General features: G+C 34.0%; 3 protein-coding genes across 5 annotated transcripts; 1 reads left to right on the forward strand and 2 right to left on the reverse strand.

Annotated features, from left to right (window-relative positions):
• Window positions 1-41,316: 41,316 nt before the first annotated feature.
• Window positions 41,317-52,603, reverse strand: LOC114257877 (uncharacterized). 3 transcript variants are annotated; one of them, XM_082895198.1, is made up of 9 exons: window positions 52,421-52,603; window positions 52,291-52,337; window positions 52,175-52,196; window positions 51,706-51,985; window positions 51,423-51,628; window positions 50,411-50,845; window positions 44,911-45,301; window positions 41,799-41,876; window positions 41,317-41,614 (listed from the first exon to the last, which is right to left on the reverse strand). In XM_082895198.1, exons 6-9 carry the CDS (start codon window positions 50,812-50,814, stop codon window positions 41,561-41,563), a joined length of 927 nt encoding a protein of 308 aa, XP_082751324.1. In that variant the 5' UTR covers window positions 50,815-50,845; window positions 51,423-51,628; window positions 51,706-51,985; window positions 52,175-52,196; window positions 52,291-52,337; window positions 52,421-52,603; the 3' UTR covers window positions 41,317-41,560. The 3 variants fall into 3 exon arrangements, with proteins under 3 accessions (XP_082751324.1, XP_082751323.1, XP_082751325.1); XM_082895197.1 differs by having other exon boundaries at window positions 52,082-52,196; XM_082895199.1 differs by lacking the exons at window positions 52,175-52,196; window positions 52,291-52,337; window positions 52,421-52,603 and having other exon boundaries at window positions 51,870-51,987.
• A 5,644-nt stretch (window positions 52,604-58,247) lies between these two features.
• On the forward strand, window positions 58,248-60,900 carry LOC145802649 (protein FAR1-RELATED SEQUENCE 5-like). The gene is made up of 3 exons (XM_082895409.1): window positions 58,248-60,421; window positions 60,590-60,749; window positions 60,826-60,900. The coding sequence occupies exons 1-3, from the start codon at window positions 58,248-58,250 to the stop codon at window positions 60,898-60,900; spliced, it is 2,409 nt and encodes an 802-aa protein (XP_082751535.1).
• A 3,283-nt stretch (window positions 60,901-64,183) lies between these two features.
• Window positions 64,184-65,734, reverse strand: LOC145789039 (uncharacterized). The gene is made up of 6 exons (XM_082896558.1): window positions 65,608-65,734; window positions 65,283-65,339; window positions 65,078-65,190; window positions 64,906-64,990; window positions 64,732-64,827; window positions 64,184-64,644 (listed from the first exon to the last, which is right to left on the reverse strand). The coding sequence occupies exons 1-6, from the start codon at window positions 65,680-65,682 to the stop codon at window positions 64,468-64,470; spliced, it is 603 nt and encodes a 200-aa protein (XP_082752684.1). The 5' UTR covers window positions 65,683-65,734; the 3' UTR covers window positions 64,184-64,467.
• Between the last annotated feature and the right edge of the window lie 6,355 nt (window positions 65,735-72,089).

Genomic DNA, 72,089 nt, shown 5'->3' on the forward strand with positions numbered 1-72,089 from the left:
CTCACATGGGTGTGAGACCCACATAGATTTGTGTGGGTCTCACACCCATGTGAGAGGTTTAGTAAAAAATTTAATAAATTATTTGGGATCTATAACATTTTTCATCTTTTAAATCTAAGAGTTAGGATAAGGACCCCAAATAATCTATCAAATTTTCTACCAAACCTCTCACATGGGTGTGGAACCCACTGTTGGCTGTGTAATTTGTAAAAGCCAATCACAATTCAACACGTGGCATGAAAAGGGCAATTTAGGGAGTTAATACAAGTTGTCAACCAAAGTCAGACACGTGTCAACCTGTATTGATAATAATGGATCTTTGTAGCACTGGAACAATCGAGGGATACAAGGTGATATGGCCTAACAGTTACTCACAAAGTTCAAATTCAAAATTAGGAGGGAAACCTAACTACAAGAGTGGCGTAGTGGGAGTGACTATGAGAGAGCATGTCCAATAATCGTGGGAGGACATTTCGACAGTTAGAAGCCTACTTCGACGGTTATCATTGAAAAGTATAAATAACAGAGAAAATCCCAGAATGAAGGATCCAAACTTAGATAAAAAAACCAGTTTATTTATTTCATTTTTCCTTCAGTTCTTACAGTTCGTTACATTCTGCACTTCAATTCCTGTACTGTACTTCATTCCTAGGAGTAGTTTCAAATAACTTGTTGCTGTAAACCTCTACGAGGCTGGGTCAGATCATTGTAAGTTTTTCATTTTACTTAATGAAATTCAGATTCTGAAATTATTCTTCACTTGTTGTTATTTACTAAATTCTCCTAAACAAGCCACTAGTAAAAGTTCTCTTCGTTGAGGCTGAGAGAACTAAAACACAATCGTCTGATAATTGGTTGGCAATTAATATTCTGTAAGGACTGATTGATCCTTGTTGGCACGCTTAAAATTACATTATTAACCTTCGAAAGCCAAAAAAGTCAGCATATATTTTTAGCACGCCCAGTGGGACTTATTGAAATGGCTAAACATAGAAGACAATGAGAAAATGAACGCCTGGGAGAAGGTGCGGAGGGAAAGGTAGAAGTACCTGATCCAGAAGATAATGTGATAACACATCCTATGGAAACACCTATCTCATCAAAACCTATGGTTGAACAGACCAGTAATCTAGAACATACACCACATGTTCAAAATATTGGACGAGGCTATGGAATTGGACCATCCACTGTTCCATCTACCCAGCCAATAAATCCGTGGGAAGGCTTGGTAGATTCCATGGGACAATAGTTAATAAACATAATGGAAAGATGGGCAATATCCTTTATGGATCGAATGAATTCCTATCAACCAACTAACACAAGACATATGGAGGAAAATCCAAATGCTCCTCAGCAAAGATTGGCTAGAGATAAACAGCCTATGCAAAGTAATGGACATACTAATGGTCAAACTAGTAATCAAAATTATGAAAGGCCATCACTTATACCTCAGTCATGGTATGAGCCTCTTTCAAAGCATGTGGTAAATCAAAATGTCTCATTAATTAACAGCGAAGTTGTACAAATTAGTGGATCTGGGCCAACACAAGAAAATGGCATGAGAATGTTTCCAAATCCCATGTTTGAAGCCATACCTGGCACAAGGGGGTTCACTAATCCTTTGTTCGAATTCACAGCCAAGGGGTTGGAAGGGTTTTCTGTGGTTGGAAGAGAAACAACACCTATTCCTCCTATTGCAGCACATTTCGCAGGCTCTTTCACAGGACAAGCTCAAAGAGGTCAACCATACCCTCAACAACAACCAGTACCACAGGGACAACCAGCCCCAAATATACCTCCCTATAGACCAAGAGGGCCTCAAGCACAAGGGTTTCTACCAAATCCTGTGTTTGTTCCTCCAGTGATAGTCCAACAAGTACAAAATATGGTTCCTAGGGACCAAATTGCTGATATTGTCAGAGAAATGTGTGGACCTATGGCTCGGGGGGTTCAAACTCTGGTGTATAAAAAGCCATACCCAGAATGGGTGGATAGGGTACATGAATACCCAAGGGCGTTTAGAATACCATATTTTGCTCTCTTTTATGGAAATGGAAACCAGTCAACAGTAGAACACCTTGCTAGGTTTGTAGCCCAATGTGGGGAATTTACCAATAATGATTATATGAAGTTGAGACTTTTTTCAAATTCTTTAACTGAGGCAGCTTTTTATGGTATATTAACCTTACACCTGGCTCTATCCAAACTTGGCAGCAAATAGAGGAGGCATTTCATGCCTAATTCTTCCAAACAGAGCCAGAAGTTTCCATGGCAGACTTGGCAAGGTTGAGTCAAAGGCCTGATGAGAAGACTGTTCAATTTATTGCCAGATTCAAAAAAGAGCACGAAACAAGTGTAGGGTCATTCTACCAGAGCCTGAATTTGTGAGATTTGCTCAAATAGGTTTAGAGTTTAGGCTTCAAAAGAAGTTCGACTCAACTGAGTTTCAAGACTTAGTGGAATTAACCTATAAGGTGTCTAGATATGAATCATTACTTGAGGAAGAACAAGATCGAAGTAATGCATCATACCAGACTTATTATAGAGACCCTAATTACGAGATTGATGCAGCAGAGATCGTAGGGAAAGAGCCTATGACCTGTGAGGCATTAATTCATAAGGATACTACAATAGACCAGCAGTGTAAAAAGAAAGACATTCATAGGAAATACTCTTTTGATTTAACAAAGGCAAATGACGTTTTTGATCATTTGCTTTCAGCAAATTTCCTAAAGTTACCAAAGGGAGTTAAAATCCCTTCCCAAGAAGAACTTAAAGGGAAAATGTATTGTAAATGGCATCATTTTTTTATCTCATTCAACTAAAAACTGTATTATTTTTCGGGACAAGATCCAAGAATAGATTCGAAAGGGGAGTTTAAAGTTCTCAACTAAAGCAGAGAAAGCTATGGGGATTGACACTAACCCATTCCCAGAGATTGGGGAAGCTACAACCAATGTTGGTGTGCTAGACTTCCAAAACCTATCCTTGAAGGAATTGGAGGAGGTTAATGATTAAGGCCGAATTGTACAATATTGAGGCCGTTAATTAGGATCTCTTAACTTTACTTGCTTGTCAAACTATATATTTTATGTTTGTTTAATGTCAATTAGGTTGTACATAGTCGGAGCATAAAAATGGGCAAAAATACAAAATTTTGGAAAAAAACAGTTTCCCGTACGTGTGTTGACTTTTTTCCGCACGTGAGTTGACTTTTCCACACATGCATTGACTTTTCTTGGAAAATGGGCCCGATGTTTTAAACCTGTTTGAAATACAACAGAAGAATAAATAGGCAAGAAAGAGGCTGGATTAGGGTTCTGAAATTAATTTAAAGAAGAGAGAGAGGCTAAGGTTTTGAGGAAAAGGAGGATTCTCAAGCTTTCAAGACAACTTCCATGGGGGCTTCCATCTCTCCCATCTCTTCCACCTTTTCCCACTCCTCGATGAGTGGCTAGGCTATTCTTTTCTAAACCCTAGCTATGTAATTAGGTTTTCTTTTTGATTTTTAATTATGTAAAAGTTTGAACAATTGTATGGTGTTTTAGAAGTTTCATATATATGTTTTCCATTATTTCTTCAAGTATTCGGCTTTTTGTGATTGTTGAATGTTTTCCATACAATAGTTTTCTATTCTTTCACATTCAAGGTATGAGACAAACCATACTGCAAGGGATGAGTCGTGTTGCTACCCTGATTTAGAGTGAACGATTCGTACCACTTGAGATGGTTCATACCCGTACATTGAACGTGATGATTTTCTTGTAAATGATTTGAACTTGTAGTTGCGAAGCATTATTCCGTTCGAACAGTAACATAATTGATTTCAATTTGAAACCCTATTTACGCAACTAGTGGTGAACTCATTGCCCTAGGATTTTTTCCAAAAATTAATATCTCAAACCCTAATTTTTAATTGTCAATTTAATTTCTTAATTTCATTTAATTCCTTTTTAGTCATAAAATCTCTTAATCTTTTTAATCAAAATTAATTTAGGAATTTAGCGATTAAATTAGTCTAATTTCACAATTGTCCCTGTGGATCGATACCTGGATTTTCCATTATTCAAAAAGAATTTGGTATAGTTTAGTGTTTATTTTTTGTGTGTGTAACGACCTATCAAATTTTGGCACCGTTGCCGGGGACTTCTGGCGAAATTAATTAATTTAAAGTTATATTCTTATTTTAATTTTTAGTTTAGGATTTTGTGCTTTCGTGTTGCTAAGTGTGCAGAGCGTTTGAAAGTGGAAGCTATCACTGAAGTGCAAACGGAGCCAACCGAGCTTTTAAAAAAAAAAAAAAACAAACAAACCACAGCACTAAAGTGCTTTTAAAAGAAGAAAACACCCGCAAGACGAGTAAAGCGTTTTCGTTAAATCGCTGTGAGTATACTCTTCTTTGGTACTTTTGCTCACATGACTTAGTGCACAGAGTCGGAACTTAGTGTGTGTGAGTGAACAGTGTATGCATGGGCACCGTTCTTGTCGCCCTGAATTGTAAAGTTTGGACCTTGAACTAGAAAGGACTCTTAGGAAACTTAGAGCCTCTGCCCGTGTTCCTAGGCTTGAATATTCATATCCATACATTGAGCCATTAGAGATGGAAAATCCAAATGTCCCGAATGGGCCCAACCGGACCCTTAAGGATTATTTCACACCCACTGCATATACATCACCATCATACATCCAATTACTCGACACCACTGCTGCTCATTATGAGATTAAGTCCAGCACCATACAAATGCTCCCATCATTCCATGGACTAGCTCATAATGATCCTTATAAACATTTGAATGAATTTCTAGAAATTTGCTCTACAGTGAGGATCCAGGATTTTACAAATGAGGCCTTAATGTTGCGATTGTTTCCATTCTCGTTAAAGGACAAAGCCAAACACTAGCTGAACTCCTTACCTGCTAATGCAATCACAACTTGGGACCAATTACAACAATGGTTCTTTGAGAAGTACTTTCCCATTGGTAAAACCAACCAACTTAGGTGAATCATCACTAATTTTCCTCAAATTGATGGCGAGCAATTTCACGAAACATGGGAGAGACTTTGTGACCTTCTTCGACAGTGTCCCCACCACAAAGTGCCTAATTGGCAACTTGTGCAGACCTTTTACTATAGCTTAACTGAGCCTCACCGCCAAATAGTGGATTCTTCGTGTGGTGGGACATTTATGTCCAAAAATGACGCCGAGGCATGGTAATTGTTTGAGAACCTAAGTGATAATTCCCTTCACCATGCCTCTGCAGCCCGGCAAGTCCAGCAACTAGTCATTGGATCTCCAAAAAGATGGGGCATTTATGACGTCGGGCAAAACCTAGAGTTAGCCCAACAAGTAAAGGCATTATCCCACAAAATGGACCAATTATTAGCTGTGGGATATGCCCCTACACAGCAAGATCAGCCTCAATTTCACGAGGCATGTGTTATTTATGCGAGCCCTGCTCATGACTTGAGTGAGTGCCTTTTGGCATCACAATTTCCGGAATTAGTCTAAGAGCATGTGAATGCGGCTCAAGGATTCTCCAACCCGGGTAATGACCCATACTTCAACATATAATGACCCATACTTCAACATATACAATCCGGGATGGAGAAATCACCCTAATTTTTCATGGAGACCTTATTCACAAGGCACTTCTTACAACCCTCCACCATCAAGGTAGAATTTTAATAATTTTGTCAACCAATCTTCTTACCAACCACCATAACCTTACCGACCTCTACAACCTTACCGGCAACTACAACCCCTACCTGTTTCTCAAAGCAACTCTGCCTTTGAGACTCAGGTGTTAGAAGTTCTCTCAGAACTTAAGGGGTTAGCACCAGTAGTTCACTCCCACACTCACTCCATTGCCAAGCTAGAGGACCAATTAGGTCAAATGGCTAAAAACATGAATAGGAGAGAGGAAGGAAACTTATCAAGTCAGACAGTGGCCAACCCTAAGGGTCAATACGGGGCAGAAAGGTCAGGTGGGAATGGAAAGCACCATGAGCAAGTGTAAGCGGTAATTACCTTGAGAAGTGAGAGGGAGTTAGAGTCTCAGCCAGCTGCGGCTGATGCAACTAGGGCTTAAAAGGGTGACCACGGTGGTACACCTAATGAGAGAAAGGGTGAGGGAGAAACACCTAAGAGGGATGACTTTGTCCCTAACACTTCACATGAGCCTAAGGCACCATATGTGCCTAAGGCACCCTTTCCCCAATGCCTTGATACACCGTCCCCTTTTAATAAGAAGGCGGCATCCATAGAAGCGATGATGGAGGTTTTTAAACAAGTGAAAATCAACCTCCCCCTGTTGGAGGCGATTAAGCAAGTACCCTCATGTGCTAAATTTCTGAAGGACCTTTGTACGCAAAAGCCTAAATCTAGGACACATGTGTCCCAAAAGGTCTTACTCACAGAGCAAGTAAGCTCCATTTTGTTGAATGACACCCCCTAAGCTTAAAGACCCAGGTGCCCCAACTATTGCTTTCATTATAAGGGACCATTTCATTGATAAGGCCTTGTTAGATTTAGGGGCTAGTGTCAATTTGTTGTCGTACTCTGTGTACGAAGAATTTGGGCTTGGCGAGTTAAAGCCCACTACTGTTACTCTCCAGTTGACTGACCGGTCCCTCAACGTGCCACATGGCATGATTGAGGATGTGCTAGTAAAGGTTGATAGGTTTTACTTTCCTGTTGACTTTTTGATGTTAGATATGGAACCGGTAGCCAGTTCTAGGAAACAAATCTCGGTGATCCTAGGTCGACCTTTCTTGGCTACGACCAATGCATGCATAAATTGTCGTACTGGGATTATGGAAGTTTCATTTGGTAACATGCAAGTGAAACTTAATGTTTTTCAAGCATCCCAACAACCCTATGAGAGAGAGGAGTGCTTATTTGTGGATGTTGTGGATGGGATTATAGAGGAAGCTTTGCCCTCCATTCTCTTAGAGGACCCTCTAGAGGCTTGTCTAGCTCATTTTGGGTTTGAAAATTTTGATATTGACGAGTCGGTTGAGGAAGTGAATGCCTTGCTTAATGCTTCTTCTACACCGAATTTTCCTCCGTGAAAAGCCCGGTTTGAGTCACTTCCTCCTCTGTCGAGAGAGCCCGCTATACCATCTTTGGTCACACCACCCACACTTGAGTTAAAGTCACTCCCAACCACACTCAAGTATGCATTTTTAGGGCCCAGGATACTTTACCAGTCATCATTGCATCTGACTTGACTGCAAAGCAAGAGAGTTAGTTAATAAGTGTTCTCGTGACACATCGGAGTGTTGTAGGGTGGTCGGTGGCTGATTTGAAAGGGATAGATCCCTCTATGTGTATGCATTGTATACACCTAGAGGAGGACACCAAACCCTCTCGTGAAATGCAACGGACGCTTAATCTCAATATGAAAAATGAGGTATTAAAATTATTGGATGTGGGTATTGTATACCCCATCTCGGATAGCAAGTGGGTGAGTCCCACACAAGTGGTGCCCAAGAAATCGGGCATCATTGTTGTTGAGAATGAGAGATGAGAGTTAGTGCTCACACGAACCACTACTGGGTGGCGAGTGTGCATTGATTATAGGAGACTGAATTCCACAACTAGGAAGGATCATTTTCCCTTACCTTTTATTGACCAAATCCTAGAGCGGTTAGCGGGGTAGGGTTTCTATTGTTTTCTTGATGGCTACTCAGGGTATAATGAAGTCCCGGTGTACCCCGCTGACCAGGAACAGACCACATTCACTTGCCCTTTTGGCACTTTTGTTAATAGGTGCATGCCCTTTGGGCTATGTAATGCACCGGCAACTTTTCAACAATATATGATGGCTATTTTCTCTGATATGGTAGAGAAATTTTTAGAGGTTTTCATGGATGATTTTTCAATGTTTGGACCATCTTTTGAGGAATGCCTTAGGAACTTGACTAGAGTGTTGGAACGATGTACTGAGGCAAACCTAATTTTAAGTTGGGAAAAGAGCCATTTTATGGTTCATGAGGGTATAGTGTTGGGACACATTGTGTCCCCTTGAGGTATAGAGGTAGACAAGGCTGAGGTTGACCTTATTACAGGCCTTTCTCCACCCAATTTCGTGCGTCAAATTAGGTTTTTCTTAGGGCATGCAGGTTTTTACCGTAGGTTCATCAAAGACTTTAGTAAAATATCACGTCCTTTGTGTAGTTTACTTGTTAAGGATGCGCCTTTTATCTTTGATGATGCATGCTTGAAGGTTTTTGAAACACTAAGAATGGCCCTTACCACCACCCCAATCATGAAATCACCAGATTGGTCGCTTCCCTTTGAAATCATGTGTGATGCCTCAAATTATGCTGTTAGGGCTGTGTTGGGTCAAAGAGTTAATAAGGCACCATACGCTATATACTATGCTAGTCGCACTCCCTCGGATGCATAATTGAATTATACTACTACTAAGAAAGACTTGCTAGCTGTGGTCTTTGCCTTAGATAAATTCTGGTCCTATCTTCTAGGCTCCAAGGTTATAGTCTTCACTGATCATGCCGCTTTGCGGTATTTACTATCAAAGAAAGAGACCAAACCTAGGTTAATTAGATGGATTTTGTTGCTTCAGGAATTTGACCTAGAGATCCAAGATAAGAAAGGTTCTGAGAATATAGTGGCAGATCACCTTTCCTGAATCCTTGTTGAGTATACTAGTGACCCTCTAATTTTGCAAGATTCGTTTCCGGACGAACAACTCCTTGTGGTGTCACGAGTAAGCCTTCCGCGGTTTGCATATATTGTGAATTACTTGGCCATTGGGCAAATTCCTTAAAATTGGTCCAAGCAAGACAAAGACCGATTTTTTCGGAAGTCGGGTATTATTTTTGGGAGAATCCGGAGTTGTTTAAATTTTGCTCTGACCTAGTGATCAGACGGTGTGTGCCGGAGAGTGAGGTGCATAGCATTCTTACTTTTTGTCATTCTTCTGCATGTGGCGGTCATTTTAGTGGGCATAAAACGGCCGCCAAGATTTTACAAAACGGGTTATATTGGCCTACAATTTTTAAAGATGCCTATCAATTTTGTAGAACTTATTTGCGCTATCTGCAAATGGATTTGATATCTCAGCGTGACATGATGCCAATGTCCCCTATTCTTGTGGTAGAGATCTTTGATGTTTGGGGGATTGATTTTATGGGCCCTTTCCTGTCGTCGTTCGGGCTTGAGTATATTCTCTTGGCAGTGGATTATGTGTCTAAGTGGATAGAGGCGATAACTACCCGAACAAACGATCATAGAGTTGTAATCAAATTTTTGCATGAAAACATCTTTAGTCGTTTTGGGTTTCCTAGAGCCATAATAAGTGATCAGGGTATGCATTTTTGTAACCAGTTCTTTGAGTCGGTAGTCAAGAAATACTCTATCACTCATAAAGTTGGCACTCTATACCACCCTCAAACTAGTGGTCAAGTGGAAGTCTCAAATAGGGAGGTAAAGCACATAATAGAGAAAACGGTGAGGCCAGATAGGAAAGACTGGTTGCAACGTTTGATTGATGCATTATGGGTCTACCGCACTGCTTATAAGACACCCATTGGGATGTCACCATATAGGGCGGTGTTTTGCAAAGTTTGCCATCTCCCGGTTGAGCTTGAGCACCGAGCATTGTGGGCTGTAAAGAAGTTTAACTTCAATATGGCCGCGGCTGGGCTCAACCGGAAATTGCAATTCAATGAGTTGCAGGAAATTCAGAATAATGCATATGAGAGTTTGAGAATTTTTAAAGCTCGGACTAAGGAATTCCATGACAAGCACATTAATAGAAAATCCTTTGAACCCAGTCAACAAGTGTGGCTTTTTAACTCTAAATTGAGACTCTTTCCGGGTAAGCTTAGATCAAGGTGGGATGGCCCTTTTGTGGTTGTTGAGGCATTTATTCACGGCGCCGTTGAGGTGCAAAATCCAAAGAATGGCCACACTTTCAAAGTGAATGGCCAAAGACTGAAGCCATATATAGAGGGGATTGGGAATGAGGATATGATTGAGTTCATTGCTTTGATGGACCCTTTTTACTATGATTGAGAGATTGATGTCTTGTTCTCTTTTCTTTCCTTTCTATTTTTCTTTGTTCTTGTTGTGCTTTATTTGCGTCTAGGAGACTTTAAATCCTCTAAAGGTGTAATTTCTTTGGTGTTCACTGTGCCCGAACGGCATCTGACGGTCTGGTATAGCCACCTAACTGTGTTTGTAGTGAGTTTCTAGGAAACCAACTAAGACGGTGGAAACTAGAGTTCGAATGGCAAAGCCTAGAACACAAAAGTTTGGAATTTCCGAGACTAGAGTCTATTTAAATACTCAGGGGTGTGGAGATTGCTTCAAAACCACCCCAGCTTGAACTCTGTATGGTAGTCCCATAGGTCGAGTTAGCTTTATACGCCTCGATTCCGGATACCGAATCAACCTAGTCTGTCACCCTGTTGGAAAATAGGGAAAGTTACAAACATTGTTAGGGAGAAAAGTAGTACCCGCGGTTTTCGCATGAAGATTATACCTTTATTGAACTTTTATTTGTTTGCAAGAGTTATTCTTATTTTGATTGTAAAATTAAGGTACATGTTGGGCTGAGGGAAAAAGTGGTTGTTTTAAAATAAAAAAAAAAATCCCCGCACGCGCGGCAAAACCTCCATTCCACAAATTCGAGCATGTTTTATATGCAAGTGCGTAGAGGTGGTGCGGTTTAATCCTCGTACATGCTGAATGTCGTTGAAAGAAAAAAAAAAAAAAAAAAGATATCCCGCACGTGCGGCACAAAGTTTCAATCCTCAATTGTGTACTACTTTAATTGCAGGTGCGCTGAGAAGGTGCGACGGCCCAGCCGCATGGGCGGCTTGATCCCCGCACGTGCGGAACATCGTTTCAAAAAAAAAAAAAAAAACTTTTTCCGTTCTTATTTTTATTTTATCTAATTGATTATTATTATTATTATTATTATTATTATTATTATTATTATTATTATTATTTATTGTTTTTAGTTTATTTTTTAGTTTAAAAAAAATCTTTTTCCTTTCTTATTTTTATTTTATCTAATTGATTATTATTATTTTTATTTATTTATTGTTTTTAGTTTTTTTTTTTTTTTGTTAAAAAAAAAAATTGACTTCGTCAAAACCTAACCCACTTCTCTCACAATCACTCAGAGAATTTGTTACACTCTCTCTCTACCTCTCATCATCTCTCTCTCTCTCTCTCTCTCTCTCTCTCTCACACAACTCCACAAACCCACCAACTCATCACACCCCACCATCACCAACCCTTCAACTCTCAACCCTCCTTCCTTCTTCCTCACTACCATCTCACTGCCGACATTACTATTTCCTCTCCATCCATCGAATCTCCAGCGACCACCATTTTTTCCGGCAAATCTTCATTTTTTCTCCCTCTTTTTCCACTTTTTCAAGGTAAACTTTACTTTTTGTTTAGATTTGTGGGTGTAGGAGTAGAGAAGTAGAATTTTGCTTGTATTTTTGTTCAAATCATGATCTATGGTTCATCTTAAAATAAATAAATAAATAAAAAGAAGTTTGTTTTTGTTTTGTTTTGTTATTTTTATTATTTGGCTTGCTTACCATAGTTTAGTTCATGCCAATAATTTCATTATGATAGTTTTAATTATTCAATCATTAGTTACTTAAATAATATAGTCCTATTTTAAAATAAATAAAAAGAAATAAATAAAATAAAATTCCTGTTTAGCTTTTTGTTTACTTCATAGGTTATTTATTTATTTATTTAGTTGCTTATTTTTCTGTTATTTTATTTTATTACTTCATTCTTTACTTGATAATTTAGTTTATTCAAATAATTTAGTTTTGTTAGTTTAATTATTTAGTTATTAGTTACTTCAATAAAATTGTACTGTTGTTCAATAGTTAATTTAATTTAATGTCATTTTTATTCATTTATTTATTTCTTTTCATTTTTATATAAATACATACAAATAAAAAATATATTCTAACACCTAGCTTTTCTAATTCAGTGTATTGTCCATCTATTTATTTAGTTGTTTAGATATATTCTATTATCTTAGTATTATTTGTTAGTTTAATTCAATACTTGTCAAAATGTTAATATGTAAGTTTATATTATTCTATTTTATTTTGTTTTTCGTTAAAAAATAAATAAATAAATAAATTAGGCAAACATAAAAAAATAAAAAAAAATAAAAAAAATAAAAAAATAAGAAGAAAGAATTGCAGGTGGTACATTAGTGGGCAGACTTGTGTTTTCATATTTTGCTTTATTCTCATGATTGGTTCTACGGGTCTGTGTCTATTTGTTTTTGGTGTGTGTAGGATATGAGTAGACGACTATCCACCCAGGCCTCCAAAAAGGGTAGAGGTTCATCCTTCTCGGCGCCACCGTCACCACCATCCTCGCCACCACCATCTGATGACTTACCACGGCCGGAGTGGGCTTCATGCCCGCGTCACAAGCTCACGCAGTTCAATATTTCATATTTTTAGCGTGACCCAGCCACTTCTTGGGCCGTGGAGCAGCTCCAACTCTGGCAACAGTTGGGCCTTTGCATTGTGACAGCACCCATTTATCCTCGTCTGGTACGACTCTTCTACCAGAACCTGTATGAGTCACTCACCACGGTAGGACTGTTGTCCACCGTTGATGGTCATCTCATCAACATCACCGAATCCATGATTGCCGACGCGTTAGGGTTCTTCTCCAAGACGGAATACCAGCCCTTCCTAGAGGTTGAGGACCAATAACCCATACACAGCCTCATCCAACAGTACTTCCCAAGGGCCCACGATGACACAAGTTTCACATTCTTGTGTCAGAGCAAGTTGCCTGGCCGCTTGTTATTCATTGACTCCGTCATACATAAGAATGCCCTTCCACTTGGGCATAAAGATGAGCGCCGCTTGGAGTTTGTTCGGGTCTTACATGGTTATCAGCATGGTTATCAGGTCCTGCTTGCACACATCATGTTAATGCATATGCGGAAATTTCTACCGGAGGCAATTCGGCCTTAATCTATGCAAAACCTGGCTTGGTCACTGCCATTTGCCAACTTGCTGACACTTGTCTTCGAGCTGAACGACCTCCCCATTGATTTGACTGAGGAGATTGATCAAGCTTATCCGAATTTCGGGTAGCAGGAATGGCAACATAGCATATCTCGTATCTCGCAGCAAGTTGGTGCCTCGGTTAATGAGGCCCAGGACCCCGTCCATGACCAACCACCTCATCCTGCCTCCTATGTGTCTCCCCAAGGAGACCCATTCTACATGACTCGCGAGGAGTGCCTACAGCTTCAGCACTCTGTGGATCAGGTCCACAGTACTCTTCGTGATCACCACCAGAGTCTCATGGGTTGCGCACGAATTTTCAAGCACATCGAGACTATTCTCAGACGGCTTTTGATCAACTCAACGCCCGTTAGCTCAACATTCAACAGTCAATTGCATCACTGTAAACTGACTTTTATACATATCGAGAGTCGAGCCAGCAGTGTTTTGATCAGCTCGGCCAACAGGTTCAGGATGAAGCCTTTGAGACGCGATCTTTGATGAACGCCTTGTTTGCCCAGCATTTCCCGCCACCACCGCCACCGGATTCTCACTAGTACTAGCCTATATTCTACTTTGTCTTTTTTATTTTTATTTTTCTTTTTAGTTATTTCTTCTTTTCATCAAAAAAAAAAAGTGTGTGAAGTGTGTGTCTGTTACTCTATGCCTACCTGGATGTGCACCCACAATCTTTGATAATATTCTCTCATTTCTCTTTACTTTTCCATTGAGGACAATGTCATATTCAAGTTAGGGGATAAGGGTTGTATTTTCTTTTGTGCATTTCTATTTGGCTCATAATTCATGCTTATACCTGTTTCACTTGATTACATTACTTCACTTGATGTGATTTGTTGCTAGTAGGGTGATGATATTTGCATATGTTAATTGGGGAGCATAGTAGACTTGTATGAAAAGAGTTTATTGGGTGGATACTTGCATGTGATGTTTGCACTAAGAGAGTTTTTTGTGTTTGTGGTATTAGTACACTTGTCATGAGTATGCCTTAATTCACATAAACACACTATCATAGCGGTGATCTCTTTATTATAATCCCTGGTGTACATCATTGATAATGGCTAAGGTTGCAGAAAAGAATAAATGAGGAGCCAAGATTCTTTAAAAAAAAAAAAAAACACTTGACTTGTTTGGGTTCGTAACCTTTTTAACTCGAGTTATAAAACCCGTAGGGGTGTCTCTACACCTAGTGCCCTAAAACCGTCTGGTTTGAGAGTCATTGGCCAAATACTTGCTACATGGGTTAATTAGAAAGCTTAAGGGACTTAGACATTGCACAGTTAAGGAAAAATAAGGAGAATGACTTGTTCGGATTCATAGCCTTTTCAACTCGAGTTATTAAGCCCGTAAGGGTGTCTTCACACCTAGTGCCCTAAAACCGTTTGGTTTGGGAATCATTGGCCCAATGCTTGTTACATGGATTGATTAGAAAGCTTAATGGATCAGGACATTGTATAGTCATTTTAAAAAAATAAAAACAAATAAATAAATAAATAAAACTTTTGAGAATCTTGGCTGTAACAGTTTAGTTTTTCTGTATATGTTGGGTGTTATTATGAGTTACACTGGGCTATTATAGTGGACGGTTAACTAATATGGAGATTGCACTTTACACCGAGGGTACTGATGATTTTTCTACTAGCATGCACAAGTACATGAGACTTTACTTTTGTATTAACTGAATTGTGGTTTTGACTCAATAGATTTCTTCATGCTTGTCCACCATGCCTTTAATGACTCATTATGTCTTAATATCACACTGTAGTGGCACATAAGTTGATTTCTAGGTGGAGTAGTGTGGTTAATTGTTGGGCATATATGAATATGTTAATGTTTGTGGGTATCATTTCTAGAAACCCTCACGAGACTTTACTCGTCCACTTGGGGTAACTTTGTGGTTTAAAGGCTTGTTGCATATGCTAAACACAACCGTTTTCCCATAAAAGAGGAAATAGCTAGATTTTGTTTAATTTAATTTTGTTTTTATTACTTGCTTGAGGACTAGCAAGTTGTAAGTTGAGGGATGTGATTAAGGCCAAATTGTACAACATTGAGGCCGTCAATTAGGATATCTTAACTTTACTTGCTTGTCAAACTATATATTTTATGTTTGTTTAATGTCAATCAGGTTGTACATAGTCAGAGCATAAAAATGGGCAAAAATACAGAATTTGGAGAGAAAATAGTTTCCCGTACGTGCGTTGACTTTTCTCGAAAAACGGGCCCGATGTTTTTAACTTGTTTGAAAGACAGTAAAAGGATAAATAGGCAAGAAAGAAGCTGGATTAGGGTTTTGAAATTAATTTAAAAAAGAGAGAGAGGCTAGGGTTTGGAGGAAAAGGAAGATTCTCAAGCTTTCAAGAAAACTTCCATGGGGGCTTCCATCTCTCCCATCTCTTCCACCTCTTCCCACTCCTCCATGAGTGGCTAAGTTATTCTTTTCTAGGGTTTTGATGAAATTCAAGCCATGTAATTAGGTTTTCTTTTTGATTTTTAATTATGTAAAAGTTTGAACAATTGTATGGTGTTTTAAAAGTTATATACATATATATATATATATATTCCATTATTTTTTCAAGTATTCGGCTTTCTGTGATTGTTAAATGTTTTTCATACAATAGTTTTCTATTCTTTCAGATTCAAGAAATGAGACGAACCATACTACAAGGGATGAGTCGTGTCGTTACCCTAGTTTAGAGTGAACGATTCGTACTACTTGAGATGGTTCGTACCCATACATTCAACGTGATGATTTTCTTGTAAATGCTTTGAACTTGTAGTTGCAAAGGATTATTCCATTCGAACCGTAACATAATTGATTTCAATTTGAAACCATATTTACACAACTAGTGGTGAACTCATTACCCTAGGATTTTTCCCAAAAATTAAGCAAACCCTAATTTTTAATTGTCAATTTAATTTCTTAATTTCATTTAATTCTTTTTTAGTCATAAAATCTCTCAATCTTTTTAATCAAAATTACTTTAGGAATTTAGCGATTAAATTAGTCTAATTTTACAATTGTCCTTGTGGATCGATACCTGAACTTGCTATTATTCTAAAAGAATTTGGTATAGTTTAGTGTTTATTTTTGGTGTGTGTAACGACCCATCAGTTAATGTACAGATGCATGTTGCTAGCCAGACTGCTTTCAAGAAAGGTATCAGAAGTTTGCCAGCAAATGGACAAAGCTTTGCGGACCAAAAGGAGGACTCTAGTGAAGAGGCACTGGATGATGACTCTCTAGAGGCAGCTGTTATGTAAAGGATGTATCCTAGATGTAGGCTAAGTTACAAATGGTTGAAAGGTCTCCTAACTGATGGAAAATAGTATTACAAGGATGTGCAGAGACGCCCTAAACCAACCAGTACCTACAACAAGAGGCCATACGCAACTGGTCCCAGACAGCAGCCATTCTTGGTTGGACCACCAACCGTTAGAGTGCATCCCAAGGGTAAGAGACCTTTGCATGAGTTCAGACCACCCAACTACTACAGGATGAAAGGCAATTATCTTGAGAGAAGGCCTGAAGTGGGCTCAAGTTATGGAATCAGAGCCAAAGATTGGACTCCAAGATTAGCCTCAACCAAGATGGAAGGTAACCACCCTGACAGAAGGCCTGAATTAGGCTCAAGACAGGGGATCAGGACCAAGCAATGGCCTCCACAGGTAGCTTCGAAGCTAGCTTCGAAGGCAGAAAGAGCTAGTTCAGCAATTGAACTAGTAAGTTCATGGGTACCTGGGGTTCCAGATTGGTTTATCATGTAGAACAAGCCTAAGAAAATGTCTGCCCAGAGAAGTGTCTTTGGAGACTAGGGTAGAATGATTAAACCTCCCTTAGTGGCTCCAAATAATTAGATATTACTAAAGAACCCAAAAATAAAGGAACCAATATGGTTCCTATAATCTCCAGGTCTCAAAGGAGGAAGATCCAACGAAGGTACACTCAGTACCAAAAGGATCTGACAGAAAGTGGGGAAAGTTCTTCATTGGCCCAGTCAAAAGGCCAGACAGAGGGAAAAGAAAGTCCAAAATTGGATTCTAGTCCAAAATTGGCTCATCAGAACAAAAGAAGTGTCGGCAAAGAGCATTTGGCTAAAGTTCACACTGAACTAAAAGCCAGGGAAAGATCCAGCTTAGCAGGTCTTGAAAAGCTCTTGATGGAAAGTGATAGTGAGACAGAAGGAGAAGTTGAACTAGGCCAAAGGAAAGAAATGGCTGAGGATGAGATGTTTGAAGCCTTCATGGCTAAACAAACATTTTTGGTCGAAAAACCAGAAGGAGCAAACCATTTGAAGGAAGTCACTAGTACTGAAGTACCAAAGTGCAACATAGAAGATGTTTCTGAAATATCTGAACAAGTTAGCCTGGAAAAGAAACAAGTGCAGCCAGCAGTTCAGTTTGGCTCATTTCCTCCAGTGTTAGTGAATGTGGTGTACTCCTATTGCCATAGGAGTTTCAGGCTAAAGAAGGAAACCAAGAAGGTCAGGAAATTGACCCTATTCTAGTTTCTAGTGAAGATTCACAGGTTAGCATGGTTCAAGACAAGTCTGAAGTGGCCACACCAATGGAAACTGAAGATGAGAGTGAGGAAGTGAGTATTAATCTCTCATATCCTTTTGAGTATCCCACAACTTCCATGACACAACACGTTAAGCCCTTGTATATCAAGGCTTTTTTTATGAGATACAAATAAACAGGGTATTGGTGGATAATGGGGCAACAGTGAACCTACTTCTGAAGTCCTCATTGAAGAAATTGGGAAAAGAAACCTCAGATTAATCCCAACCAGCACAACAATTGCTGGCTTCGTTGGGGATAAGTAGATGGCTTAGGGTATTTTGCCAATCAACCTGAGTGTGGGAACCATAGATTTCATGACGGCATTCTTTGTTATTGATAGTAAGGCCAAGTATAATGCTTTACTTGGCAGGGATTGGATCCACACCAACAAATGTGTGCCTGCCTCTCTACATCAGAAGATAATGATGGCCTTATGCAATGGAGAGACAAAGGAGATCAATGCAGACCCACAACCTTTTATCGCTTGTGCTGACTTTGCAGAGGCCAAGTTGTATACTGAAAGAGTGACACCACTTAATGTATTGAGAAAACCTGATGGTTCAGTCGAAGTGACGACTGATGAGGAAGTAGCACACCTAAAGCACTTAGTACAGGAGAGTGCTGATGAAGAATTTGTCATCAAGGATGATAATGATGCCTGGCTGTAGAAAAGAAGATGAAACCCAAGAAGCCAGACCCTTGGCTTTAGTTAAGTTTTCAATGTTGGACATAAAATTGATAGTCTAGAAGGTTCAAGAATAAGAGAAAGAAGCCATGGTAGTTAGCCATAAGCAGGAGTAACAACAGGTCAGGTCTTTGACCTTTTATAAATACTGTACATTGGACATCTAAACAAAAGTCCAAGAAATACAAGAAGAAGAAGCCTTATGGACAAACTTTGTCTATGAGAAAGAAGGCAAAGATGTTGAACCAGAGAAAGTGGGAGCAAAACAAAACCAAGAAGTTGCTTCGAGGGCAGGAGAAATCAAAAGAGAAGCATTAGTGAGTGCTCAAGTACAAGACTCCTTGGAAGAAGTCAATTTTGGTAGAGGTTCTCGGCAACAGCCCATTTATATCAGTGCTTGGTTAAGTCCTTGTGATAAAAGCCAGTTATTAGTTGTCTTAAAACAATATAAGAATTGTTTTGCTCAGTCTTATAATGAGCTGCCTGGATTGGACAGATCATTAGTAGAACATAGACTCCCTTTGAAGTCTAATTTCAAGCATACAAGCAGAAGCCAAGAAGGATGAGTCCTGAAGTGATTCAGAAGGTCAAGAAGGAAATTCTTAGGCTCCTTAAGGCAAACTTTATTAGAACAGCTAGATATGTTGAATGGCTGTCCAATATTGTGCTTGTGGTTAAAAAGAATGGTAAAATAAAGGTATGCATCGATTTTAGAAACATGAACTTAGCAACTCCAAAAGATGAGTACCCCATGCCCATAAGTAGACTTATTGGTGGACAGTTCAGTAGGGCACAAGATTTTTTCTATAATGGACGAACATTCTGGTTACAACCAAATCTGCGTTACAGAGGAGGATGTCCATAAGACAGCATTCAGATGTTCTGGAAACATTGGCACCTACGAATGGGTTAAAATGCCATTTGGTCTAAAGAATGCTGGGGCCACATATCAAAGGGAAATGAACACTATCTTTCATGATCTCATTGGAGGATATTTAGAGTGTTACATTGATGACATTGTAGTAAAATCCCAGTCCATGGAGGAACACTTGGTCCACTTGAAAGTAGCTTTTGAAAGAATGAGAAAGTTCAAGTTGAAGCTTAATCCTCTCAAATATGCTTTTGGTGTATCAACTGAAAACTTCTTGGGTCATGTAGTACACAAGAAGGGAATACAGATTGATCAGAATAAAGCCAAAGCCATCATTGAGGCCAAACCTCCATCAAGTAAGAAAGAAGTACAAAAGTTCCTTGGTCAGGTTAATTTTCTTCAAAGATTTATTTCTAACACTGCTAGAAAACTAAAGTATTTTCTTCTTTATTAAATTTGAAAGATGAAGAGGAGTTTGTGTGGACAGCAGAGCATCAAACTGCTTTCGAAGGAATTAAAGCCTACTTGGCCAAGCCTCCAGTGCTGATGCCACCAAAGAGTGACAAGCCTTTGAAGTTATACATTGCTACAGCAGAGAATTCATTGGGAGCTTTCCTAGCCCAGGACAATGAAGAAGGCAAGGAGCAAGCAGTTTATTACCTTAGTAGGTTTTTAAATTCTTGTGCATATAAATATTCAGCTGTAGAAAAGTTGTGTCTTGCATTGTACTTTGCAGCAATGAAATTAAGATATTATCTTTTGCCTAATGTCGTCTCAGTAATTGCAACCATAGACATGGTTAAGTATATGTTATCTAGACCAATGTTGAGAGGAAGAATTGACAAATGGATATTAGCCTTGTCAGAGTTTCACCTAGAATATGTCCCCCAAAAGGCAGTAAAATGACAAGTTTTTGCTAACTTTTTGGCAGATCATCCATGCCAAACAGAAAGCTAGAAGATAATGGATCTTGGTATGATCAATGTTGAGCCATGGCAAATGTGGTTCGACAGGTCAAAAGCCAATGGTTTGATTGAAATTGGTGTTATAATTAAGTCACTATAGAGGGTAGAAACCATACATGGTTTCAGAGTGGATGAAACTACTTGTTCCAATAATCAAGCTGAATATGAAGCTTTAATAATGGGATTGGAAATGCTAATTGGATTACAAGCTCATGCAGTTGATATATTTGGAGATTCTCAATTAGTGGTCAACCAAGTGAAAGGAATTTTCAAATGTCAAAGTGCAAGCATGTTACCATACTATGTTGTTGCATTACATTTGCTTTCTCAGTTTCATATAGAAAATGTGAATTATATCCCAAGGTTCATGAATAACAAAGCCAATGATGTAGCTCAAAAGGTTTCGAATTTCAGAAGAAGGGATGACACTCAATTGAACATAAGTCAAGCAATATATCAAAAATTAATATTACCTTTAGCTAAAAGGAATGTGGTGTTGGAAGTCAATCATAATGACTTACAGGATCAAGATTGAAGGCATTCAATAATGCAGTACCTAACTGGCCTATCTTCGAAAGCCAGCAGAAAGATCAAATTACAATCTATGCAATACATAGTGTATGGTAATGCTCTTTACAAAAAGAGAGCAGATGGATTGTTATTGGAATGCCTAGGGCCGAAAGAAGCATTGACAGCCATGGCTGAAGTTCATAAAGGCATTTGTGGTGCCCATCAGCCTGGTATGAAAATGAGATGGTTGCTTCGAAGGCATTCTTACTATTGCCAACCATCCGTAAAGATTGTATAGAGTATGCTAGAAGTTGCCAGGCATGCCAAAAGCATGGCATGATAAAACATGTACCAATAACTGATTTATATGCAGTGGTGAAACCTTGGCCATTTAGAGGTTGGGCTATGGATATGATAGGAAAAATACATCCACCCTCTTCGAAACACCATTGTTTCATCCTATTGGCCACAGATTACTTCATTAAGTGGGTTGAAGCTAAACCATATAAAGTTGTAGATCAAACTGAGGTTATTGGGTTTATTAAAGATTTGATCCATAGATTTAGCATCCCACAGACCATAACTATAGATAATGGGATTGTATTTGATGGAAAGATGGTAAAGTCTTTCACAGCAGAATTTGGAATTAGTCTTGTTAATTCCACCACTTACTATACACAAGCAAATGGTCAAGTAAAATCATCCAACAAGTCCTTGAAAAAAGGAATACAAAGAGTTATGGAAGACAATCCTAGGAATTGGCACAATTTGTTGTTGGATGTATTATGGGTTTATAGGACATCTCTAAGATCAAGTACAAAAGTTACTCCTTATGCTTTAGTATATAGGCATGATGCAGTATTGTCTGTGGAGATTAATATTACCAGTTGGCTTTTAAGCAATACCATCAGAGCATGTTCTTGGAGTTAGAAAATGTGGATGAAGCTAGAATTTTGGCATTAAATAGTATTCTTTTCCAAAAGAAGAAGGCCACCAAAAACTATAATAAGAAGGTCAGGTACATTAGCTTTGATGAAGGTGATTTGGTATGGAAGATAATACTTCCAATAGGAATTAAAAGCCATAAGTTTGGCAAATGGTCACCTAATTAGGAAGGGCCATATCAAATTCATAGAGTCTTACCTGGGGGAGCATACCATTTGAGAAATTTGAATGGATATGTGCATCCTAAGAAAATTAACGGCAGGTACTTGAAACCTTATTATCCAACTGTGTGGGAAACACAAGGAGTGTGAGAAATGTTACATCAAAATAAACACAAAAAGCATCAAACACTTAAACAATAAATAAGGATTTCATTTCATATACAGTTAAGTACATGCGGCCATAAATTGGCCCAAAAATTAGTACAATGTTTCAGTTGTTCCCTTACAATTGATTCTCTACTCCTAAGGGATAGGAACAACTGAATGATTGTAACCATGTCTTGTATTCGATCAGCCAGCCCTTGATTGGTGATTTAAAGCTTTGTAGCAATTCGTTCCAAGACTAGATTAACTACTGATAACTCTTCTTCTAATTGAGCCTTTTTCTCCAAGAGTTGGGCTCGAAATTGAGAAGCATAGGAATGTTTTCCTTTCAATTCAGATACCTTAGCATGTATATGGGAAACAAATTCCTTGTCCTTTAATAGCTTCTCCTCTACAGTTTTGGCAATATGGCAAATATTGACATAAAAATCTATGGTAGTTGTTACTTAGGACAAGTGACTTGAAATAACCATGTTAGATTGCTCAATGACCTTACAGCATTGGAGGAAACCATTCTTGATGATAGGTCTTTGTAAGGCTTCGAATGAAATTCTTGAGAATTATTAGCAATTCCAAACAGGTGCCCAAGTCTAGTGGAGGTAAAGAAGCCCTACTGATGGTTAAAGAGCTCTCAAAAATTTCCAAGAGAGAGTCAGCCAGAACTAATGGCTCATCCTCATTATTGGTTGATGGAATGATAGAAGGTATGTCAAAAAGGTTAGCCAGCCTAGCTTTAAAAATGTCCATCTTTTCCACTAACATTGGAGGTGCAGAAAGGTCTCTAGTGGAAGGAAGAGAAGGCTGCATAGGGATAGGAGAGGAGGATGAAATGTCCCTAACAGTGTCTATAGTCCTAGCTACCAGTAAGTCTAGAAAAGAAAAGCTAGAGCTGGATAGTGATGGTGGACAAAGGATTGGTGAGCTACCAGTGTCTTCTCTGGGAGTGTCAGTTATCACTAAGGATGAAGTAATAACTGGGACCTCCTCACGTGGAGAAAGAGCAGCCAGGACTATAAAGAGAGTGAACTGGGTTGAGATAAAGGTTAGATGAGTTGGATATGGTGTTAAGCCCAGGCATAAAGAAATAAGAATGTTTGGCCTCAAAGAAGATATGGAAAGTGTAACGACCCCAAAATCCGTATCCGAAATTATTTTTAAGTCCTTGTGGGTTAATGCATTTTAATTTAATGATATCTGTTCAAATTGAGAAATTATCTGTTGAGTCACGGCTTTAAAATTGAAATTATCGACCTTTACGGGTTTAGAAATTAAAATTAAGTATTTGGATATGTTAATGGGAATTTTTAGAGCTGCTTGGAAAAATTAGTTGGAAATTTAATTAGTTTGATTCGTTAATGCATATTTGGGTGGTTAACTTTGTACTACAAATTGAAGGCCTTCGAGGCTTTAGAAATTGGAACAGAGGACATAGTTATGATCAGCATAATTTTTAGAGTCATCTGGGAAGTTTAATTGAAATTTGATTTTGCGCGATTTGTTAAGGTCGTGTTTGGCCCTCCTTATTTTGAAAAGCTTAAGTGTGTGATATATACATATATGGATAGGCCATGTGAGTTGGGAGTTTGTCATTTTGAAGTCAAACAAAATATCTAAGGGAGAGAGAGAGAGAGAGAACTGTGAAAGAGAGATAGAGAGGGAAAGAGGATCATCCATGGAAGCTTGGAAAATTGAAGAGATTAAAGGGAAAAACAAGGAATAAAGTTAAGGTATGTGGCTTCAACTATTATCTTTGTAAATAATGCATCTACTACATGAAATCAAGGATGGACTTGGAAAATTAATATGTAAATGAACAAGTGTGTTGGGTTATGAATGAAATGAGTTAAACTCAAGGAATTAAACCTTGATTTCCTTAAATTTGCTTGAATTGGGTTCAATCTTAAGAATGATTCATGGAATACCAAGTTTTGGTGTGAAGACCAACCATGTGTAAGATGTATTTGTATGATTTTGGGGTATATATTATAGAAGTTTGATTATATAGAAGATGAGACTTGAATTTTTATTTTTGAGGCAAGGATTGATTTGTTTAAAATGGAATTACACTTGGTTGATGTTAGTTTATCATGTTATGAGATAATTTTACATGTTTTTGAGTGATTTATGTTAAGAACCATGCTTAAAAATGGAAAAACCAAGTGTTGGAGCAAAAAGAGCCATTTTCGGACTGCAAACTGCCCAGAGCCGCACGTGCGGGAGACAGCTCTGTTCAGCCAACTTTGAATAAGCATATCTTTTGTCTCCGAACTCCGTTTTGAGTGATTCTTGAGCCTAAAATCAAGCCTCAGAAGTCTAGTTTCCAATGGTGGTGGTCTCACTCCCAAATTCTAAATACAAAAATAGTTATGCCCAGATTAGTGACGACTGTTTACTTTCTGTCAACCAGTTTTGTACCATTTCTTCACCTAAACCATTTCCCATTGATTCCTCCTATTTTTTGAGACATGGATTATAACTTATTAAGGAATAATGAGCTTGGTACCACCATGGCTAATTGATTGAATGATCAAAGAGAATAAGTAAAGGATCGAATATAATCTCATATTATGTGTTGTGCATTGTGCTTGTAGGTCGAGATGAGGACATCGTCCCATTACTACCGGAAGCCGATCACTGTGAGTAATAGTAGTGTAACGATGTATCTCACTTACTTCCTGTGATTATGATTTATGTATTGTCATTTGTGAATGGCATATTCTATTAATATTGTGCTTTGTTTAAATTAATGGATATGATTGAATAATGGCATTAGTATGGACCTAAGGCCGTCCTGTCCCTATTAATAGAAGTGGGCCTGAGGCCGTTATGATGTGAATTGTTCTGTCCCTATTAATGCAGTGATACATTTGCCTTCTGTTAATAGTTATTATTAATGTTCTGTTATCCGCAAGACAACTATGTCAACTTGTAATAAACCATGGGAAAATCTTTGTGCGCTATCGAGTAATAGTACTGTAGCAGTACGTTTTGCTTACTGTTAATAGTTAATACTGACGTTCTGTTATCTGCAAGTTAACTATCTGAATTCATGATGAACAAATGGAACATATGTGTATTATGGAACAATGATATTCTTATGTATCTGGAATCACTATGTTTTGTTAATAATGGGCCTGAGGCCAATCTGTTGATATCTGGGCTTGAGGCCACTCTGCATAATATGTTGGGCCTAAGGCCGTTCTGTATTATATCTGGGCTTATAGCCGTTCTGTATTATATCTGGGCGTACAGTCGATCTGTATTATGTCTGGGCTTACAGCCGTTCTGTATTATATCCGGGCTTATAGTCGATCTGTATTATATCTGGGCTTACAGCCGTTCTGTCTTATATCTAGGCTTACAGTCGTTCTGTTTTATATCTGGGCTTACAGCCGTCCCGTATCATATCTGGGCTTATAGCCGCTCGGTATTATATATGGACCTGAGGCCGTTCTGTGTTACATGTAGGTCTGAGGTCGTTTTAAAATATACTTATGAATAAGATCTGTGTATGGTTTGATATGCATGTTTACATTCTTTAAGCCTATACCCATTTAACTCATCTTCTTACATTGTTATTATTCACTGAGTCCTGCTCACTCTATTTTTATGCATATTTATGTAGGTGAGCCATCGGAGATTGACACTAGAATTGTATTGAGGTCTACCTGTTTGCCAAGCCGCCTGGAGTATGCCTCCGTGTTGAGGCCTTAATTTGTGTTGGGAGTCATATAAATTATTAAGTCTTATGTAAGTGTGTGTGAGATCTATATAAAGTCTGTGATTGTATGTGTAACTCTGGGAATGTATTTAAATGCTTGAATCTAATTAAACCATCATGTATGCACAAGCTCAATGGATGTTGTCTTTTATTGATATTGCTTCTGCTTAAGGCCCCGTATGTGTTTAAATATTATAATTTAATTATGTTTGAGGCCTATGTACGGGCCGGTCATGAACCAAACTTTTAGGGGCAGGTTTGGGTCGTGACAGAAAGTATGGAGCTAGGAAGAGGGAATACTGTTTGGATAGGCTCAACATTTATGGGCACTTTTGTGGGGCTCTTATTTATTCTTGGCCTTTCATCTGTCGAAGGAGAAGGAGGTGGAATAACTTTTGCTACAGATCAGAAAATAAGAAACAATGCTTCTCTTTGGAGTGCATCAGTAGCAGCGACTTCATCCATTAATACTTGCTGCTGTCTCCTCTTCTCAAACCTCTAAAATACAATGATCTCTTTGGAGTGCACCTCTTCCACTGCTTTGGCAGCTGCTTCGTGAGTAAAGTCCCCAACAAAGTTAAAGGGAGAAACTATCATTTTCATCTTTCTTTTCAGTGGTATATCTTTCTCTTTTTCTGTTTCTTCTTCTTCCAAGTGAGTTTTAGATATCTCCTCCTAAGGATCAAGCAAAAGTTTTCTTTTCCTCTATTGTTGTTGCTTTCTTTTGAGGACATTCAAAGCCTGAATTCTCTGAGGAGATTCTACTTGTGAAACTCCTGCATTAAAAAAGAAAAAGAAAAAGGAAAGCCATAAGTAGATGAACAAGGCATCATAAACGTCATAGAGAGAAGAGAAGGGAAAAAATGAAAATGCATGCCTCTCTTCGAAACAGCCTTGATGACTCTAGGAGAAGGAGGAAAGGTAGCAAGAGTAGTCTTTGTGATAGCAAGAGTAAGAACTGGGATAGTAGGGGCAGTAGAGACTGTGATAGTGGTCCCAGTCTTTTTGGGTTTGGCTTGAGTGGGCACATCTAGTCCCATTAGCAGATCTTTGGAAGGTATTGCCAGGAGCACCTCCATATTGGCTGTCCACCAATTTTGAAATATTTTCAAAGCTGTGCCATATGGGGTAAATGGGGTGAATTGAAACTCACTCGACTCTTGTAGCAATTTGAATGTTGCTTCTTCCAATTTGTTTTTGGGTACCTTCAGGTCTCTAACTGTGAGATTGGTATTGAAGAGGCTACAAAGAGGGACAGGGATTCCTTGAGTAAACCCAAATTGCCTGGCAAATTGGGAAGGATTGTAAACTTCAGATATACATTTGTAAGCTCGAAGATTCAAAGTACCAATGAAGAACTCCCTTGGGAGCACTCCCTATCAGCTAAAAATTCCCTAAGTCGGGCTGGTCCTGTATTTCGAAGGGGCAAAAGAAGGAAGGAGTGAAGAAATTGGGAGTTGATGAAAGAAAGTAAAATAGTAGGCAAAACTGGAGGAGTATAAAGAAATCCTAGCAAATTTTTCTCCGTAAGTAGTGGGTTTTTGCACCAAAAATCTCAAACACTTGGAATGTAGACCAGTGAAATATGCGAAGAGCCGAGTTATAATACCCATAGAGGGCCTCCTTGGTTAACATCAAGAGGTCTCTCGTAAAATTGGGAGCAGGCTCTATAAACATGGCCTAAAACATAAGGAGCCAAGGCTATCTTATTTTTCGAGGCAAAAGCCTTGGCAAGTGGGGCAAACTCAGGCATAATCCGCTGAGATAAAGTGCAAAAGAGAAATTTGCATAACCAGTACAGAATGAAGGAAAAGAACTCTCGATCATCTACAGAACCTACTTTCTTGTTCTCAAATTTTACAAAATCACTGAAGAAAGAATTCAATAATGGAATTGTGAAGTTGACTGGAAGGTCTGGGTAAATAGGCAAAAAGGGAGTACCAAGTGGTAAGAGCCCTAAGACATGACAAATATCAAGAACGGTGGGGGCCATCATACCACACCGAAACTGAAAAAAATTAAAAGCCGAATTATAGAAACAAAGGGCTGCAGGAATCAAAAAAGGATCCTCAAGGATAATGAACCTAAAAAGGTGAAGAGCATCAAGGGTAAAGAGCTCTTGTAGATCCAATTCTCTGGCTGGCACAACTCTGTCATACCACTCCTCCCATTCAACCCTCAATGTGGGCCAGCAGCAGTGTGAACGGTTTATCCTCCAGCTTTCCCAATCAAAACCCCCTTCGTAGAGCAGGCAGTGATCCTCTAGACGAGGATACAAAGCAGGAAGTTGAGTTGGGGCTTCTCTGAAGAAGGGTCCCAAGACGTATTCCTGTTGTTCATTATGGCGAGGAATAAAGAGGCGACCATCTATGGCACTCGGTTCACCAGCTCTGAGCTTGGATATTTCTTCGTCGATACACCTCTTTAAAGCCAAGGACAGACTCACGCACTGCACAATTAGTACTTTTAGGGAAAAAAAATCCATTAGCAAGAGTTTTTAGAGGATGAAGCTGAGAAAAGAGTAAAGAGGAAGAGAGAGCAGTAGAAATGAAAGGGTTTGTGTTTTCGACAAACGAGTAAGATAAAAGTGCGAATGAAAGGGGTTTTTTAAACCTTTCTGTCCAAAAGTTACCCGAACAAGCTGAGTGGGTCAGGTGGATCCAAAATGATTATTTCATGATTTGGGTCCATGTGAAATTAAAACCCTTATTTTAAAATATAGAGGGTCCCAAATTTAAAATGAAGAGAGTTTCTAGAAGGAAACATATGTTGAGTATCCAGCTTGGCAAAGTGTAGTTGGCTTCGAAGTCTATATAGGTCTTTAAAATAAGAGGCTGGCTTGAAAGCCTGATTGTCAAACGGTTAACTAATAATTCAAAAGCGAGTAATTGACTTCAAAACAAGAATCATGTCCCAAATTCAAGAGTAATTGGGATTAATTTGGTTCGAAAGAGTTAAAAGCATACTTTTAGGTTTTCAATGAAGGATAAAGTCCTTCGAATGAGCCTTTTGTAGGAACATGGTTCATGCTTGATATTTTGAACTTCAAGGTAAACAAACATTACAAAACCAGTATTTGGTCAAGTAGCGAAGAAACTCAAAAGAAGCTCACTCTTTAAGAGTAAGCAGAGTAAGGAAAATTCTATACTTCGAACCACGAAGATTGTGTTTCGAAGCAAAGTTGGTTAATTCGAAGAATAGACTATGTTAACCATATAATTGGAACGAAAAGCAAAGGTTGCCCTTCTTACGAGAAAATTTCACACTTTGGAAGTTTTGAGTTAGGCTTCAGAGCAAAATTGGTTAATTCAAAGCTTCTTTGAACATAATAAGGAGTTAAGTCACAACAACCATACAATTAAGCATACAATTATAATATAAAATCAGATCATGATAGATGAAATGTGAAAAGCCCAGTTTTATTGATAAGTAATATTTACAGTGGGAAGACTCATTTTACTACATTCTCAATTTCGTAAAAATAAGGGATGAACAAAGTTACAAGATCATGAAACTTAGTCCAGCAAAACTCAATAAACATATACTCTTTTATTAATCTATCTTCTATCCTATCCAAATTTGGTTTATCTAATTGATGAGCCCTTAATTGGAAGAAGAGTTGTTGGGCTTTCATTTCAAATTCTATTTGCTTAAGAGCCTTTTCTGTCTTATCCATCTCCTCTTCCTCATGTGCTTCGCCCATAATGGCATCTTCTTCATACTCTAAGTCTTGGTTTTTTAAGTTCTCATATTCTTCAAGGAGATTCTTTGCCTTGTACTGAATTTGGATTCGAGCAGCAGCAGTTTCAGTCAATACTTTATTGGTAATAGAAGCATTGATGTGCCAATTGCGTAGAAGGGGAAGTTGGTCCAGGAAAGCATAAAGCTTTGCATGGGCTACGGGGTTGAGAAGATGGTTGCGAGAAATAATGTCACAAGCCCATAACATGTTCTTGTGAGGAATATCATCTCGCAGGACTTCAAAAGACAAATGAGAGAAAGCGGCAAGCAGGGTTTGAGCCCTATATTGCTGGTAAGCAGTTGGAGGAACTGGACTGGAGCTTAATAAGGAGCAAAGTGTTGACTCTTGAAGAGGGTGAGCCTCAATTCTCAATCCAATTTGGGTTGGAGGGCAGTAAAGGAGCAGTGGGAGCCTCTCTGAATGAAGATGGGAATTCAGGTTTGTTCACACATTCAAGCCAATCAAAGGAGCAAAGTTTTGCTTTTTTGGCTAGGAATGGAGGACTGATTCCTAAGGCTTCATCAGGGTGTGGAGCCCTTCGCACCATTCGAGACGGCAAAGTAGAAGTGTACCATGCTGAAAACAAGTTGTCCTCAAGTCTGCATAGACGGTTAAAAGGAACGTATGGGTACACTACAGAGTTGCGCATGGAAGGGTGGACTGCAAGAGGGTCATCGAATTCAGGAAATCGATGATGAATGCGCTCCCTCGTCTGAGGTTGAGTAGGAGTAGGCCAAGCTCCCCAACCAGAAGCTTTAGAAGAAGAAGTGGAAACAACAGCCTCATCCCACGCAGAAGATTTTGTGGTAGAAGAAGAGCTTCCAATATCCATTATTGCAAAATCTTGGTCTAGAGAATTGTGAACAGTAGGTTCTTGGTCCAAAGGTCGATGATTTGCAAAAGCTTCCATGACTTGAATAAATGGAGATGGATAGGTGTGGCTAATAAATGCATGAAAGTTCTTTCAAGGACGAACAACATTATCTAGCAACTCTTCGTATGCTTGATCTATGTAAGAAAAGGTTTGCTTGGCTATGAGAACTGTATCAGCTTTTTCGAATGCTCAGATAGTGGAAAATGTTCAAGGCATAAAAGAGAATTTAATGCAGTACAAACACTGCAAATGATGGACGTTGGTTGCATTTCTAAAAAGATACAAAGCCCATGCACGTCCTACGACGTGGGTGAAGTGCCTTGATCCACTAATATCACCAAGTATTGGGTATAGTAGTACGGGAGGTGATGTTGGCTGTATAATTTGTAAAAGTCAATCACAATTCAACACGTGTCAGCCTGTATTGATAATAATGGATCTGCGTAGCACTGGAACAATCGAGGGATACAAGGTAATATAGCCTAACGGTCACTCACAAAGTTCAAATTCAAAATTAGGAGGGAAGCTTAACTACAAGAGCAGCGTACTGGGACTGACTGTGAGAGAGTATGTTCAGCAATCATGGGAGGACATTTCGACGGTTAGAAGCCTACTTCGACAATTATCATTGAAAAGTATAAATAGCAGAGAAAGCCCCCAGAATAAAGGATTCAGACTCGGATTAAAAAATCAGTTTATTTACTTCGTTTTTCCTTCAGTTTTTACAGTTCTTTACATTTCTGCACCTCAATTCTTGTACTGCACTTCTTTCCTAAGAGTAGTTTCAAATAGCTTATTGCTGTAAATCTCTATGAGGCTGGATTAGATCATTGTAAGTTTTTCATTTTACTTAATGAAATTCAGATTCTGAAATTACTCTTCGCTTGTTGTTATTTACTAAATTCTCCTAAACAAACCACTAGTAAAAGTCCTCTTTGTTGAGACTAAGAGAACTAAAACACAATCTTCTGATAATTGATTGGCAATTAATATTCTGTAAAGACTGATTGATCCTTACTGACACGCTTAAAATTACATTATTAATCTTTAAAAATCAAAAAAGCCAACACTCACACAAATGTGTTAGTTCCACACAAATGTGTTAGTTCTATACAAATATAAGAGATTTGATAAGAAATTTAATAGATTATTAAAAATGTATAACATTTTTTTTTTAAAATTTAAATGTGAAGAAAAATCCAACGCAATAAATACTTGAGGAATGACAGTTGGAAAAACAAAAGGCGAATACAAAACAAACAGCGAACAGTTGGAAAAACAAACCAAGCCAAATTAAACCACCCACAGCCAGGTGTGCATACATGTGACTGTTAATCTTCAATCCAGAAAATTATTGGGTACCCCATGGCATACCAAGTTGCCATCGCAAGAACCAATCATCAAGCACTATTTCTCACAAATTAGCAACATTAAACCAATGGCCCTACCTATTTTTCCAATCACATTCAATTTGTGATACCACGTGGCTATACCATGATTCAGTAAATAATTTCTCACTCAACGAACCCACCTGCTATTATTCCCATCTATTTGACGTCCCAAGAAAAAATTATTTGGTGAATGCCACGTGACTATGGAATATTTTGAGAAATTAGTAGAAAGTTAATTTTTTAATTTTTAAAATTTTTTTAGTATTTTTTTAGTAAAAAAATTAACTTTTTAATGATTTTTTTGTGGCTTTTTTAGAAGAAGTTGGTAAAAAGTAAAAAAATTGGCTTTTTACTAACTTTTCAAATTGCTCCTATGTGAGTGTTTGAGAAATTATTATTTTAATAAGTTATTTTAATTTTTAATTATTTTAATAGGCTAAAATTTTTGTATTTGGAAAGATAATTAAATTTTTTTGTAGTTAAATGTGAAATTTTTGAAAGAAAAAATAAAATAATTATAAATTTAATGTGATATCTTATCTTATTAATTATTTTAACATATTTTATCTTTTTGTAAATTTTAAAAAAAAAACTAAAATCTAATTTGCCAAATACATCATGTCTTTTTTATTTTTTAATTACTTATAAAATTGTGAGTACTAATTTCTCTACCAATCACAATACTCTTAGACACCATTGGCGTGATGTCTAATACCAACTAATAATTTCTCTCTTCCAAGACACCTGTCTTCTCCCCATTCGTCTTGTCTACATGGCATCTTCGTCAGTTGTAAGCCACAGTGACAGCATCGAGCGCGTGAAAATCCCAACTCCCCCAATTGTGCTGCGTTGGTGGCCTAATCATTCCTCCACCCAAACCCCTTCTTTAATTCCTTTCACATCCTTGCGCGTGTACACCACGAAAGAACTTTTTATCGTAGATGAAACCACTGATGCCAACTGTTTACATCAGAGAGCGTTGATAATGCCCTCGTACCTCACATGCGCGTGCCGAACCGAATTTGACCACGTCTAGCGTCGAATGAGCTCAAAATTTTTAAAAGATTAATTTTATATTTTTACTCACAATATGAATCGTTTTAAATAATATCAATTTATTTTTCAATACACGGAAAGTCCTAAATTATTGAAAAATGCTATTTTGATGTTTTGAATTATAAAAACGTATATATAAATAGATTCTTACACTTTTAAAAATATCATTTTGTTCTTTAAATTATAAAATGCATAAATTAACTCTTAAATAATTAACTTATTTTACTTTGACACATTCTGTTAAGAGTCCAATTTGTTAGTATTTATAGTTTAAAATATTTATTTGTACGTCAAAATGATAGTTCTTAATAGTTAAAAGATCTATTTATACATTTTTATAATTTAAAGAATCAAAATTATAATTCTCAATAGTTTAGCAAACTTTGTGTAAATAACCCCACAAAAAAAATAATGTGTTAATTTGTCTTCTCAATTAAATGTTGTTAATAGACGTTGAATTCAAAGATAATGTGTAATTTTAGAGATTAAATAACACTAGCTATATGTTTTGAAACATGACATCATCTAAAAAAGATAAAAAGTCAAAAAAATTATTAAAAAAATAAAAAAGTTTATACTATTTACAATGTTTGAATGGGAAAATGAGGCTGAGTACTCATAGGGCAAAAAAAGACATTTTTGCCATTCATTGACATGCACAGCTCACGGCTGTTTAAGGGGGGAAAAAAATGAAAAAGTCAAACAATGCACCAGTGCAGCTAAGTGCACTGTAAGAGGGGAAGTGACAAGTGTTTAGGCCCCGTTTGTTTTGGGGTGTAGAGGGTGAGATGGGATTAGGATGGAGGTGGGGCCTATTTAGTTTTGTGTTTGTTTGTAGAGTTGGAAAAGGAATTAGGATAGAGGAGGGGATTAAGATGGAGGTTGGAAGGATGATTGAGATGGAAGATGTGGAGGTGGTATTAGAAAAATAGTGAAGGGACTAGAAATTTTTTTATTTTATTTATTTTTTATATGTTGTGCATTTTTTTTTGAACATTAATGTTTAATTTTTTATATATTTTTTATTTGTTTTATTATTTTATATAAAAATAATTTAACAATTCCTACACTAACAACTATAATCAAAGCAAATACAATTTTATTTAATTCTCTCACTATCAATTCCCTCACTAACAATCCCTTCACTATTAATCTCTTCACTATGAATCCTCTCAATTCTACCTCTGAAAACAAACGAGGTTTTATGCTCAATGCATTGTCAGAAGGGTAGGAAGGTGTGCACAGTGCATTGTCAGAAGGGTAGAAAGGTAATTTTGGTATTTCATACAATATTTTAATACACATTTTTTAATAAAAAGTTAAAAAATTATCCCAAACAATAATTTTGTTCTCTATTTTTTTAGTCAAAAAGTCAAAAATCCTAAACAACTTTTAAAAATATTTTTTAAAAGGTAGGAATAATTTTTCAAAATTTAAAAATACATTTTAAATATTTATTTTTGTCAAATTATATTTTTTTAAATCAGAACAAATTAAAAAATCAATTTGGCTCATGGAAATTAAATTAATATTTAATCATTTTTTAAATTCTTCCTTTCGCCAGCAAATTTTTACCGTGTGGCGAGGGACCACGATCAAATAGCTGTCACTCTCAGTTAATCGCCAGCCTGTAAAAATCCGGGCAGTGTCAGTTGCCCGAACCAACTAAATGACTCTGCCCGAACCTCTCTCTCTTTATATTTGTCACCACCATCACCGCCATCACCAAGTCTGCTCAACGCTTCACTCCCTCCCATCAAGCACTGCCTCTCAATTCTCTCTCTCTCTCTCTCTCTCTCTCTAGAATTTCAAATGGCGGTTTCGCAGAGCAGTGCTTCGCTGATTGTTCTAATGGCGGTGGTTCTAATTTTCTCTCTCATCGAAGGCTCTTTCGCAGCCGACGCACCGACGCCGGCTCCCGTCGCCGCTGCCGGAGCAATCTCGCCTTCGTTCGCCATCGGTTGCTTAGTCACCTTTGCTGCTTTCGTGTTCGGATCTGCGTTCTAGATATGAAGATTTTACGGTTGGATGAGATGATTTCTTGACTGATTTGTGGTTGATACGGTGTTTATGACTATCGATGATTGGTATAGAATAGTAGTTATATAGTATATGGATTGGTTTTCTATTCTAGATCTCTGGCGGTGGTTTTACTTCATTGCTTTCTAGTGCTGTTTTAGAGCTTGTTTTATGCTATGATTCTAGCACTTCTGTTTGGTTTGTATTGAATATACTCTGGTTTGTTGCACAGATCTTCTATATAATGCATGTTTTTTGTTGTTTCGTTTAAAAATTGATCTGGTATCTACAATTTTTTCTTTCTAATTTATGGATCGTGACCGTTTGGTTGATGAGAAAATGTTGGAGATGTCGAGAAATTGAATTTTAACTTTTTGAGCTATTTTTGTGGCCGTTCCATTGTTTTCATCATCTGGTGTAGTAATGAACACAAGCTTTAAAAAATCGCCTCAGCCGATTCTTTTCTCCGGTTTTCTAGGCAACCAACGGAAACTTTAGTCCTTATTTTCCGTGATTTCTATTGTCGATGACTTTACTAATCCTTCAAAGGTCAAAAACCAAGCCACTATGGACCAAAGCAAAATGCTTTTCACTTTCTCCGTCTTTAGCTTTACGTCTTGTTTGGTTTGTATTTTGTGATATTATTTTAAAAATAATTTTTTTAAAGAGAGTTTAGAAAATTTAAAAATTTGTTTAATGGTATATTTTGAAAATAGTTTTGAAATTTAGAATTATTTGATTTGTTTTTTGTAGTAGTTAAATAGATAGGTATGGGAGAAAAAACAATTGATTGATGATAGGTAATAAAAAAGAAAATTGATTTAAAATTTTTTTCAACTAAACATATATTTGAAATTTTCTTTTTTAAAAACATGTTTGGAGAGAGAAACCAAACATGTTCTTAGATTCTATGGAAAATGTCAGAAGAATTGCTTTGCAATTAACAATTCTGTATCAGCATTAGCTTTAGGTTATTTACAGTTCGATTCACAATTGTATGGTAAATGAACATTGGAGATTTTATCAAGATCCTTTCTATTATGTGAATGGAATGGGATTCGAAATAAATGGTTGTGAATTTGTTGTGAATTTGTTACATTTGGTATATTTGCCTCAAATTTAAAAATATTTTTAAAATTAAATTTACTTAATTATTATTATAAATAAATAATTTTAAATTTAGAAACACTTTTTTCAAAAAAATGAGATTTTAAAATTTAAATTGACTTAACATTTATAAATAATTTATTTTGAATTTTGATGATGTATTGTAATTTTATACTAATGGAGATTTTTATTCTAAGGAATGTAGATGATCTAAATCTATGGATTAAAATTCTCTCCATATGATGAATGGAATGGAAATACTCTTTTAAACTCAATAGTTTTGAAAACCTACTACAATATACTTTATTTTAAATTTGAAAATACCTTGAAATTTTTTTTAAAATTTTAAAATTTTAAATTCACTTAACAATTTATAAATGATTGATTAGTTTGAAGGGTAGACTGGGATCCGCATTCCTTTTATTTGGTCTTTTTCCTTCAAAGCCGAAAGCAGCGGTCGCTTACTTCTTTTTCCTCCTCCTTCTTCTTCTTCTATTTTTATTATTATTTTAATATTAAAAAAATGGAAGATGCTTCTCTCTGATCCTCATCGTTGGAAGACTGAACTGGAGGGGATTGTTTCGGTCCATGAGGTAGATTACGAGTCTCGTTTTAATAATTTAAAACATTTATTTTATCAGGCCTGAGTGTGTGTATCATTCTTTAAAAAAAAATTATGTCGATTTGATATTTGCGCATTCATTTTATCAAATTTGTATCTAAAAAAATAGATGGTCTATTTTAAAAATACATTGACTGTTAATTTTTTTGGGACACAAATTCTATAAAATAAAGGTTCTATGAATATCAGATTGGCTTAATTGTTTTTACAAATGATATACATGCAGAATCCCATAACATATAAACGGTTTGATTAATCAAAATAGAGCCCATAATAGGCCGAACAATTCTCTTCTATCTAGATTATGATTGGAGAAGCTAGTCCCAAAAAAAAAAAAAAAAATTTATTATTATTTTTATTTCTTACACACATTTTTATTCAAATTTATAATACAAACTTACTTTTGAATTATCAAATATTTAATATAATTGGGTTGGTTTTACAGATTCAAATTGATGAAAAGGTTACTGATATCCGATTAACGTGATTTTTTATATGTATGTTCTACTCGATATTTTGTAAAATGTAAGCTATTCAGATTATTGAATTAAATCCTAAAATATGCCCAATTAAGTGTGCAATAGTTGCTGCGTATGATGCACAACAACAACCCTAATTCTAATTAGATGTACAGTCACGTGATGTACTTGAAACGCTTGACTAGAGCCAAAGTTTGCCGATATTGCCCTCTTTTGACAACTAGTTTAAAAGTCAGTTTATTAACTTTTTGACTTTTTATAGTTACATTTATTTTCTATTTTTTTTACACATTTAAAAAAAAATCAAAAAATGTAAAAAAATAATCCTTAACTTACATCCCAAAATAAGTCATTGTAGAGTTGTCCCAGCAGCTCCGTCAAAGATGGTCCCCTCTCATCTCTAACAATTCATTTGAATTGAATAATAGATGGAAAATAAAAGGGTCAATTTAGTAGGTGAATGGTCACACGAATGACAACCAAATAGGGCCAACCAAACATAATAGAACACAAACACAAGCCAATCTAATGATTCAAAACATTAATTTTGATATTCTAAAAGAGTACTAATGATATAGCAAGGAGAAAAATAAAATAAAAAAACAAATTAAGACTAAAATATCTCATCACAGTAGGTGGGACCCACTGTCAACTTATTAGAACTGATTTTAGAATTTCAAAACATTTTTCATCTAAGAATGAGAAGCCAACATAGGTTTCTTTTGCGGCGCCGCATAAAATTACTTCTCATTTGTTTCAAATTTTGTGACTTCATTGTTATTATTATTCTTTTAAGGAGGGTCATAACACTTTCATATGACTAAAAATAATTTATCAAATGCTATCGATTATTTCAAGAGCATTCTTTAATATTGAGATTGAGATAAAAAAATATTTTGAAAATAGGTGAAAAAGTAAAAGTGTATTGATTGCAATATGAAGTATATCGAATTCTGTAAAAAAATGTCATAGTTTTTATTTTTTATTTTTTTGTATCTTAGGAATAATTCTTACCAAGACTCAACAATATATATATTTATTTATTTTAATAACTAAGTGATCAATTTCTAATGAAATAATTTATCACATTCTATTCTACTAAGTTTATCAAACATGGCCTAAGTACTGTTCTTGATCTTGTATGAATTCCACAAGCATTTCATTGTGGGGGTGGTGACTTCCACAATGGACGCAATTAAATGCAAAATGTATGGTGGGGCTAATGATGGTTTTCACATGCTCTACTTGAAGAAGTAAAAACATCAACTTTTATATTCATTATTGCAAAGGACTTGCATTTTTCTTTATTATTTATTTATTTATATAACAATAAAATTTAATGAATTATAATTATAATGATGAAAATTAAATAAATAGTTTTTAATCAACACAAAGAAACAATTAAAGTCGGAAGAAAGTCTCAATAAATACACAAGAAGTAAGACTTACATGGTAGTTAGAAGATTTGAACCACTAACCTTCTTTTTATGAAAGCTAATTGAACTAGTTTTGATTCAAACACATACAATTTACAACTCATAAATTGGTTTAGAATTATGGTTGCTTCAGAACTTTGCTATTCCATCACTTTCTGTTGTAAAATTTTGACATTTCTAGGTAGGGTTGGAAGGAAATCGATTTTCAATTCATAAATAGTTTGAACTTACATCTTAGCTCATTTGTTAAATGAATAAATTTGTGTTAAATTTTTGTACTCATTTGATTAATAGAGCTAAGTTTTTCGTTGAGTTTAAAAAAGTATGCGTTTTTAATATTTGGATTCTCAATTTAAAACGATGAAAACCTTTATTTTTTGGATTAGATTTTTTCAAATTCAAATTTAAATTTGACCGTTATATTCTGGCTCACAGATCCCGTTCGATAATTTGAACAATTTATTTTGAAAAACGTTCCATATATATTAACTGTGAAAAAAATTAAATCAACTAAATAATCACAACCTTTTTTATAATACTATCTGCTCTTCCTTTCTGTCCCACTTGTTGAGATTGGGGTGAGATTTTTTTTTTTATTTTTTATTTTTGGGATGAGGAGATTGGAGTGGGATTGAACTATCCTTAGATTGGAGTGAGATTGAACTATCCTTCCTAATATATTCTCCGGATAATTCTTTGCTTTCAATTTGAGCAAAGCCCACAAATACTGGAGAAAACACATCAAGTTGTATTTATTTGTATCCATCAAAAAAAAAAGTTGTATTTATTTGTAAATATATTTAGTTGAATTCACATGTTGTTGCATGAGCAAAAGGAAAATATAGAGATTCCAGATTGAATATAAGGGTTTGAGAAAGATATATATAATACCTAAGGATAAAGATGAGATATAATATATTGTAAGATATGAGATGGATTATGTATACTGTGCTGTCACTTATATTATATTTGGTTAAGATAGGACATAGAATCGGATAAGATAGAGAGTAATTGTTTTTTTACCTTTAGAGGAAAGATTCCCTATATCCGACGGTGGAGGATATACAATATAAGGGGTTGGAATTGCTTGCATAACCTTTTTTGAATCATATACTATTTGGATTCTATACATTTGGAATAACTAAATACGAGATATAGAAAGACAAGAAAATATGTCAGACTCACCTCATATTATATCCGATTCCACCTTTACATCCGCTCTTTATATATGGTAAACAAACAGGACCTTAGGTTATTAATTTTTTTTGACTTTCTATACACTTATGTGGCCTTGAGTATGGATGATTATGGAGTGGGACCTAACTACTCTCCTTTATATTGTGATTGATTAAGGGATTTAAGAAGAAATTTAGAAAAAAAAAAAAAATGTGTGAAATTAGGTAAAATATACGTATATTCTATTTACATTTTACCTACTTTTTTCTATTTTTCCTTTTAAATTTTTTCTCAAATCCTTCGACCAAACATAACATTAGTGAATATTACTCGCATGCTTCATTTTATTTGCTAGATACCTTTCTTGCCCTTGTCCCATCCTTATGGGTGTGAGAAGTTGTTATTTTAGTATTTGACTGTTTTAGTAAATTAAAATTTTTGTGTTTAGAAAGATGATTAAATTTTTTTGTAATTTAATGTGATGTTTATAAGAAAAAAGTGAAATAATTATAGATTTGATATGACATTATATCTTATTAACTATTTTAATTTTTTTTGTCTTTTTGTAAATTTTAGTTAAAAAACAACCTAAAATCCACTTGCCAAGCAGGACTTTAGTATAATCTTACTTCAGCCCATCTGTCGAGTTTAACTTTATCACTTATATTTTTAATATTAAATTTTAATAAATTGATTTTAAACAAACAGTGTTTGACATTGATCGTAGTGGAATTGCAAAGTAAAAGGAGCAAGTGAAAAAATGTATTATCTAGAAGACATAAAATAGAAAGAAAAATATTTTCAAAATCATTTTACATCATTAAACAATAATGAAAACATGTTTTTTTTTCTAAATTACATATTTTAATAATATACATCACCAGATGGAGGTTATCCTTCCCGACAATCGACCCAAACTCTATCTTGTTTTTTATCCTTACCCCTAAACCCAAGCCTACCTTATTTAAAAACTCTCAAACACATTTTATTAGAGCTAGAGAGGATCAAGAACCCATTGAGTCAAGTTTTTTTGTCGTCTACTCACAAATGTGCCTCTCACACTTATATGTATAATTAGTAAAAAAAAATTATAATTAAATAAGAATATGTAGCAAAGTTGTTATGTGCGGAGAAGAGAACAACACAACTGCTCCACCATCTAAATTTTTAATAAATTTTTGTTTTGCAAATTACATTTCTCACCCACTAATATCCCGGAATTTTGTTTATTAATGTTTTATCACTTAACGTAACACATTCACATTTGTTAAACATTTAATATATTCAAAAAAATATGAGTGTGTCAATCAAAAAAAAAAAAAAATGAGTGTGATGCATCATATGACAATAAAGTCAACTATATTTCTAATAAATTAATAATTTTTTTTAAAATAAATTACACTTTGTCCCCATCTTGTTTAGCTATTTTTGCAATTCGGTCCTCAATTTTTTTTTTCCTCGCCCACTCACTTTTTATGCTTTAAACTTTTCTTAAGTTATTCTAAAAACTAACTTATGAGACATTGATAGTCACATAATGTAAAAATATTTTATTATATATAACTCATGCCTCTTACACAAACTCAACCACCAGTATACTAATATATTTGTTATGTCATATATAACTAACGCAATATTTTCTATATGATTTTGAACAGAAATTAATTTTAAAAGTAAATAAAATAAAAAAACTTAAAACATGAAGAGTCAAAATAAGGGAAAAAAAAAATTAAGACCAAAATGAAAAAATTAACCAAACATAAAAATAAAAATAAAGTGTAATTTACTCTAATTTTTTCTAGAGATGGAAGGTGACTAAAATACATATTTCAATGCTAAACATTATCACATATCCGTCAAAAATAACTACACTTCGATCATCATCCTCCTCAATTGTTATATTCAGCTCACCTTTCTTGCAGACAACAAAACACTCACTCAACAACACAATGACCCATTGTTGTCTTGTCCCACAAGCTCTCTCTCTATCTCTCTCTCTCTCTCTCTCTTCTATTCTGAGTCCGAGTCCATGCTGTTCCCCATAGCTCTTAGCCCTCTTGGTCGCTGCATCGGTCCAATATGGGTATAAAATAACCATATAATAAGTACACTGATGTTTAATAAAACAGAAAATTAAAAGTAAATTTTTATTTTTGCAATTGTTTTATATCGTGTGTATTGTTTTATAAATTTTAATAATTTAATTATGTGTATATAAATTTGCTTATAATGAATATCAAGTAAGTACCTTTTTGGAGATCTTTTTCTCCCTAACTTCATATCGTTCTAAAGTTAGATCACATAACCACGCTCCTGGGCTTACCAACTAACCAACCAAACAAAAAAAAAAAAAAAAAATGAAATTAGCATGCTGAAGTTAACAATTATCACCAAAAAGAAATACGAAGAAAAATCAAATATTCCTAAAAAAATAAAATAAGAAAAAGAAAAATGGCTTTCTCAGCTTCAATAATTGTCACTGGCCATTATCTTGAAAGCTGCTTTGGAAGCAATAACAGGTGCAGCAATTCAATAATTAAACTGGTTTAATAACATGTTAAACATAGTGGGGCATGGGAAAGGAAAATATCATCACACTCAAACCTATAATCCAATCCAAACAGTACCTTAAATTAAATGGGTTAACGTGTCCTTTTGTGATTTGTCAGTCGCTATTGTGGTTCTAGTTTGTTCAAAGCAACTAACATCATTTATCATATCAACAGATCAACACAAGAAGTAAAAATAAATGTAAAATTAATTCAAGGATAAAGATTGAGAATTCTACAAAGCCTCCGTTTGGGAAGTGGGTTGGCTTTTTGGCTTTTTAGCTTTTTTGGCTATTTTAGCCTGGGCTAAAAAGCCTGGTTTGGGAAGGACTTTTTGGCTTTTTGGCTTTTTTGACTTTTTTTGTGAGAGAAGAGTGTAATGATTATAGGTTGGATGTGATGTTTTGTTTGTTGTGGCTAAAATAGCCTGTTTTGTCTTTTGTGGCTATTTTAGCCCCAACCCAACTTGCCAAACACCAACCTGTAGGGACACTCTAAATAGGTGGGGCCCACCTGTGATATGAGGTATGTGCCTGTGTTTGTTTTTTTGTTGTTTTTTTTTTGTCACATGTGTAAAACTCCTTTTAGAGCTTAAATATTAGAACGGACTCATTACTCTTAATTCAATTGTGTTATGTCCTGTTTGGGTACACTGTACAGATCATCACAACAAAACTGGATCTACCACGAGTTTTAGGCTTATATCACTATAAAAATCCGCATGTCGACTGACACGTGTAAGTTTACATCCCATGAATTGTTACAATGTGCAAAAATAAATATAAATAAATAAATAAAAAGACAAAAATAAAAATAAATTTTTTTTTGAAATTTACTTAAAATACAAATTACATCATGTGATTTTAAAAGCTACAAATATCACATAATCAAAAAATTTTATTAATTCTGAATATCACATAATCAAAAAATTTTATTTAACAGAATTAATAGAAAAATAAAATTTCTAACTACTCTTCTATACACCAATGAAATCACTTGAATTATTAATTAAAATAAAATTTTAACATCATTAAAAATAGTTAATTAACTTTATAATTTATTAATAAAAGATATCATTTGCTATACGATTACAAACTTGAAAGAACAAGATGTAAGTTTTAAGACACAAGAAATAATTCGTATTTTAAAAACTTTAAGCAGTAAATTTTTAATTTACACAAAATAGAAAGATGTAGCCCAAATCCAAAAATAAATTTCATAGTCCCACCAAATCCACCAAAGAAAGTAAAACAAAATTTGAAAATTTTAATTTAATAAAATTATTTGTTTAGGTTTCTTTTTATTTTTCCAGCTTTTTTTGGGGGGGGGGGGGTAATTTCACAATTTTCGCTATAAAGTAGGATAAATTACATTAACCTCCCATAATTTAAAAATAATAAGAAGTTAATTCTATAATTTTGATATAATTATCTCTTTAAGTAAGGTTAAAAGAATCGAAACTAATGAACATTGTGTGAAGACACAAGAATAACTAACAAAATATAAATAGTTCTATGTAAAATAGATGACATTATTTTTCTATTTCTATAACTAACTAATTATTAATAAATAAAAAAAAATGACAAAGGATTACGTAAATTAAAACTTCAAATAACCCAATGTAATTATAGTAAAACCGTAAGACTTATATATGTTTCCCCCAAATCTCAGAAGAGATTAATATAATCTGTCCTTTATATTATGTTTAAATCTCAAATTTATCACACCATTTCTCATCCTTTTCTGATTGTTTCGTTTTACTCCATAATTAAGGGCTTTTAACTTGCTACATTTTACAACTAGGACATGTGACCTAATGATTATAATAACGCCCTTTGTATTTGTAGTGTGAAAACCTCACAAGAGAGAAATTTGATATCCATTACAGGGATTGTACTTTAACTAGTAATTGATTGTTAAATTTTGTTAATTTTGTTAATTATTGTGACTAATTATTTATTTGTAATTATTCTTCTATCAATTGACATAAAAATAAATAAATAAATAAAACTCACTACATTTTACGACTAGTTTAGTTGATACACCACCATACACTTCCATCCGGATACAGTATTCTAATTTCTGAGTAATTAGGCTAAGTTTGGCAAGTTGAAAAAAAGTCAAAAAGTCAAAAAGTCAAAAAATTATCAAAAAAGTTAAAAAGTTATCACTATTCACCAAAAGTCAAAAAGTACAACTGCACAACTCTCAATCCTAATTTTCCCCTACATACTAATCTATACAATTTTTTTATATACATTTTTTCATAAAAAGTCAAAAAGTTAACCCAAACAATCATATTTTTTTCCTCAACTTTTTAATCTAAAAAGTCAAAAAATACACTTATTTAGGACATTCCAAATAAACCCTTAGTTTCTTAGGTTGACTGAGTGTTTCTTTCTCATTATAGTATCTTTTTATTGAGTTCTCCTAATATATATTATAAATAATCTCTTGTCAATTGTAATAAAAAAAATAAAAACTTGCGATCTTTTACCAGCAATAGGCTGTGCATCAAAGCAAACGAGATTAATATATTCATCAAACTAAGCAAATTTAATCACAGCTTTCTACAAAATTAATAAATTCACAATGTGAGTGGATGCTCCGTCGTGAGATGAACTGAATATTGTGTATTCTTTTTCTTTTTTTAAAAATAGCCAAAATTTTCTAACCAACTGTAGCTTTCCAATTTCACCTTACCTAAATAGTTTCACTTCTTAAAACGTCAAAAATAAATAAATAAAATAAAACAAACAAATGTGATGAATAATGTTTTTTTCAAGAGAGAGGGAGAGAGAGAGTTCATACATTGAGGGTGCGTTGAATGAATTTGGCACGCTTCTTGGGTCTCTGAGGAAGCTTAGAACCCTTGAATGCAAAGAAATCCTCCTCTTTCTCCTTGTTTGTTAGTCCGATCACAAACTTCGGCGGCCACACCATCCCATCACTCCCCGACGAATTCCCTCCCTTCTTGCTATCCTGCGCCCCCTCCCAAACCCCACTACCACCACCACGACCACCATTATCATTATTATTATTATTATTATTGGTAGTGGTGATGGTAGCGACAGTAATATTATTATTACTATTATTATGAAGCAAACTACCCATCTTATCCTGCGCACCCCCTCTGTCCGGAGATGTTACCCCCTTCACCCCGTTGCTCTGTCCCTTCATGGCAATCAAACTCTCTGAATTCCTAACAACCCAACAAAACAAAACAAAAAAAACATATATCATCAACACATATAAACATAATAAATAAATAAAAATTGATCGATGGTGGTGAAATTACTGATATAACCTTGGGGTGATCTAGATTGATCGCTCTGAATCTTTGAAGATGGAGGGTTGTTTTGGGGAAGTTGGTGGTTGGTTTTGTTTCTGGGTTTTTAATGTAAGGAAGATTAGGCGAAATATATGAAAGTGGGGAGATATTTGGGACAAAAGGCGTGCGATTCATCAATCTGTCTAACGTGCAAAGCTGGGAATAAAATGGAAAGAAGAAAAAAAATTAAAATAAATTGGGGGGTCGTATGGTTGCTGTCAAGATCTAAGCCGTCGGTTTAGGTATACGTGTCAGAACCATGGATAAAACAGCGACAGAAAAAGGTTGTGGACCAGATTTCCTAATCCACAGCTGAATCGGACGGTCTACTACTGGAGTCTGGATAGGGAAAAGGTTTTCCATGTGGGGTCTCCATATATGGAAAGGAGTTGGAGCTGTCATCAAGATGGCGTTTTTGAAAAATCATAAATCTACAATACTAGGATTTTATGTATTAATAATTTGTAATGATGCCTTTTTCTTTTTTCTTTTTTTTTTTAATAATTTTTAATACAATAATCGTAGTTTAAATGTTATTTAAACCCTTAAATCACTTTTAAACCTCTCAATTGATTGTGCTTTTACAGTTTAAAAAAATTACAAGATAGAAAGGTAATGTGACACAAATAAATTAAAGAGTCAATAAATAAATCTATAAAATATAATTATTCTTGTAATTAATATTTCATTAATTTTAAATTTGTCGATGGTAATTTTTAGAATAATATTAGGAATTATGAAAAAAATATTATGAAATACTTCAGGAAGATTTTTATCCTTTGATTAGTATATTATGTTTTCTTGTATGTGTAATCTAACGGTGAAAAATCTTTTATGATCATTTTTATGATATTTTTTTTATAATACCTACCATTACACTAATTTTTAATATAAAAATTCAATGGTAAATTTTCAATATAAATGGAGGTAATGCTGTGATCCATTTCATGTTGACCGACCGCCCCATAAAATACTGTTGGCAAGTACTAGTTAGACAGGACATGATTTCACTAATTCAAACGTGGTCCACACCTATAGATATGTAATTGCTTTGAAAAAGAAAAATGATCCGGATATAGTATACCAAATAGTATATTAACTAGTATATTAACACTAGTTATAAAAATTATTATTGACCTCACTCATTAATAACATTATAAATATTAAAAACATCTTAAATTATATCATATCATCAATTGGTATACTAGTTAGTACATTAATTGACACATATAGCATTATTTCAAATTTAAATTTGTGTGAAACTTGTAAGATTCATCATAAATTTTATTTCGATAATCTAAATATTCCCAATCTAACTTCATATTAGGGTGGACATCATATATGACATTTCAGAGTATTATTAAAATTATCTAAACTAACTCAATTATTATGATCAGTGATTAGGCCTCTCAATTAGGCCGGGCTCAATCTTTTAAGCTCGGGTCTGAGCTCAGCCCAGTCATGGCTCACTACGTCAAAAATGTAAACTCAGCCCATAGCCAATATTGGGCTAGTGATAAGTCAATCTAAAGATTTTCAATGATGTTGCTTCATTTTTGCGTAAATCATTAGCAAAAAAATCACTAGTTATATTCTGAAAAGTCAGTCTAAAGATTTGAACCTAAAAAATATTGCCAATCAGTATTAAAAAGTTGAAGTAATTGTAAAAATATGAAGGTGCAAATGAGATGTGTGTTTTAGGCCATGTATAGGAAAATGTTAAAATCAGGGACAATTAAATGTAGGTGAGAGTTGAAGAAAAAAATTATCAATACATAAAAGGGTGCAAATAACACTTGCACCCCATAACCTTTCATTTGTATCCCACCACAGACACACTTATACCTATGTGTTTGTAATTTTTTTTTTCCCTAAACTCCTAGTCTCCCCTTAAAATTAGTCAAAAAAATCAATACAAAAAGTTCAATCCATTTTTCTTTTTTTTTTTCACACTTTTTTTTTTTTATATAAAAAATCAAAAATCAATTCGCAAACCAACCTTAGTGAGTAAGACCACAGTTTCTACTTTATACAAAAGCACAGACCCATCCTGCACCTCCATACTTTTGCAATTATTTTAACTTCTGCTCATTGATTTCCAATTTTTAAAAAAATACAAATAAATCAGCTACAAGAGCCATGTTTGTTTGCCGGATTATATTGAATGAGATTGTTATTGAGAGAATAGTAAAAAATTGTTAATGTGGAGATTGTTAGTGGGTGAATTAAGTAAAAGTGTGTTTATTTTGATGATGGTGTGAAAGATAGTTAGTAATGGGATTGTTAAATTATTTTTATATAAAAAAAATATTAAAACAAACCAGTGCACTTGATAAAAAAAAAAATGCCCTGTTCTTGACTGAATAGACTCAATTTGCACACTATTTTTCTAATCCCACCCTCTATCCAGCCAAGTTAATCCCCCTACTGAGAGAAATTATTAAGCCCCTTAGATTCTCAATCCGCCCTTCCATTTTATTACCAAACACGCTGTGGGTAGAACTCACAGCCATGATAGTCCAATCCGACCACTCAAACCACAAAACAAACATGACCTAAAGTCTCAACCAATCAGTTATCATATTTATATATACATGACCTAAAGTCTCAACCAACCAATTATCATGTTTATATATTATACATGCATATAAAGAAATATAAAGAAAGTAATTTAAAATTGGAATGAGTTTCAACCCATCCTAAAACTCTAATAAGGCTCAGCCAAGGGGTCGGCTTTGGGCTTGACGGGCCAAATAAATAGTCTGACCTCTGATTTAAATAGAAAGCATATACAATTATAGGAGTATTTAAACTACTTTATATATGTCAAGAATATTTACATAATACAATTATTATATAAACAAAAAAAAAAATGCAACATAGTATGACAAGTATTAATAAAAATTTTATATATGAAATAAGACTTAGAAAACTAATATGATAGATATTAGATAAGTTCGAAATATATATATACAATATATTTATTTCAGACTAAGGTCAAGTTTGGAAAGATAAGAAAAAGTTAAAAAGTCAAAAAAATTATTCAAAAAATTAAAAAGTTAACACTATTCACCAAAGGTCAACAATTACGGCTGCACAACTCTCAATCTTAATTTTCCCTTACAAACCAATTTTTACAATTTTTTAATACACATTTTTTCATAAAAATTAAAAAATTAACCTAAACATCCATATTTTTTTCCTCAATTTTTTAGTCCAAAAAGACAAAAAATGCACTTATTTAGGACATCCCAAACAACCCCTAAGTTTAAATAAGGAATTTCATGCTAAAAATTAAAAATCAGTGATAAAGTTTATGAATTTTAATAATTAGCATACTATATTTTTTATGGTTTTTTTTTTATTAAAATTACCGCTGAATTTTAAAGTCCCCTAAAATATACAACACACTCAAATGTAAATACCATTTTCAAATTTCGTCTCACTTTTCTCATTTCTAAATTGTTCAAATGCCAGAGTCAACTTTATTTCCACAGAACACGGTGTGCACACTTTCTCAAATTTCTATACATTTTACCCATACTTTAGTGGTAATTAGCATTTTTAAAAAAAATAAATTTAAAAAACCAATTTTTGAAAAAGATAGGAGGCATGTTTTCAACTTCTATTTTTTTTTTACTTTTTATTTTATTTTTTATTTTTTCCATACAAATATGCATACTACATAGGTAGGATGCTAGTTGTAGTTGGGAGAAGAGAGAAACAAAAAAAACTCACAACTTTTACACTAGAAAGTGGTATCACACGATAATGCAATCACATTTCTTTATTATATTTGTATTTACTTATATCATACCAAGTAATAAATAAAAAATTAAAAACAAAAATAAAAATGAGTATAACATGAATTATTAATTTTTTTATTTTATTTTATAAATAAGTGTTCAGCCAATTTGAATACACCTTGACAAGTCTCATGGTTATGACAAGACTGCACAAACCTTTAGAGATTTTTAGAATGACTTAAACTCGAGACTTAATTATTAAGTTTTTATCGCTCGACAAATCTCTTAAAATTCTAAATTATTAACATTTAGCTTGTCAAAATATGTACGAAACACCAAACAAAGGGCGGACCTTCAATGAAAATAAAAAAAATAAAAAAAAGAAAGTAAATTACACTCCCTCTTGAGATTTAAAAAAAGATATAATTAATTATAGACTTTTAATATAATTATATTAATCTCACATAAAACTTATAATTCACACAATAATTAAACCATTTTTCATTCGTTATTCCAATGAACATAAAAATCAGGCTATCAAAAATATTTTATCTTTATTAATTTCAACATTTACCTATCATAGCCTTGAGGAGGATTCTATTATGCATACTTACGATTGTATATACTCTTACTTAACCATTTTTATATTTTAGTTAGGATTAATTTTTTTCTTTAATTATGACATAATTTTGATACGTTTAGTTATAATTTTTTTTATGTGTAGTTGACAAGAATATGAAATTATAGGTTTTTTTTTTTTAATTTATAGTACACACTGTATACCATAGTCTTTAACCCTTTTAAGGATCGTTTGGCATACTCGTTTGGGCTAATTTAGCCAATAAAATTGGATACTTTAATTAAATAAAATAAAATGTCACGTTTTTACACCGTAGTCTTTAACCCTTTTAAGGATCGTTTGGTATACTTGTTTGGGCTAATTTAGTCAATAAAATTGGTTACTTTAATTAAATAAAATAAAATGTCACGTTAAATTATAATCATTTTAATTTTTTTATAAAAATAAAAAAAATATTTTAAATGAGACTTTTTAATCTTAAATTAAAATAATTATAAAAAAAAATTAAAAAGTTAAAAAAAAAAACATTTTCAAACAAATGATAAGGTAAAAAGGAAATTGTTGTAATTACGTCAAAAGATATAGGAATGAGTGCATTTTCCATAAATCCCAGGATTTACCCCCAAAAAAAAAGACATTGGTAGGGAGTTGTACCTGAGAATGCGATGAGAAGGGGACGGAGGACGTTGCCGGAGATTCAGATAACCGTTGCTGGCGGTAGTGGATGGGTGATTTGAACTAGTTTCTCTATTATTGTTGTTGTTTGTATCGGATCTGATGACCCGGCGGTCGACTCGAACCGTGGTTCGATGGACCGGTACGGCAGCGGAAGATGAGTCGGTGGTGTTGTTAACCTTGACCTGGATTTTCATACACCTGAGCCGTTTCCGATTCCCCCACTGCAACACAAAGTCCGACGATCGCGTCTCAGGCGTCTGTGTTGTTGTTGTTGTTCTCAACAACCCATCATCATAATGATCGCCAACTTGACCCAGCACTCCGATTCTTTCTCGATTGCGGTGTTGGTGTTGGTGGTTGTTAATACTATTCTTCTCCATCACTTCTTGTCTCTCTCTCTCTCTGGTACACCTGTCAGATTTAACCCAGGTTAGTTGTCCCATCTTAACTATGGTTAACAAATCCCAACTTCTGAACAAATGAAAAGCCAAGAAAGATATGGATTAAGGATAAATCTCTCTCTGCAATTCAAACAAAAGATGATAGAAATATTCAATTTTAGGAATGGTCTGACGTTCTAAATATGGGTTTGTTTGCAGAAGATCTAGAGATAATTTTAGTTTATTCTTCAGCGTTGAGATTGAGGAACTGATGAGTGACAAAAATGGGAAAGAAACAGAAATTCCATTTTTAAAATAAATTCAAATCTCAATCTCTTATCTTCAGTAAGCATAATTTTCTCGGCTGCCAAACAAAGGAGGAGGAGGAGGAGAAGATTGGGGAAAATCTCAGATTCTGGGTCATGGGAGGAAAGTGAGAAATTTACTATTCCCAACAACATAGATAGGAATCCAAAAAAATTAAACCAACAACGAACCCAAAAACATTACAAAATGAGAATCAAATTTTGAAACAGCTACACCTGAAACAGAAAAACAAGATGCAAAATCAACGACATATGTGACACCACGGACCATTCTCGCATTACCTGAAAGCTTCAACTTGCTTGAAGAAAAAGATGATCTCTGTTTGTCTCAACCGAATTACAAAACACAGAGCCGATTGTTTCGGAGCACTGCAGGGCACAGAGAATCGAAAGCAAAAACCATCGGGTCATGAAAGTGCTGAAGAAACATGACAAGGTCATTCAGATATTGACCTTCTTCAAAATAACTGATTCCAAATTCTCTGAAACTGCAATAGCAGAGAACATCAAATCATCAGCTAAATTGTAAAATCGAACTTGATTTTATTCTGATTTTTTCAATTACCTTTTTATACTTGGGTTTGTCTTCACAACAGCGTGAATGAATTAAAGGAATATTGCGAAATTGATAGCAGATTTTAAAAGTGAATTCAGAGGAAGCTTCGATTTTTTGGGTGTTGAGATTATGAATATTCAAATTGATAAGTTGATTTCTAAGAAATCGAAAACATTTCAAAGCTTGAATCGTCGGGATTCATATTCGATTCCGATCTCGCAAACCCAGAAACTGATCTCCTAGTTCAGATGTCATCTAAAAACTGCTTCAACATCTCCTGGAAATGTACCTGTCCAACAAAAATTGAGTTAATTACGAGGATTGATAATCAAAAGATGGTAAAAAAAAATAGGAATTTGTCCCGATTACAGAGCTTTGAACAAGCCTTTTCTCTGTAATATGGAAATGAAACAAACAAATCTTCACGAAGAAGTAGAGAAATCAAAGCCAAATCCACTTCAAATCCTTCTCGAAATACCTTCGAACCTATTTAAATGTATCTGTAGAACAAAATCGAACACAAACACAAGTCATTTTTATATAAATAATCACAGAAAAAGCAATACAAATCGAACTACACCCTCAATTACGGACCTCTCATCTTCAAACCAATCGTGGCAAGCAAACCACTTCAAATGTATCTGTAAACCAAAAAAAAACAGTATATTCAGAGAACCAAACACAAAAAAGATAGAAAATCGAAGTCAGACAACAATTTACAAACCTCAATCGCGAGCTCCAGATCTTCTAACAGAAGAGCGAGTTCAACATTTTAGTTACTAAATCTCATCGAATTTCCATGAAAATCTCTCTGTTTTCTGTAATTTTCCGAGAAACTGGAAAGAAAATTGAGAGAGAAAAACAGAGAGATATAAGGAGTTTTCTGACACAACGAAATGCTCTCTCTGTCTCTCTTCATTGCAAACTCCTGTTTTATACCCTCCCGCTTCCGTTCCACCATATCGTTAAACCACAGCCGTTCATCACCAACTGTCCCTCATGCATTAGACGGTCCAGATCTCTCCTCTGTCACAACGTCAGGTCCGCCGTAACGGTGTTCCACTTGAACACTATCTTCCAATCCACGGCGTTAGCCTATTTGACGGAATCTTGAACGTCGTTAGTTTTGCCAATTTTTTTTCTTCAATATTATTAATTGTGTAGACCTTTCTCCTTAACCATGGTTAGTTTATATATATATATATATATTTTATAAAAAAAAAGGATAATTTACAAATACACCCTGAATTTTGTTTAAAATACAGATTACTCTTTGTAGTTTGAAAAATTATAAATATCCCTTTATTATAATTTTTTATTTAACAGAATTAACTAAAAAAATAAAATTTATAATTGATTTTCTATACAATAATAAAATTACCTAAATTATTTATTAAAATATATTTATAACATCATTAAAAATTATTAATTAACTTGATAATTTATTAATAAAAAAGAGCAATTCGTTATGAAATTAGAAATCTCAAGAATGGAATGTAATTTTTAAAATCACAAAAAATAATTTATTTTAATTAAATCTCAAAAGGAATATTTATAATTTATCAATAAAAAAAATATTGGTGCAACAACGCCCTACAGTGTGTTTGTGTAATGGTTTTGTGTAATGGTTTTGTGTAATGACCTTGCAATATTGCAAAGCATATTACTAGTATGAAGTCTATAATAAGTTTAAAATTAAAAATTATAAAATATAAGTTTTATGGTAAATTATACTAACGGTTCTTATAGTTTAGAGTTTGTGTCATTTGGATCTTTTATTTTTTAATTATGATATATTTGATCTTGAATTTTAAATCTTGTTCTAAATAAGGACAATTGAAGATATCATTGAATTTTTTAAGAATAAAATCGTTAATTTGATAAAATATAAATTAATTTGACAAAAATAAATGTCAAAAAAATATTTTTAAATTTAAAAAAATTATTTCTACCCGCTAAAGATAAAATCATGTAAAATTGATAAATCTTTTAGACATTTATTTATTTATTTTACTAAATAAATTTTTATTATGTGTTTGAATGATAATCATGTAATAGACGGTTGTTTTTGTTTTCATTAAATTAGTTTCTATTTTTTCAAAAGTCAAATATGACGACCACTTTGATATCATTATCTTTGATATCATTATGAAACCAATCCATTAAATCAAAAAATCCAAAACTAAAAATATTGCATATATTAAATGTATCGATTACACATTAAAAGCTTAACAACTACCCATTGCATGATCATCATCTAAACATATAATAAAAATTAATTTGGTAAAACAAATAAATAAATAAATAAATGTCTAAAAGATTTATCAATTTTACATAATTTTATCTTTAGAGAGTAGAAACAATTTTTAAAAATTTAATTTGACATTTATTTTTGTCAAATTAGTTTATGTTTTATCAAATTGACGATTTTACCATTGAAATTAAGGAACGGTATCTTTAATTGTTCTTATTTGGAACAAGATTCAAAATTCAAGGTCAAATGTGTCACAATTGAAAAGTCAGAGACCAAAGTGACATGAGCCCCAAATTATAGAAATTATTAATGTAATTTACCCTAAGTTTTATGTATTCTTTCTTGACTTATAGATAATTTTTAAAAATTATCTATTTAAATTATTTTTATTTAATAAATTATAAGTAAAAATTATACTAAAATTAAACAGCCTATATATAAACATTAATTATTTCAAATCTCTACAAAGAGTTAAGTTTGTCATAACCTTAAAATTCTTTTCACGAACTCCCCCCCTTGTCACTTTGAGTTGTACACTTCTCTCTCCTTCTCTTTCTCTTTTGTTTACCGGATTTTTCTATGATATATCAAAGTAGTTTTCATGTATCATACATAAATAATTTTGAACCATTAGATCTAAAAGTAAACTAAATCTAACCATTGATTGATAATAATAAAATCAGGTTAAGAAATCTAGGTAGTTTCGTAAAAAATAATGTAATTTTTAATGGTTTTGAAACCAAAAAGTGGTTTTTAACTTACCACAATAACTAAGTATACTTACTATTTGATGTGATTATACTTACTATTATTAATAACTATACTTACCATTCAATTATTGATAAAATACACTTAACCTGCTATTCAGGTAACAGGTAAACTTAAAAAATTAAGTTATAATAAATTTTCAAAATCTCTAAAATAAATATAAAATTTATAAAATAGAATTTAAGAAAAAAATAAACAAAATAAATTTGAATTCTAAACATTTTATTATAATTTATTACATTTTATGAAATATGATTTTTTATTTATTTATCTACTTAATAGCAATAAATGAAACCTAATTTCCTTTTCATTTATCACACTTGAAAATAATAAATGCAATTAATAAGAAATATAAGTAATAAAATATAGAAAAAATTATAATTTATTTGAGGGTTCCATGAACAAAATTTTATGTTTATTTTTAAATTTTTTGAATATTTGAAGATTTAAAAATAAGATTGTTGTTGATTTGGAACTCCTTAGGTAAGAATCTATGTCTCTATCGTCTCTATCTCTTTTTTTACATTAACTTTCCATGATATTTTGAATTTATAAATTTTAATATTCTGTTGGAACAACATTTCACCTAGTTAAAAGAAAAATTATGAGATTTAAGTAGTAAAAAAAAAAAAAAATCAAGTTTGATGAAATAGTAAGTGCAATCTTAAGTTTAGTTTAAATAATTAATTAATCAAGTTTACTAAAATAGTAAGTAGAGTCCCATTGAGTAGTAAGTATTGTTTAAATGATGAGTCAAGTTTGATAAAGTAGTAAGTAGAGTCTAATTGAGTAGTAAGCGTTATTTAAGAGCATCTCCAACGGTAGTAGGCATTTTACCTATCTAAATATTACTATAAAGTATATATTTTATTTTGCCTATCAACTTTTTTATGTTTTTACTCCAACCATGCTCTTTATTTTAGCTATTTATCCAAATACTATTAATTTTATAGAATGCCACATCAACAACAAAGATGGAGGGAAATGATCCTAATGATTGAATGCATTTTGCCTAGTATTGAAGGCTAGCTACATGTAGCTAGTGAATATGAGTTGAGCCAAAATACCTAATCATATGCCTAGTGCATTGGAATTGAAAAAAGTGAATCACACTAGGCATTTTAACTAACAAGTATTATATGCCTAGTGCATTAGAGATGCTCTAAGTGATGAGTCAAGTTTAATAAAGTAGTAAGTAGAGTCTCATTGAGTAGTAAGCATTATTTAAATGAGTAGTAAGCCAAGTCTGATAAAATAATAAGTAGAGTCTCATTGAGTAGTAAATGTGGTTTAAATGAGTGGTAAGTAAGTCTGATAAAATAGTAAGTATGGTTTAAATGAGTGTTTTTCAATTTATTACAACAACAAAACACATTTACTACTTGATATAGTTGTAATTATTCTACATAACTACACTTACCATTCAAACATTAATAAAATGCACCTAACCTCTAAAATAAATATAAAATTTATAAACTAGAATGTAAACAAAAAAAATATATATATACAAAATAAATATGAAATTTATAAATTTTATTATAATTTTTTACATTTTATGGAATATGATTTTTTTTTATTTATGTACTTAATGGCAATGAATGGCAATAAATGAAACCTAGTATCTTTTTCATCTACCACAATAAATGCAATTAATGAGAAATATGATTAACAAAATATAGAAAAATTTCAAATTCATATGAGGATTCCATAAACAAAATTTGATGTTCATTTCTAACATTTTCGAAGATTTTAAGATAAAATTGTTGTTGATTTGGAACTCCTTAGGTAAGTCTCTCTCTTTTTACTTTCACTTCCATTATATTTTGAATTTATAAATTTTTATGTTTTGTTGGAACAACATTTCACCTAATTAAAAAAAAAATTATGAGATTCAAGTAGTAAGGGAAAAAAAAAAATCAAGTTTGATGAAGTAGTAAATGTAGTCTTAAGTTTAGTTTAAATGATTGATAAGTCAAGGATGTTCATTTCTAAAACTTTCGGAGATTTTAAGATAAAATTGTTGTTGATTTGGAACTTCTTAGGTAAGTTTCTCTCTTTTTACTTTCACTTCCATTATATTTTGAATTTATAAATTTTTATGTTTTGTCGGAATAATATTTCAGTTAGTTAAAAGAAAAATTTCAAGATTCAAGTGGTAAGAAAAAAAAAATCAAGTTTGATGAAATAGTAAATGTAGTCTTAAATTTAGTTTAAATGATTGATAAGTCAAGTCTAATAAAGCAGTAAGTAGAGTCTCATTGAGTAAGTATTGTTTAAATGAGTGACAAGTCAAGTTTGATAAAGTAGTAAGTATAATCTTATTGAGTAGTAAGTGTGGCTTAAATGAGTAGTAAATCAAGTCTGATAAAGTAGTAAGGATAGTCTCATTGAGTAGTAAGTGTAATTCAAGTGAGTGGTAAGTCAAGTCTAATAAAGTAGTAAGTATGGTTTAAATGAGTTGTAAGCCAAATATTGAGTAGTAGGTATGGTTTAAATAAGTGGTAAGTCAAGTCTGATAAAATAGTAAGTACAGTCTCATTGACTAGTAAATGTGGTTTAAATGGCTGATAAGTCAAGTTTGATAAAGTAGTAAGTAGAGTCTCACTGAGTAGTAAGTGTAATTCTGATAGAGTAGTAAGTACAGTCTCATTGAGTAGTAAGTGTGGTTTAAATGAGTTAAATCTGATAAAATAATAAGTAAAGTCTTATTAAGTAGTAAGTGTTGTTTAAATGACTGATAAGTCAAGTTTGATAAAGTAGTAGGTAGAGTCTCATTGAATAGTAAATGTGATTCAAATGAGCGGTAAATCAAGTCTAATAAAGTAGTAAGTATGGTTTAAATGAGTGGTGAGTCAAGTCTGATGAAATAGTAAGTACAGTCTCATTGACTAGTAAGTGTGGTTTAAATGGATGATAAGTCAAGTTTGATAAAGTAGTAAGTAGAGTCCCATTGAGTAGTAAGTGTAATTCTGATAGAGTAGTAAGTACAGTCTCATTGAGTAGTAAGTGTGGTTTAAATGAGTTAAGTCTGATAAAATAATAAGTAAAGTCTTATTAAGTAGTAAGTGTTGTTTAAATGACTGATAAGTCAAGTTTGATAAAGTAGTAAGTAGAGTCTCATTGAATAGTAAATGTGATTCAAATGAGCGGTAAGTTAAGTCTAATAAAGTAGTAAGTATGGTTTAAATGAGTGGTGAGTCAAGTCTGATGAAATAGTAAGTACAGTCTCATTGACTAGTAAGTGTGGTTTAAATGGATGATAAGTCAAGTTTAATAAAGTAGTAAGTAAAGTCTCATTGAGTAGTAAGTGTAATTCTGATAAAGTAGTAAGTACAGTCTCATTGAGTAGTAAGTGTGGTTTAAATGAGTTTAATTATCATTCAAAAACACAACACTTGCCATTCATTCTCATTCTACTAGCAACTCTTTGTGACTCAACTTACCACTTACCATCTATTTTACCACCTAGTATTTTACTTACCATTTTCTACTTGCTTTTTCTTAATTAATTTGTTTATGCTTATTGCAGATGGAAGACAACACTGAGCAAAACAAGAATAACATTATTTATGAACTAGTTGATGATGACGGTAATGATGGTGAGTATAATATTCATAACGAAGATAATATCGTCAATTCTAATAATATTCCAACCGAAAGAGATATTAAGCGTCTAGATGAATTAACTGAAAAGGATGTGTTTGAAATGACATTTGATTCAGAAGAAAACGGAGAAAGATTTTATAATTCGTATGCTAAGGTGAAAGGCTTTAGTATTCGAAGAGATCAATTGTATAAGGACAAGAATACTATGGTTATATCAAGAAGTTGGGTATGTTCAAAAGAAGGATATAGACAATCCAAATACCTTGAGGTTGAAGAACGTAAAAGAGAACCAAAACAATTAACTAGAGTTGGTTGTCGTGCTTGTTTTCGTATCAAATACAATCGGAGTACTTCCAAATATGAAGTGAATGAATTTTTCAAGGAGCACAATCATTCCATGACAGGGCCTCTTGGTGTTCAATTTCTTCGCTCACACCGGAATGTTACGAGTGCCGACAAGGCACAAGGCAATGCAATGCATCATATTAGTATGAGGACAAGTCACATTATGGACTTTGCTGCACAACAAGTAGGTGGTTATGAGAGTGTTGGGTTCATACAGAAGGACATGTACAACCATTTTGGGACTGAGCGTAGAGTGCAAGTTGTCGATGGTGACGCAGAAGGTGCTTTGGCTTACTTATGTGGTAAAGAAGAGCAAAATCTAATGTTTTATTATAAATATGATGTAGATGAAGAAAATCGATTAAATAATTTGTTTTGGACTGATGGTGGATCTCAAACAGATTATCTGTATTTTGATGATGTGTTGATGTTTGATACTACGTATCGGACAAATGCGTACAACAAACCTTTTGTGATACTACAAGGTGTGAGCAACCACTTTCAAACGACTGTTTTTGGGTGTGCATTGTTAGCTTCCGAGACAGTAGAGACATACATATGGGTGTTAGAGAAATTTCTTGATGCGATGGATCACAAGATGCCTCTGTCCGTAATCACTGACGGGGATAAGGCCATGTGTAAAGCAATCAAAACAGTTATGCCTACTGCTCGACATCGATTATGTAAATGGCATCTTAAAATGAATGCTCTTTCCAATATCCACATAGAGGGATTTCTTCATAGCTTTGAAAAATGCATGTCAATGCAATGTACACAAGAAATGTTTGAATTAGAGTGGAAGAACCTTGTAGACAAGTATGGCCTTCATAATAACAAGTGGATTGCAGATGTATATTGCAAGCGTACTCTATGGGCTGAAGCATACCTCCATGGACATTTCTTTGCTGGTGCAAAAAGCACGCAACGTTGTGAGAGTATGAATGCATTTTTGAATCGATTCCTAAAGGTGCGCCTAAGGCTCTTTGAATTTGTGAGGGCATATGATAGAGCACTTGCAAGACTTTGCCATAACGAAGCTAAGGCACAATCCGAAACTGAGAATACCACTCCTATTCTTTCTACAGGTATGAAAAGGATTGAAAGACATGCAGCTGATATATTTACTCGTGCCATATTTTTCAAATTTCGCGAACAAATAAAATCCGAGCAAGTGTTATTTATGTCAGGAAAAACTGATATAGAAGATATTCACGTATACTATTTGTCTATGTATACACATCCAGAATCCACATGGAATGTACAATATCGACCAAGTGATCATGCCATGAAATGTTCTTGTTTGTATTTTGAATCATGTGGAATTCCATGTTCCCATATGGTATCAATCATGAAAATGGAGCATTTGAAAGAAATTCCCTCTAGCTGTATATTACAAAGGTGGACAAAAAATGTCAAGTCTTCCACTTTACTTGGTAAGACCCCTTTTCCAGAATGGGTTACGCAAACAACACGGTTCGGTGCATTGTTAAGTGCATGTACTGAGATGTGCTATTATGCTTCGCACTTAACCAATGGATACGAAGAAGCTAGGGATGCAGTGACAAAGTTAACATGTCGAATGAAAGATTTGTATGTCCAACATGTTAAAGGAAATGGAACAAAAGGAAAAGCCAATGTTGAAGAGACATGTTTACATTTTGGTGTTGGTGATCCTCCCTTTACAAAGACGAAGGGAAGTTGTTCTGTTGCAAATGATAAGTTTTCAAAGCCAAGAAAATGTGGTCATTGCAGGTATCTAACAATTTAATTTATCTAGTAAGTGTATTGAATTATAATTAAATTTATATCCTAAGTGTAATGTGTTTTGTTACAGAGGTACTGGTCATACGAGGAATAAGTGTCCAAAACTAGAAAATGAGAATATTGATTCTTTTCCTACACAAGATACTTATGTATCAGGGGCAAGCATGTTGCACCAAGAAGGTGGTTTCAATGTCGACCTACTTTTACTAATAGTGACTACAATATAATGGGATATGGTTCCAATGGGCACCCTACTTTTGTTGGAACTGACTACAATATAATGGGATGTGATTCCAATATCTATCCTAACTTTGTGGTAATAATTTTTTATTTAACTTTTATTCACAAAATTTATGTTTCAGAATTTATTAATTATTAGTTACATTATGTAGGTACGTACATGCTCAGAAACTCCTGACAGCATTTATGGCCGTGTCGTAGGAGGGACAATTGACTTGTCAAAGTGATTGTAACAATCTTCGAGACAATCAAAGCAATCAGCCTTATATTTTGATTTTTTGTGTGGCATTACTTGTTTGTGTAAGGCTTATATTTATAAGGCATGTGACTTTTTATATGTATAAGACGAATGATAGTGTAAGACTTTTACTATTCTCAAACACAATACTTACCACTATGATTTCATTCATCATATTCATAACAACGTAATGGTAAGTAATGTAGTAAGTGGAGTCTATTTTAAGTAGTAGTAAGTGAGGTTTATTTGAGTGGTAAGTCAAACCCAACAAACTGGTAAATAGAGTCTTCTTGACTAGTAAGTATGATTGAATAAAATGGTAAGCCAAGAGTAATGAAGTAGTAAGTGGAGTTTATTTGAGTAGTAGTAAGTAAAGTTTATTTGAATAGTAAATGAAATGTAAAAAGTTGTATGACTTATATCTATAAGGCAATGCTTACTAATTGTTCTTATGCTACTTACCATTCATCAACACAATAATTACCATTACGATTTTATTCACCATGTTCGTAACAACATAATGGTTTTCCACGAACACATAAACTATTTGGCAAATAGTTTACAAAGTCATCATCACTATCATCAGAGAAGTCTGAAATGTCTGGATCAGAAACTAGCAATGGATCTTCAATGATTGTTGTGATAGCATTGTCACAATCAAAATGAGATTTTTTCTTGGCATATTCAATGTAATGAAATCTATCCAATCTTCGTTGCATCTGTGTATTCTCTCTCTGTAGCCTTGATATGACTGTTGCATCATCGCATGATTTGTTTCTGCATAGTTCAGCTGAACGTGCCCTTGGAACCCGTAGCCCATGCCATCGACAATATATCTCAAGTTTACAACGTTTTTCGAAGAGGTCTTGCCATTGCAAGTTGTTTCTGTCAACATTAACCCCATGTGGTGGATGATCGTATGCATGACCAACAATTACATGACCCACATCTGATTGCCATGGATCATGCATGAAAAGAGGTTTATTATGGAAGTGACGTTTGGTTCCATACCATGTCTTTCCTAATGGATCAGTATAGGAACCTATTGTTGGAGGCGTCTGAAAATCATCATCACTACCATGACTAAATGTAGAGCTAGATGATGCAATATTTTCAGATTTTCGTTTAGGCATTTTGAGTACTTAGGCTTGTAGTGAAGTGTGATGTATACAAGTGAGGTTAAATAAGGGTGTCACACGTGATCTATTAGTATTATTTTAATCATTGTTAATAGTCACATGTGAATAGTCATATGTACTAATGTCATGTCAATCATGTTCAATCATTTGAATGGTCAATAGTCATATGTACTAGTGTCATGATCAATCATTTTCAGTAGTCACATGTGAATTATATGAGTCACATGTAAATAGTCAAAGAGTAATAAAGTAGTGAGTATAATTTATTTGAGTGGTAAGTTAAGTCTAATAAACTAGTAAGTAGAGTCTTTTTAAGTAGTAAGTATGGTTGAATAACATGGTAAGCAAAGAGTAATAAAGTAGTAAGTGTAATTTATTTGAGTGGTAGTAAATGAGACTTATTTGAGTCGTAAGTTAAGTCTAATAAACTAGTAAGTAGAGTCTTTTTAAGTAGTAAGTATGGTTGAATAACATGGTAAGCAAAGAGTAATAAAGTAGTAAGTGAAATTTATTTGAGTGGTAGTAAGTGAGACTTATTTGAGTGGTAAGTTAAGTCTAATAAACTAGTAAGTAGAGTCTTTTTAACTAGTAAGTATGGTTGAATAACATGGTGAGCAAAGAGTAATAAAGTAGTAAGTGAAATTTATTTGAGTGGTAGTAAGTGAGACTTATTTGAGTGGTAAGTTAAGTCTAATAAACTAGTAAGTACAGTCTTTTTAACTAGTAAGTATGATTGAATAAAATAGTAAGAAAAGAGTAATGAAGTAGCAAGTGGAATTTATTTGAGTGGTAGTAAGTGAGGCTTATTTGAGTGATAAGTTAAGTCTAATAAACTAGTAAGTAGAGTCTTTTTAACTAGTAAGTATGATTGAATAAAATAGTAAGCAAAGAGTAATAAAGTAGCAAGTGGAATTTATTTGAGTGGTAGTAAGTGAGAATTATTTGAGTGGTAAGTTAAGTCTAAAAACTAGTAAGTAGAGTCTTTTTAACTAGTAAGTATGATTGAATAAAATAGTAAGCAAAGAGTAATAAAGTAATAAGTGGAATTTATTTGAGTAGTAGTAAGTGAGAATTATTTGAGTGGTAAGTTAAGTCTAATAAACTAGTAAGTAGAGTCTTTTTAACTAGTAAGTATGATTGAATAAAATAGTAAGCAAAGAGTAATAAAGTAGTAAGTAGAATTTATTTGAGTGGTAGTAAGTGAAGCTTATTTGAGTTGTAAGTTAAGTCTAATAAACTTGTAAGTAGAGTCTTTTTAACTAGTAAGTATGATTGAATAAAATAGTAAGCAAAGAGTAATAAAGTAGTAAGTGGAATTTATTTGAGTGGTAGTAAGTGAAGCTTATTTGAGTTGTAAGTTAAGTCTAATAAACTTGTAAGTAGAGTCTTTTTAACTAGTAAGTATGATTGAATAAAATAGTAAGCAAAGAGTAATAAAGTAGTAAGTGGAATTTATTTGAGTGGTAGTAAGTGAAGCTTATTTGAGTTGTAAGTTAAGTCTAATAAACTTGTAAGTAGAGTCTTTTTAACTAGTAAGTATGATTGAATAAAATAGTAAGTAAAGAGTAATAAAGTAGTAAGTGGAATTTATTTGAGTGGTAGTAAGTGAAGCTTATTTGAGTTGTAAGTTAAGTCTAATAAACTTGTAGGTAGAATCTTTTTAACTAGTAAGTATGGTTGAATAAAATGGTAAGTAAAGAATAATGAAATAGTAAGTGGAGTCATTGAAGTATAATAAAGTGGTAAGTCATAATTAATTCAAACCCTGCCCATGTACAATCCAAATCCAAATTACTAAAAAACGACAAAAATCATACGATTAAAATCCATTTGCTCTACATCCTCCCCAAAACAAATTCAGTTGAAATTCACGTAATTCAAGTATGAACATGCAACAACATCAATGATACATGACAATTATCTATAACAAGCCAATTCTATCACTCTTGACCCAATTTTATTGTTTGCATCTCGAACTAAGTCCAGTGCTAATCTTTGTCTAGCATCCCACGAGTCAAATTGAAGCAAACAAGCTTCGGAATCAATAAATTGCACTAATTCAAAATACTTGATGACGTGCATTCCACAATCATAGCCATTACTTTGTTGTGGAAGCCATTCAAGTGTTCTAATTGGAAACTCGGTAATTTTATTTGTATATGCATTCTTGTACTGAATTCCCAATAAGTCATGTAACACTTCAACCTGTTATTTACATAACTAATTAGTAGGAAAACATGCAATACAAAATACAAATAACGACGTTGTACAAGGATGTATACCACTTTTTTTACTTGAGTTGGCCGAGTTCTACTTCTTCTTGATATATACGGATCAAGGATATATACCACTTGTTGTCACATGTATACCACACACATATACCAATGTTCACCCGCATCATTAATTGGAATGTACACCTATATTAAATCAATAATCAGCACTATCATATTCATTAACATATTAAACAAAAGTAAAGTGAGATAATAACAAATCAATACCCTTTCACATGATTCAATTTTTCCCGTGTACCGTTTTGTTCCAAAATAGGACTTGAGCATGTTTGGCTTATGAACCTTGTGTTGCAAAATATGTTGCTACAACTCATAAAAATTAGTATAAATATCAATAACACAAACTACGTAGTCAAATGCTTTTAATTGTAAAATGCATAAGTAAATTACCGAAAAATATGTAGGTAGATACCACGCTGGATATTTCGCATCTGGGATACGATCCTTTTGCTTTAATGTAAATTGCAAAGCAACTAAAGTAATTATCTAAGAAACAACAACTCATCAATAAATGCAATTATCTTGTACATTATAAATTCATTTGAGCAATGGTTTACTACTTACTTGTCCATCAAGCCAACAACCACGATCTAATGTCCATATGTTTTTGCGCGTTCCATGTTGAATATCAAAGTTAATAAGAATTTCACTATCATATTAATTAAGTGATACATGTCAATGTGACAATATAAATACATGAAACATAAAAGAAAATATTTCTTGAAAGAAATAGAACCTTTCCAATTTACTACGATGAAACAAATAGTCTCTTATCAATTTATCCTCAACTGAAAGCGGTGGCAAATCAAATCCTTTCATGGGAGTTGGCATACTCAACAACTCAGAAATCTGTTTTTAACCAATAATTAATAACATTTTCATAAAGTATGTAATTGAATATTCTCCTAAAAATGAGTTTCTATAAGAAAACATAAGTATACCTTTATCGAATGTTGTTCAGGAAACACAACAACTTGTTTATTTTTCATTGTAGCTTCCTGTATAACATAAATCAGTCGGTGACTAAGTTCATTTGTAATGAATTATTTTTAAAAAAATTGTTATGTGTACAAATATTATTTATTACCTCTTGTGCATATTTAGGCAACATGTCAAGTTGTTTGCTTGTAATATTATATTTCTACATAACACAAATAAATCAATAACTACTTTCAATTCTAACAACAAAACAAAACAAATAGTAATAATAATAATAATAATAATAATAATAATAATAATAATAATAATAATAATAATGTATCTTACCTTGCCAAGTTCAACATCATAGGGTGAAAGTATATGTTTGCTTTTTTTTCGTTTGCTTTCCCTCCTAAGCTTCATATGATAAGGCAAAACTGTTGAAGACTCGGCACCATCATCTACCAGAATTGACCTTTTTAAAATCACTTTTGGTAACTTTGGTTGTAGTAGCTCATGTTCACTAAAAAATGGGGCAAATGGAGATACGGACGATGTGAACTGATCACCTAATGGAATCTTAGGCAATCCCTAATTTTCTTGTTTGAGTTGTTTATCCATAGAAGACGTACGATCTTGGAAAGCATAAGATGGGGGACTCCATTTGTCATCCAAGATATCTTCATTTTTCAATTGACAATCGATATCATGAGAGTGTTTCTCCTTCTCAATAGCCCATGACCCATTAGCTACCTTTGCAATTGCTATCAAAATCTCTTCTTTGGCAGATTCTATTGATTGACTGACACCAACGACTAAGTTATTTAAGTCTCCTCTCAAATCTTTCACTTCTTTTTCAACATTACTTAACCGTGCATTTATGTTTGGCTCTACACTCACATCATTATCTTCAACAATAAAACCAACCTATTAAGAAAATAATAACAAACATGTTAAACGAATTCTTTAATTACAACACGCATACAAATTAAATTATATAACGCATAAGATTACCTTCTTGTTGTTTTGGTATTGAAGTTTTTCTAACATGGAGATTCTCTTTTTAATCACCTCATCTGTCCAATATACTAAACGAGGTGCTTGTCTACTTGCACATGGACTAACAAAATCCACAGCAGGTGTCACATGCTCAATGTAGAATAACTACATGATATGGTTATGTAATGATTAGTAAGTTCAAGAATGCACTAAATAGACAATCATTTGTTTACCATGATTTAGAAACATACCATCAGAAAAAACAAGCAACCTCGAATTCCTCGTTGTCCCTTTCCTTCTACTTTGTCCTTGTACTTTCGCACACCATCGACTAAAAAGTCTAAGACGAGTTTTGACCAATTTAACTTATGTAAAGAAGACATATCTTTCAAGGAATGGAGAAAACAACGATTTATTGACAACTCCAATGTAGGGCACAAAAGAGAACCTAGAATGTACAATACAAATCTTCCCTTAAAATCATCCCCGTCTAGTTTCATATTAGACAACTCATTCCTTAAAGACCTCAATGAAATAGAACCACACTTCTTAACACCATACTTGTTCGACAACTCTTCAATATCAGTGTGGTCCACATTTACGTTTATAATTGATCCCTCACAAGGAAGTCCTAATATGTGGCTTACATCAAATGGTGTTATAATTATTCTTTTACCATGAACGAATAAACACCGAGATGTATGATCAAAACAACCAACCAACCATTCACAGAGTTGTCGTGGCAATCTCGTGCATTTAAGCTCTAATAAACCTCCAAAGCCAATTGATTTGATAGCTTCTTTTTGTAATGGTTGAAGCAATTGTATTAACTCATAAACTGAGTTCAATGCTGTCCGAGTTGTCATGGTTAGCTAAACACAATAACAAAAAATACATTAGACCAAATTTAAATTCCAAAACATACTATGAAAATTTAATCATATATTAAAACACTACAATTAAAACATATTATTAATATCATTAATTTTTTGTAGTGTTCTTTCATTGTATTCTATAAATATTGTCTGTATATATATATATATATTCTTTTAAGATTACTCACCCAAGTCCTAGTTATTCACTAATAGGACAATTAATCAAGCCTACATATCCCTCCATTCTATAAACAAAAACAATAACAGAAATGGGGCCATCATGGGCTATCTTGCTTTAAAAAAAAAAAAAAAAAAAAAGAAACAAAACAAAAAAATCACAAATGGGATCACATGAACTATATTGCTTTTAAAAATAAATGTAATAAAGCATATGGTCCCATATACACAATCTCCAAAGCAAACCGATAACAGATATATGACTATCATGGACTATCTTACTTCAAAAAAATAATAGAAATAAGACTTAAAAAAAAAAAAAAAAAAAACCACAAATGGGGCCACCATAAACTATCTTACTTTTAAAAATATAAACAACAAAGCATGAGATAATACAAAAAACTCAACCATTTATTGTCTAGCAAAAAGTGTCAAAGTCCCCATTACCCACCAATGGGACAATTTGTCAACCATTCATGTCCCTCCATTCCAAAAACAAACAAAGTGTATAAATGATAAAGAAAAAAATAAGAAAAAGAAACAAAAAACATAAAAATTACAAATGGGACCACCATTACTTTAAAAAAAATAAGTAACAAACCATATGAGACAACACAAAATTCATACCCACAAACAAACAAACAAACAAATAAACTCCAAAACATATGAGACAACCATATACCTAGTATTCTATAAAGATTTGGGGATTAAGAGAAAAAAATGCTACCTCCAACCGCATACTAAAAATCCAAAAAAATACCATACAAAAATAATTTAAAAACAAAAACAATCAATATATATAAAAACAAAAGAGCAATGATTCATACCCCCTTAAAAGTCCCACCCCCACCACCCCCACACACACGTGGGGGTTGGGGATTGGGAGATCAGAAAAAAAAAAAAAAAAAAAAAAGTTGGCCAATCAAATGCAAAGGGGGTGAAGGGGGTCTCAACCTTTATTACAATGTCTCTCTCAGCTACAGTAGAAAGTTATAAAGTAGTATGAGAAGCATAAAATTGATGTCAAATTAATCGGATTTCTTCATCAGCAAGGAGAATTAATTATATGAAAATGAAAATTTTACTTGTAAAAACAGAGGATATCACCAGCCCATATGAATCCTTTGCTGAGTTACTTTCATGGGTAAGACAAATGAACAAAGTTGTAGCAAACTAGGCTGGCTGTAGCACTTTTAACAAACTACATGAAAAAGATAGTGAACAATACCAGATCCATGAGAACAAACTGGAAACCATCTTTATAATTTAAAAATCTTTTAATTTTCACAAATTGCTTTTTTATTTATAGTTGCTTTAGTCTAAATGGAACTAAAAATAAAAAGAGAATTTTAGCAATTTTCTTTGTGTTTACAGGATTATTTATTTTTTTTTATTTTTTTGCATTTCAAATTTGGAAGGCTTTTTTACTAAAACTTCCTAAGAGATAATAAAAAATAAAAAAATTGCACGGATATAAAAAAAAAAAAATTCCACTGAAAATTTTGTGTTAAAAAAGTTATTATTGTATAACATTACAAAACCAATTCATTCATATTTAGTTGGGAGCAATAGGATGAATTTCTTCTTGTCAAACAATGTTGTAATTTATATTACAAAAGCAGCTTTGTATTATTGTCTCAAAGAAGAAGCCAAAAATAATCAATACCTCTACCATTTTCCAACACATTCTTTCCCGAAATGTCCACCCCTCTCCCTTCCCCCCCCCCCCCAAAAAAAAAAAATCCTCTTCATCAAAATCCACACACAATTTCAATTTTTTTGCTTCCATTACCAAAGAAAACAGAAACAAAAAAAATGTCTCTCTCTCTTTCAAACCTCACAATCTCTCTTCCCATATCGTCCCAAAAAACCAATACCAATTCCAACCTCTTATGTCCCATAACCCCCAAATTGGTGAACTCAATGGGTAGTTTTAATAACAGAGGTTGAAGCAAAAAAACAAATCAGAAAAAACAAAAAAGAAACACTTTATAATTGTGAACAAAAAAAAAAAAAACACTTTATGATTTTGAACCCAAAAAAAAATAATCAAAAAATAAAAACTTTTCACATTATTAAAGTTGATCTTTCAACACTTTCAGCACTTTTCAACACTTTTGGCAAGAAGTCAAACTTCTAGAAATATAGATCCACACCCACAAAATGCTCTCTCTCTCTCTCTCTCTCGTATGCAGAAATTTTTTTTTTTTTTTTGGTTCATATGCATATTCACTGCTCATTGTATTGGATTAGGCAAACTAATCTATAAATATGCACATTCACTCCAAGAGCCATGACGAAGTCTAAAGGTTCAGAAAAAAAGAAAAAGAAAAAAAAAAGAGTATAGAAAGCAAACTGTAGACGTCCCCGAATGCCCCGGGAGGAACAAGCTCCCGTTCTGTTCATTTGGGGTCATTACAACTCAGGACTCTAAAATTGTCACGGTTCTAAGTCTGAACCAAAGAGTCCAAATCCGGCAAATCGTTTTGAGAAAACTGATTTTTGAAAGAAGTGCCAAACATGGACTGCTTTGCCAGATACAGAGTCGCCACCTAAATGTTTTTTAAATGGGAAATTTAGGAAACCCTGACTCGGTGCCAAAGGCCACGTGTCCGTCATCACCAAAGTTGTCTTGGCTCGGGAACTTGGGTACGATTGGGAAAGGTCACTTCGTGAGCACCCCCACTCGCCCGATCAAAGATCGGCCTCTACTAACCATGATATCAATTTTTGAAAACTTTGTGTGTCCTTATTCCGGTTATTAGCCTAGGTTACTATGTGATGCACACAGCATATAAGTATAGACTGGGTCGCCCGAATTGGAACAAAACATTTCATGCTTGTTTATTTGAAAGATGGTTTGCTACTCGCAAGTAGGCTTAAAATGCAGATTTTGCCACCCGCAGGTGGGCTTAGAAAAGATGGTTTTGCCACTATCTAGTGGGCTTAAAACAAACAGTTGATGATTTATTCCAATCCAAGTAACCCAACCTTCACCTACAGGCATTCAGGCAGTTATATCACATAAGCATATAGCCTCATAGTAAGCATGCTATTCATGGAAGTCACTCACACGCATGCAAGGATGCTAAAGCATAAAACTCACCGAGTACTCCAAGCCAAAACAAAAACTCATTAGAAATCATGCATGAATCCTAAGTATACAGAGATGCCTAATGCAACACATGCAAGAATGCAAACTATAGCAGGCTCGGCTATTCTAAACATGGCATATGGAATGCTACAACTAACATGTATTCAACTTGGAATTGAAATACAAATGCAGTTAGTATGATGAGCCGAGCCCGGTGCATGCAAAACAGATGAATGATGCAAACATGCTGTCATACTGTATGCTAATTTAAACATGCCCAAATCTAACCATCATAAGCAGGTAAATAAAAGGGAAGAAAGACGTGGGGTTGGAAGACATACATCACACGCACGCACACTTATTACAATTATGCCCTCGCGCAGAGGATCCGAATAAATATACAGTCCCGAATAAAAGAATATTACAGTCCAAATAATATAGTCCAAATAATGTACAAATTCCTAATTAATTAACAAATTAACTAAGAAAATAAATAAACTGGCGTGCAAGCCAGGGACTGCCTTGATTCCATTCCGGATGATGAATGATGCATGCCCGGGTTGCCTTTGCGCGGAAATCCATGACGATGCCCCAATTAGCCTCTGTTTACACCTTTTCTTGAAATGCGCGCCAAGCTCCAAAAAGTTACTGATTCTTCATTTTGCTGCAACAGAGAGCAGGAAAGGGGCATGGTAATGTATTTTCACAGATGTATGCATGCCTCGATCCTCGTGCCACCAATCACGCATCTCGATGCATGATGACCGAGGAGTCGAATTGCACAATTTAATATGAAATGAATGCACATGGAAACACAACAAGGCCTAACTCCATCACGGATGATCCGGAGTGTCGGTGACTAGGGAATTGAGACACGTTCCGTCACTCGGAGTATGGAACGTACCTCGTTTCCCGTGCTCGGGCTAACTCCTATCCCGAACACGATGCAATATGCATGACATGCATGAAATGCAACTAAGATACAATCCTAACATACACAATGTTATGGAATGGCATACACGCTGCACGAGGTAATACACAACCGAGCATGCACAATGTTATGGATGAAATGGCATACGCAATGCAATAATGGGCTTACACCAACATGAGAGAGCCTCAGCCACACTCACATAGGAGGCCATCAGATGAAAACAAGACAACTCGAAATGCGTGCACGCGTGCACGCAAACCGAGGACCGACCCTCAGGCACGGAATGCCACTCTAACAAGACATGGCAAAACATGGAATATGGCATATGATCATGCAAAAAACAGAAGTAAAATGAGATTCAAAACAGCCCCAAAACCCGGTACAATGAAACCCGATGCATGGAACGAGCCCCGAAACATGGATTTTGGCGCATGAAATGGCCTATAGCTATGCAATGCATGCATAATTTGAACATGAGATGAAAAGACAGAAGCAAGGCAGCCCCTAGATAAGCATTTTTACAGTTCATAGCATGGCCAAACAGCAAACAAAAAGATGGCAAAACTAGCATGCAAAAATGGCCCTAAATGTGAGATAATGAAGCAAGTGGTAGATGAAAAGCCCAAACAGAAAAAGGCTCTTCTACAACACTGAAGAGGGACCAAAAATATGACTACTTACATTTTATGGCAACCCCAAAAACAATATAAAAGTATGCTCAACATGCTATGCAAGGTAGGGCCCAAAAGAGGTC

Source organism: Camellia sinensis, chromosome 11, assembly GCF_055761805.1.
Source record: "Camellia sinensis isolate YWXY chromosome 11, ASM5576180v1, whole genome shotgun sequence".
NCBI classification, from domain to species: domain Eukaryota; kingdom Viridiplantae; phylum Streptophyta; class Magnoliopsida; order Ericales; family Theaceae; genus Camellia; species Camellia sinensis.

Coding starts and splice junctions, on each gene's coding strand:
- LOC145789039 (XM_082896558.1), bottom strand. CDS start 65,682: ATGAAGCTTAGGAGGGAAAGCAAACGAAAAAAAAGCAAACATATACTT. Junction 65,340..65,607: donor ATGATGTTGAACTTGGCAAG/GTAAGATACATT, acceptor TATGTTATACAG/GAAGCTACAATGAAAAATAA. Junction 64,828..64,905: donor GTTGTTGGCTTGATGGACAA/GTAAGTAGTAAA, acceptor GTTGTTTCTTAG/ATAATTACTTTAGTTGCTTT.
- LOC145802649 (XM_082895409.1), top strand. CDS start 58,248: ATGGAAGACAACACTGAGCAAAACAAGAATAACATTATTTATGAACTA. Junction 60,422..60,589: donor AGAAAATGTGGTCATTGCAG/GTATCTAACAAT, acceptor CTTATGTATCAG/GGGCAAGCATGTTGCACCAA. Junction 60,750..60,825: donor ATATCTATCCTAACTTTGTG/GTAATAATTTTT, acceptor TACATTATGTAG/GTACGTACATGCTCAGAAAC.
- LOC114257877 (XM_082895198.1), bottom strand. CDS start 50,814: ATGGAGAAGAATAGTATTAACAACCACCAACACCAACACCGCAATCGA. Junction 45,302..50,410: donor CCTTCTCATCGCATTCTCAG/GTACAACTCCCT, acceptor TTGGGTTGTTAG/GAATTCAGAGAGTTTGATTG. Junction 41,615..41,798: donor AGAAAAAGATCTCCAAAAAG/GTACTTACTTGA, acceptor GGACCGATGCAG/CGACCAAGAGGGCTAAGAGC.